Source organism: Colius striatus, chromosome 23 (genome assembly GCF_028858725.1).
Source record: "Colius striatus isolate bColStr4 chromosome 23, bColStr4.1.hap1, whole genome shotgun sequence".
NCBI lineage: Eukaryota > Metazoa > Chordata > Aves > Coliiformes > Coliidae > Colius > Colius striatus.
In genome coordinates, this window is record NC_084781.1 from 1788113 (window position 1) to 1858631 (window position 70519).

Sequence of the window (70519 nt, forward strand, 5' to 3'; positions counted from 1 at the left end):
GCTTCTTGCAGGCTGAGATAGTGGCAGATTGTCAGAATTACTTAACGTCCTGGAACACCACCCATTCCAGTATGAATAGGCTTCTTGTGTACAACTCACATGATCATGGTGTTTTTCTGGTGTCTCTATGGAGACTGGAGACATTCTTCTGGTCTATTGGTTTGGGATCTGTTTTTTTCTTTCTCTACTTTCAGGTAAATTGTCTTGTAGAGAAAAAAACACCCCAATAAACCAAACATATCATCCTTGTGGGTAACAAATAAAGCATCAGTGATGGAACACCCAAACATCCTGACTTGTTTTATAGAAGGAGTTGGAAATATTTTGATCTTTCCCTTTTTTTTTAACACACTACCATCCAGCTTGGCAGAGATTTAGCAAGCCTTGTGCAAAAAAGAATTGGCCTTAGGCAAAGCTGGATGAAGCAGTGAGCATTCCATGTGGATCCTCATCCAAATGAGGCCGGAGTGCGGATTAGAGAGTGAAGCAATGTTAGATTTTGGGGAGATTTCCATGCCAAAAATTGGAGGAGGTTTTTTTTAAGATGTTCCAATCCCAAACACTCTCATTCCCATGAGATCAGATGCTTCTCCTTACCATTGGCTCCAGTCCCTCTAGGAAAGTGAGATCTTTTTGTTACCTTGGCCATATTAAAATAGGTGTCTCTGTTTTCATTGGCACCTTGGAGAGGACAGCAATGTGTGCAGGATGATGGTTATGCAGTGTGGAGTTCCCCTGGAGAAATGTATGCATTGTCTTATTCATACCTGGGATGAACAGCAGAGGACCATGCCCATCTGTCCTGACCAAATGGAACCCTCAGGTGTTGTGCTTAGGACAGCAGCTCAGGATGACACAGAAGGTTCACTGTGCATTCCTGGTTGCCGCTCCCAAACTCCTCAGCCCTAGTTTACAAATCCCAATTCTAGCCTCTTAGCTATAGCATGAAAAAACACATCCTCACTTGCTGAAAGAAGCCATATGTTTCTTGGCTCAAACTCAGGTGTATGTGGTATCTATACAACACCCAGAAAATCAGAGCCACCCCATAAATATCTCTGTAAATGCCTTCAGTTCTGCCAGTGAGTCTGCCTGAGGATTCATAATGATTTATTTGATCCGGTTTGGTACGTTCTTTGGTGCCCTGCAAAGGCAACATCCCCAGTGAGCTCATGGAAATCACTCCAACCACCACTGCCAATGACATTTTAGTCACAGCAGAGCCTAGGAAAGGCAAAGCTGTTCAGGTGTTGTGCACTTGTGCAAAGAGGTAGCTGGAAGAACACGAAGCCGCTGTCTTGCAGCCCCTGGTGCCGTTGTGCGGAAACAAATGGAGGTCACAAGAGGAAAATGCTGGTATTTAGGGTGTGCTCCCTGCCTGCAGAGTGCATGATGTTGAGTGAGGTCTGGCATCTGTCCTGAGCATTAACAGAGGGAGACTCTGCCTCAGTTTATCTGCATGTAGGTCTAAAACGATACACGTCCTTTCTAAGGGGCTTCACCATTTGTTGGATGAGCTTTGTGGTTTGTGCACTCTGAGCCTATCAGCACTGATAAAAACTGTTATTAGCTGTACTGGTACTTTAAAGCAGAGCATCTTAACTAATTTGGGGACTAGCCAATGGTTTCATTCACATGACATACACAAATGAAAGCTATGAATACCATTATACCCTATTTCTAGATATTTTCTAAGCAGATGAGATTAGGTTTAGGGCCCATGGCAGAGCAAGAAATGAAACAAAGGTGTCTCAATCGATAGTTCACACTTCAGTATCATTTTACTGACAAGTAACTCAAGCCTTGCTTTATTCTGACCACACCAAGGGCTACCTTGTAGTGTTGCAGCTGTGACACCAGGTCTGTCCATTAAGGGACAAAGCCTGGTGGTGAAGCCAGGGCTGGTTTGGACCACACAGGTGCTGTAGCATCCCAGCAGGGCAGGAGGAATAGGAGGAGTATCAGTCGGGCTCAGGGTGAGGTCCGTTGACACTCAGAGAGACTGCAGACAGATTTAAAGGTGGCAGGTGAAGACAGAAGAAGAGTTCCCTGGCCAATGCCATTTTTCTCTGGCATCAGGTAGATACTAGAAACTCACTTGTGTGAGGTGAATGCTGGGATCTTTTACTCCAAGGGACTTCCATGCGCTGACACTTTCACACTGAGAGGGCAAGGCCTCTGGACTCCCTTGGTTTTAGCCACATACTTGCTTTCTCTATTGTGGATCAGGTATCAAGCCCAATGTCATGCTGAAAAAGGCATTCACTTAAGATCAGAGTGTTGGTGTTGAACAGGATTGGTTTTGTGTGTATGTATCTATTTCCAAAGGTGGTTGCATTTCTCTACAAAAGGGACTTTTCTAGTAATTAAACTTTATAACATCAGGGGCTTGCAAAAGGCATCATTGCCCTTTTGACAAGGAAAAGGAATTCAGAATGAGAACTGATGCACTTTAAGGCTTGGGCACTTTTTTTGGGACGGATTTTGCATTTAAAATTCTTGTTTGAGTGTGAAAACCAGAGAGCTGAGACCCCCCAGCTGGAACTCCTCTCCTTAGGCAAAGGATCCCAGTGTATCAATACAGAAACAAGCAATCACAACCAGCTAACCCTTCCATCAGCAGAGCCAGGTACTTGGTTACTACCTAAATAACACATTAGCTTAATTCTTATGGCCTTAATCACCATCTTACAGTAATGCTTGTGCTGGGACTAAACAAGTCTACTCTAAGGTGCTTAATCATTTTCCTGAGGTGCACAGCACCAGTGGGGTTTCAGCACACAAAAAGTGCCTGGTAGCACAAATTGTCTCCAAATTAAAGCAAGCTGTCTCCAGAAACCTTGGTTCAGAAAGGCTCCTGCTGTTACCTTTTCTGATTGAACACAATTGCCCTCCTGGAGGATCTACTTTCAGTTCTCTGGTGGAGGGCTGAACTGTGTGCTCTTCATCCCCAACAACCCGTGGCTGACTGACAAGCTCAGAGCAGTGCATTTTCTTCCTCAATTGTGATACTACTTTCACACATGAAAAAATTCCTCTGGTCAGGGAATTGCAGGATGGTGCCCCTTGGATTCATTCCCCCTTCCCTCTTGGAAAAGGGCATGTGCAGAAATCCTGGTAACTTGCTGTCACGCTGCCGTTTGTGCAGGTGTGGAGCTCACACACACAAACTGCCTCAAGTCTTGTGCCTTCCAGTCCTTCCCTAACGTGCCTTTCCCTTCCCACCCTCCCATACGGCCCCATTTCTCATCCATTAAAGAAACCTCAGGGAGAAGTACTTATCAGCAAGGCTGTCCTCCATGGGAAGAGTACCAGGGGCTCCAACAGCTGCTGGGGGTTTGAGTCCCCTTGGCAGATGTTTGCTATTCCAGCCACTTCATTAATTTTGGAAACAAAACCCCTGATTATTCCTGACCAAAGCAACCCCCTTTTTGATTGACAGCCAGTGTGTGTTTCATACAACATAACCCACTGTATTGCTCTGGCCACTGGGTTGGGGTTTTAAATGAAATAAGTGAAAGAAAGAAAGTTTCTAGAGCTCTCAGAGTGTGTTAATCCCATTTGCCAGCTCATCTCGCTGGGCTCTGGTGTTTCTAGAGAAGCAGCAGAAGTGCCAGCCCTACATCTCTGGATATCCAGCCCTTTAGATGTGAGAAATGGTTAAAGACAAGAGGAGGGGGCTCCTGTCCTGTGGTCAGTTGTGTGTGAGTGAGGCGAGACGGACGTTTTCTTCCCCTCTTCGTTTCTGGGCTGCCTCTAGTCAGGCTGCCTCTAGTCATGGAAGACTCCTTGATTTAACAGTGCTTGCACCGGTGCTCTCAAGTTAGGAAACGTTCCTCTGCTGTGTCTTGTCATGTTTTGCAAAGCCACTAAATGTGAAATGGAGTTGGGGTGTGGGTAGGGGGGCTGCAGCTACTGCCCAGACACCGAGGAAACACGGTGGGACAAAAGAGATTTGTCGCAACTTCGGGATTTCAGCTAGTGGCTTGCTCGGGACCTTGCCTCAGAAATATCCTTTGCATTAATTACCAGCGAGTACTAATTGCTCGAGTGAATGTGATCGGTAATTATGTTTCCTCCGAAAAAAAGTCTGAAAAAAGAAGCAAAGCGAGTGTGCTCCTAAAATGTTTTGGGTGTGAATTCCGAAGTGAGTGTTCCTAAAGCTGCATTCGGAACGAAGTCAGCTCATCTCCTTAAATAGCTGGAGTTTGTTTAGGAATTAAAGCGATGGTTTCATTTAAAAGAGAGTTATACCATCGGGGGGGAAAAGTCCTTGAACTCCTTAGTTGTTAAAATCCTGTTTGCAAGGTCACTTTAGTTCAAACTGAAAGAAACCCATTTCCAACTAATTTCCTTTCAATGAGAACACCGTTCCAACGGTTTAACGAGCAGAACGCCTTGTTTTCTCTTTTAACAGAGTTTTACCGTGCTGTGTTTTACAAAAGTTTGTAAGAACAACACAAGTTCAAAGGCTGTATCAGAAGTATTGTATTTCCTCGCCTCTGCCTCCCAGTTTTAACTGTGGGGACAACGCGACTTTCGTTTTAGCGCTCTCCCAAACGAACTTCTCTCCGAAATTAAAGCCGACGGCTAACTTGTGATCAAGAAAAAGGGAAACAGCGCTTTTAACAAACGAGGGTGAAGATAATTTGTTGCTTTTAGAGAGCTTAAAAAAACCAACCTCATAGATCAACAAAGTAAAAGTTGCTCAAATTGTTTGCGGGAGGTTGAGGCGGTTGTTGCCGTTTGCAAAAGCGGACGGAGTTTAATGACTGTAAATTGTTTGGTGCCATTTGGGTCACCAAAGCTTGAATACTACAGGGTGGCTGATAACGTTTTGCAGATAATACTTAAATCCTTGTAGGAAGCCTCAAATATTAGGGGGAGGGGGGAACATCTCCGTAATGAGCCTCGCCTTTACCCGTTTAAAGTTTGCGGCGAACTGGTTGTTTCTGGTAAATTATACAGCGAGCGCTTGAATCGGCCGCACAACTCCTGATAATGAGGTGTCTTAAACCACGCTGACTCCAAACGAGGGCTAAACCCTTCTGTCTGACAGCCGTGCTCCCTGCAGATCGGGACACCGCAGAGCCGAGACATAAATCGCCGGCTCTCAGCCCGCCAGGCGAAACAGCTTTGGAGGAGCGGGGAGAGCTCCGCGCTCCCTCCACGCTGCCGGAGGGCTACGGGGAGAGCTACGGGGAGAGCTCGTCCTCACCAAAGAATCCAGCAGAGACAAGCGGCTGTCTGACAGTCATTCACCTCTGGCCGTGAGAGCAGCCCAGGGACCTGGTAACGCCGCGGTTGCTTCAGCAAGGCCCCTAGAATGCTCTTTTTCCTCCCCTCTGCCGCTCTCCAGCACTTTGTGACTGAGGAATGGGTTTGATACCCGTCGGAGGAAGCTCAGGAACAGACACTTTCCTGACAGACTCGATGATCTTAAAGATCATTTGCAACCCAAACGATTCTAATGATTTGTGGGATGTGCACTTTGGATTTTTTAAAGTAATTACGGGCTGGGGAAGAGGGGTGGAGAGAGAAGGGGGGGAGAGGAAAAAGCCAACCCCAATCTGGAGCCCTTCCAGTTTTTGCACCAAAAAAAAACCCCAACCCAACCAAAAAGGCGAGCGAGCAAGCGAGACACACACCCCAGCTCTTAAAATAGCGAGCAGGGAGGGGAGAGGATGGCGGGATCCTCCCCGCCCGGCGCAGGGCAACAATGGTGCTCGGCGGGGAGCAGCGGCCGCCCTGATTGACAGCCGGAGCGTCCTAAAAAGGCCGTGGAGAGATGCTTATCGGCAGGTTTATATAGCGGGGGAGCCCGGCGCTGCGGAGCGCGGCGGGGAGCGGTGCCGAGCGCAGCACGCAGCGGGGAGGCGGCGGCAGCCGGAGGCAGCGCTCGGAGGCGCGGGGCCGATGCTCGCCGGCCGCGGCCCTGGCAGCCCCCCGCAGCCCCGGGGCCGGCCCCGCCATGCAGTGCCAGCCCCCGCCGCGGCCCGGCCGCCCCAAGGCAGGCAGGCGGCGCTACAAGACCTTCATGATCGACGAGATCCTCTCCAAGGAGACCTGCGATTACTTCGAGAAACTTTCCCTCTACTCCGTGTGTCCGTCTCTGCTGGTCCGGCCCAAGCCGCTGCACTCTTGCGCCGGTAAGCTGCTCCCTAAGGCCGGGGAGGCTGTGCCGAGGCACCCGGAGCAGCCCGCTGCACCGGCGCCCTTCGCCCGCCCAGCCCCGCGTAGCGAACCCCGGCGCGTCCCGCTCCTCCGCAGCCTGGGACGCGCCCCGAGCCCCGGCGCTGCCCGTACCCCGAGTATTCGTGCCCGTCTCCAGCGGGAGGCTTCGCGTTGCTCCCGCTTAGGGAAGATGTCATCTGGGAAGTGTTTGCCGAGTTCAGTGCGCAGCGGCGGGCTTCAACCTGTGCACAAATAACTAACCAGGGCAAGCGATAATGAGCTAACCGTACCATAAAAGTGGCCTTGACCCGGCGCTCATTGAAACAACTGGGGGCTTTTTCGTTGCCATCCGTGGGAGTACAAAGAAATTAATAGAAACATTGGAAAAAAGGGAGGAAAAGCTGCTACTGAGACGCAGCATTTTCTACCCGGATTCTTTCTTTGAAAGAAATTAGGCTGTTTCTAATAGAGATGGTGTGGAAATATATCTGATGATTTTTGCACACACAGACACCAGAAATAAATCCATACAAGTGGATCTCTGTCCTGGCCAGAAACCACTGATTTAAATACAAAACCCCAAGTGGCTGAGTGATTAAAATTGTCAAACAGACTGATGTGATGCAAGCCCCTAAAAATCCCCATTAAAAGTTATTAGAACACAGTCCTGATTTTAAAGAAAGAAAACCATCCTCTTGTTTTTCTAATGAAGCAGACAGTTTTCTAGAGTGATATTCATCCCACAAGGCTACACTTCCAGTGGTGGCACCTAATGTCTAATGGGAATCAGATGATGAAAGGCAAAAATACCTTCTTCCGAAACAATCAGACACATCTCTGGTAAAACCAGACCTATTTCAAGGTCATAACACTCTACTTTTCCTTTCTCTTTCCTGGCAGCATTCCTTTTGTGTTTTTGTTGTGTTTATAAGCGCTTTGGCTTAGGTTTGGGGTTTGTTTTTTAATGCTTAGCTGACTCTAAATGCAGAGGAGCATTTCTGATGTCTCAGCAGAGCTGTGCCGCTAGAAACTTGCTGTTGGGTTACCGAAAAGTTTGATGACTTGAGCAAACCAAGCATCAGTCTTCCTCCAACCTCAGCATTTATTTGTATAAATGCTTCATTATTAAAGACCCAGAAGTGATTAGGAGGCTGGATGAGAATTAAAACCCCTGCTGGCCAGCTTTTGGGGACAAGCAACATGAACAGTGTGATCCTTACTCAACGTTTATCCCTTCCCATCGATTTTGTGCGTGACGTTCCTTTGCCTTCTCTAATTGCTGACAGATTCTTTTATACCAGAAAGATCTGGTTGTTAATCAAGATATTGCTGACAAGGGAATTTTTCAGAGCTGATTCCCTCACTATTGCACAGCCAGTGAAATTCAGTGCTTGGCCAAAATAGGCACTGAAAGTCCCAAATGGTTTGTGTGTGTGTGTGTGGTGGATTGTGGTTACGTGGGAAGGGCCCGATTCTGCACACAGAATCAGTCAGTGGTTTATGGCTCTTGATGATTTAAATGTCTCCTTTAGCTCGAAGGACCCTCAGGTTTTTTTGATGGGTGATGTGCCTCTCAGCAGCTGTTTTGACTCTCACGACCCCCATGTGAAAAAGAGAGATTTTTTAATGTATATAGTTCTGTGTCCAGTACAGCAAACGCTGCCTTCATGACTAATATGTCATTAATAAGCATTAATAATCCTCAAATGATTCAGCAGTGGATTAGGAGTCATGCTAGCAAGACTCTTGTGGTTACTGTTCAGTCAAAACCTTCTTTCTCTTTGGGATCTTTAATGAATTTACCCTCAAGGTTGCATTTCTAGCCCAAGCTCTGGCCTGTCCCTGTGTCAGGGTGGATTGTGAGTATCTCCTTTGAATGGAATAAACTTGATGCAGTTGCAGTGCTTAAGCAGCAAAGTACACAGAGTTGCTTCTGAGATTAAAACCATAGAGGAAACTGCTACAACCCCCCCCCATTTCCATACTGTAAGGTTTTTAGGTACAAAGTCCTATTTGTAGGAGGTAATGGCAAATTTCTCCTGTTATAAAAGAGAGGAAAGTTTGGCATTGCCTGGGAAATGAGCAGTGCCACAAAACACAAATGTGAAAGGATTTTAAAATACCCAACATAAATCTGGATAAAACCTCCAAACAAACCACAAAACCCAAGCAGCCAAACTAACCCAAACTCAGGAGGCTTTAGCCACTTAGGGGCTGAAAACTGCAGAAATACAGCTCTGTGGCATTGAAATCACTGCCTGCATTTCCTTTGAGTTAATCAGGGCATGAGCACTTGGTGTCTTTGTGATGTGAAAAACTGAAATCACAGAAATTCACTCTGCCAGCAGAGTCACAGCTGAGACTTGGGAGGGTCTGAAACAGTCACGAGTAGCTAAGTTACTTGAGTTGAACTTTTCAGCAGTAAGGCTTTCTCTCAAGTCAGGAGTGTCAAATTTTGTTGGTGTTTTCATGGGCTAAAGGGTTAATTGTTCTTTCATCTGGGGTGAAGTCAGAGAAGCCTGATATGCCTTATAATTTATTTGGAGCTGAAAGATCTAAGGTGTTGTAGTTGTGTGGCTCGTGTGCTTAACACGTCCTCCGTGAAGGGAAGAGATCTGAAAAGCCTTGGTAACCAAAGGGAAAACAGTCTTGCTTTCAGCTATGGTCAAACACTCAATCCTTCAGCATCTGCAGCTGAGTTGGAACAAAACAGAATTGTCAAGTAGAGAGGAGTAAGGGTGGAAGGAGCTGTGAAGGTTTTTCCCCTGTGCATCACGAGGGCGAGAAGTTGACAGTTGTAAAGAGGATTCAGGAGCTCTGATGCCGGGCTCACGGATCTCACCGGGGAGATTCTCATTGCAAAGAGCTTGGAATGAGCCTCAATTGAAAGAAAAATCCCTGTCAAAAGGACCCATCATTAACTTCAGATCTGGTGTGTGTGGACATATATTCTGGCTTTTATGGAGCCAAATAAGCACGGCTGTACTCCTGAGCCTGTGACAAAACGCTAGCCCAGGTTCAGAGCTGTGACGATTAAAATGTAGCTATATAAAAACCAGCAGTGGTTAATACCTCTTTGATTTGTGACTTTTTGGGTTGTGATGATGTAATGGGAACATTATTTGTTTTGTTTCGAGCTATTTATGGCTTTTCATGCTCTGTCATACCGAGCTCATTCGTGTATCTAGTGATTACAGCGTTGTCTACAACGTGTGCTGTGCTTGCTCCGTCCTGCTGACTTCTGAAGGTTGCTTTTGGACTGAGCAGAGCCACACTTCAAATTGTCTTCATATCATTTTATAATTTTCCATTTAAAATACTCTGTAGGTGGGTCTAGACCCATTCTGGTTTGTTTCTTGCCTTTTATACAATCACGCTTTAGCAAGCCATTGGAAATCCAGTTGCTGTATTTGTGGTGTGATAAAGAATCAACTTTGTCAGTGTACAACGTTAGGAGGTCAAAGTGGACATGTTTATATATATCAAAGTAACTAAAATCACTTGGAAAAGGAAAGCCAGGGTGGTCATGGCTTGGATTAAAAACAACTGCATTGCCTCTTTCAAGAGAGAGCTCTGAGAGTCTTCGTTTCGTTTTAGCCAAGCTGGTAAAGCAAATTGTTTATCGTCTCTGCTGTGTGCTCATTTCTGCCAGGACCTGTTCCAAAACACATAAAAAACCCCTCTCAAATTAGAAAGCATCTTAGTAATTTATCATTTAAATCTCAATGAGCATCAGTGCCATTTATTTCTGTTCCACACCAAGGGTTTTTACTGGTACATGTCTCAGGTAGGACCGTGCTGCTCCGGTCGCCGTACCAGAGCAACGTCTCACATTAACATAGTGTTGCAGGCCAGAGAGGCTTTAAATCAGTGTGACTTTATTTGTCTTCTGAGAGAATTAGCTACTGTGATCTTAATATATTTACTCTTGTGTAAGGGGAGTTGTGTGGAAGGGGGTTGTACTGCTCTGTGGAAGTTTAAAAGCGCCCCAGCAAGTGACACAACCTTAATTGTCGCAGCTCTCTACGTATTTGAATGTCAACTACTCTGCTGGCTGTTCTGTGGCACAAGAAGCCTTTAAACACTGATAATTATCATTATCTGCTTCCTTGAACTTATTACTGGGATTGTTGGTTTTGTGGTTGTTTTTAGTTTGTTTGCTGGGTTTGGTTTTGAGGAACAGACCTCGTTTGGTGTTTGTGCAACTGGGGTTTTAATGTAGGCGGCTATCTTAGTATAGAGTTGTTCAGAACTTGAATTCTTCTCTTGCAGTTCTTTTTCTCTGTTTTTTCTTGGTTTATCTTGGGATGAAACTGGGAACTGCTTATCCCAAAGGTTCTTCTGAGCTGTTGTTTTCCTGGTAGATTTGATATTTTCTGGATTGAACTAAGCTGTGTCGGCACAAGGGGAAAATCCTTGTGTACTGCAGTGTGAGCTCTGCTGCTTCTGCTCCTCACTCACTCACCAGCCTTTTTAAGAAACCATGGTGAGGAGGTAGATTTCTTGTGTCTTAAAAACAGTTCAGGTTTTATGTGTGACCTCACAACGAGATTCCTTCTGATTCCCTTCAAAAAGGCCCTGAATTTGCTCAGGGACATGATGTACAATTGAGGTGTGAGCCATTCCCTCTGCTCAAACACAGATACTGTTAGAGTTTCTGGGGGAAAGGAAAAGGGAATCCATGTACTGGATGTCCCAGCATGGAGAAAAATGCCATCCCTTCAAAGTTCCTTATCTGAAAGATAACAGCTGGATTGAGCCCAGTAAATAAAGCCCATACAAAGCCCTTCTACCAGGCTAGCTTGAACCCAAACCTGCTCAACCTCCTGTTAACCCTACATCTTCAGCTGGCTTTGAACTGCCATCCCCCAGTGTGCTGCAGATGGAAGGCTTTGCTGTGTGGCATCCCAAGCCTTATTACAAGCTACTGGAAAGAGTTTTGGTGGTGGGGTGTGCAAAGTGACTGGATGTCTTAAATGTGTGTCTGCAGTGGGACTCGGTGACTCGGGAGGTTCCTTAAAGATCTGAGTGCCAAGAGGTATTTGTTGAGGGAAGCAGGCTCAAATGAATACACAGCAAAGAGTGATAGGTGCCAGCTTAAACTGCAGAGCTCTCAGTCTCTCTCTGTGGAAATCCACATTGGTGCAATGCTGTTTGGGATTTTTCCCTCACTCTTTGTGCACACATACAAAGAAAAACCCCACTTTTTAAACTCCCAGTGTTTATTGGGCTTAGCTTACAAAGATCAGTATAATTCCATAGTTTAATAGCAAAAAGTAAAGGCAAAATGACAAAGGACATCTATTAATCCTGAATAATAATTGTTGCTTGTGCAGATGTTTCTGGTGCAGTGTTAGGGAAGCTATTGAGCATTCTTAATAAAGGTGGGATAATTGAGAGATGATGTTGCCACAGATCCTAGAAGATGCAGCCACATCTATGCAGACCTCTCAAAGCACTCCTCTGGAAACCTTGAAAAGGGAGAATTTACTGTTGGGACTCTCCCTGCTCCTGTAGTTTGATTTCTTCAGCTGCAACCCCAGGAAACTCTCAGCCAAATAACTCCCCATCCATTTTATCCCTACAAGATAAAAACCTTTCTGTAGCAATCTTGCTGAGGGCCAGTTTAAAAGCAGAGGTAAATCTGCCCAAAAGTGGCATCTTTAGGAATAATAATGGGCTAGCTCATAGCAACCATGTAGCTGGAGAAGAGTCTGTCAGTGTTCTTGTTGAGATTATAGCTAATATTAGAGGTGGTATTTCAGCAGCAGAGCCACATGAGAATCTGAAGGCTGGCTTTGCTTAGGCTGAGCAGGGAAATCTGTCTCTAAAGGGGTTTCAATGCTAAGTGATAAAAAATGTGGAATCAAGTCTGAATCTTTCTGCCTGTAGCTCCTTACAGATAATAGTGAAGAACTTCATGAAAGGCAAAACAAACTCACACCCCAGTGACTGCAATAAAACCTACCGTGGAAAGTAATCAGCCTTGTGGTTGTGGTTAAGCATGAATAAGCATCGTGGAGGAATGCTCTAATAGGAGGTATTAATGAATGTGGGATTCCACTGGGAAAATTGACACCTCCACCTTTTTGGAAAGCTTCACAGCTTGCACAGTTGAAATCCATCTACAGCCTGGTTTAGGTTTATATGCTGTGAGATAAAAAGTGTGTCCTCGGTTTGGACACTGCTGCTGGAGCCTGCACAACACAGACCTAGTGCCACAGCACTTGAGTGTGATTAGGACTTGTATGACTATTCCTCAACTTGCTGCTGTAAAATACATGAAAAGCCAGCCTTGGCTAGTAGAATGAATGTCCCTCTAGCCCTGCAGCCCTCAGTACCAGCTGAGTATGAACAGGGACAAGAATCCTCACTGGGGAAGCCGAGGAAAAAGAAGCGAGACTGTTTCGAGCCAACACTGTGTGAAGCTCCCCATCAACACTGCAGAGCAGTAGCTAAGGAGACTTTGTTTTCTTCTTCTGTTTACTTGTGTGGAGCATTACATTTCTTTTCCAGCTAAAAGTATGGTGAAGGACAACTTGTTATATCATCATCTTGGCTGCGTGTTGATTGGAGTGTTGATCCACCTTCAGCAAGGCTTTAGTGCCGATGGGAGTGCTGTGAGGAGATTTGGGTGACTGAAAGAAGTCTCTGATATCAAATCTCTTCCATGCCCTCAGCACGAAGCAAAAACCCTGGGAGTAGTCAGAAGAATGGATGTTTTGGTTTGTTGGTAGGTAGAAGGAACAATAGCAACTGTCCTTTTTAGTTCAGAGTGAAGAGAAAAATGTCTTAGATTTCTTCTTGGCAAGTTTAGAGTTTAAAAAGTGGGGGGTGGGGGTGGAAATCAGGTCAGAGGAAGTACTTGATTTGGAATAAATACTGAAAACATGCCTTCCAAAGGCTGAAAGGAAACTTTCTGACACTTTTTTAACGTGAGACATTTGGCAAAGCAATGAAGTGACTTTCTGTACTGCAGAAGCCTTGTGGTGGTTGGTTGTTTTTTGATGAAGTTACAACTGAACATTTTCAACCAGTTCTGTTGGAGAATTAAAAGCCAGAATGCCTTAGGATGAGCTGCTTTTGCTAGGAAATAATAATTCCTTGGTTAAAGTCTAGGACCTGGTTTGTGCTCTTGCTGTATCTGTGTACATCAAGGCAAAGTCTGTAACAGAACAAGCTCTCGGGAGCCGAGTGGGGGATGTTTGGGGTACCCTTGTCCTCAGCGGTGATGGAACCCACAGCATTGCATCACACAGATGAGACAGCTCATGTTATGCCTCCTGCTGGGATGGGCTTGTGCTGACTTCTCCAGGAAAGTGGCCCCTTCTTTGCATTGCTCCCATTTCTCACTCTGCTCAGAAGGGTGTCCGTGCCGTGCTGGGTCTGATCGCTCCCACCACGCACTGCACGGGTGAGATGGATGTGTGAGCTTCAGAGCAGGCTGAGCAGTAATAAAGCATGAGATCATAGTAATATTATCACCCAGGGAAATACTGGAGATGGATTTCTGCCCCCTTGAGTTATCTATTACTCCTTGTGTTCCTGGCAGTCAGAGAGAATCTAGCTGAGAGGCTTCTGACCCTCGTTGAGTGACGTGAAATCCCCAAAGCTACATTTTAATAACATCTTTAAAAACACAGAGAGATTTGGTGTTAGGGCCTGGCTTACACAGTAAATACTTCATATTTTCCATCTTCCTCTCATGTAATTTTTTTGGCATCTTCTCCCTCATTCCTGTTGACCAGAACATAGCTCAGAAAAGCCCCCAGTCACCAGTTGCAGACACTGGGGACAAGGTGTGTGGGTGCTCAACGCTGGGGCCTGTGGAAGTAACTAATGGGAAGGAACAGCCTTTCCCCAAAAAATCCTCCAATGTGGATCCCTGCATTGGTATTCAAACCTCTTCCAACTGCACTTAACACATCTTGGTATTGTGAGTGAAGTCAGATACTTGCTGCTTCTGGCCTCCAGAGGGGTCAAGACTGGTGGGATGCTGGTAAAACACATGCCATGAGGATGCTAAAGGTTTGATTCTACTCCTAGCTACCTGATGAGAACCAGTTCTTGGGGTAAGGAGCACTTAGTTGTCTGGATAAATCTCTCCCTAAAGTTTGCCACATGGAAAAGAAAGTCCAGCATCTCTTCCTTGTAAAAAACCAAAAGGCACAACCCTCCCCTCCCCACAGTTTATTTCCTCTTTTTGACTGGTCTGTGTGTCCCTCTTCATAGCTGGCACTTTTGTAGAGCCTAAATAGATCTAGTTCAGTAAGAAGAAAGGAATTTGAGTAAAAATGAGGCATTTTCTGGCAACCATGGTGAGTGAGAAAGTAGCTTTGTCCTTGCACAAGGTTGTACAAGCTATGGCTCTGACACTATTTCTTTCCAGAATGTCTGAACTTTTCTAAAGCATAAAACCTGAACCTTTTTTTTTCATTCCTTTTTTAAAGAAGGAGAAAAACCAATCCTCCAGAACCTTCTACATCAGAAAAAACCAAACTCCCTGTGAAAACCCAGGGACAGAACATTTGCAGTGGGTCTTTTTCTTGTCAGACGTGCTGAGTCAGGTCTTACCTTGTAACTTAACTGCAACAGGACCACTCCTGCAAAGGGTTTGATTTGGGAGCTTTAGTATTTGCCCTATAACTCAAATAATCTTGCTGTGAGTTCAAGAGAAGACTTTTCAGTGTGGTCAGCAGTCAGGTTTCAATCCTTGGCTCACCTTGGCTTTGGGTATTGCTACTGGTGATAATCTTGCCTGTTCCAGGCTAAGGGAATAGCTCATTTTTCCTGCTGATGCAGTTGTTTTTAATGGACCTCTATAACCAGGATTTCACTTTGCAGAGGTTAGACCTTCATCTGAATTAACTTATTAATAGACATCTCCAGAACTGATGTTGAAGCAAGAACTGTACCTTGGAGTGTACAGGTACCTGTTGCCACATCCAGTGTGCGGCTGCCTACGTTCAGACATTAAAACCAAAGCACTGTTGGGTAAGCACAGAAGGGTTGAAGCCTTAATAAAACCATCTCCTTTTCTTTTACAAGACAGAGAAACGTGGCTGATATGTTTGTGGTGACATAAACAGGGTATGCTGTGAGAGACCAACCTACCATCTCTCAAGCAAAATCAGCAGCGGTGGTACTTGGGTGCTGCCTGTATCTCCTACGTGTAATTGCATCACAGAAGCTGTCTGTGGGAAGGCCTGGTGCTCTGCCTTGCATTTCTTCACATGGCTCAAAGAGAAGCCTGAAGCAAATGGGGTGGGGGGGGTTTTTTTGGCCACCAAAGATTTGTGTGAGTTTGTGAATCCATTTTACATCACCCTTCTGTCTGTTTTGTTCAGAACTGCCTATTGACAGCTTTGCCAACAGTTCATTTTGTTCCTGTGGTGACTAAACAGTGGAGGAGCTGATATTTGAAGTTTTCTGTGACATCAGAGGACAGTACCAGGCAGTCTGGATCTCTGCCATCAGCTCTTTGCTGTGCTCTTTTGCTTTCCTTAAGGTTTGTTTTAGGTTGCTGGATAGTAGTGAAATTCTCCACTGAGGCTGTGCCAGAAGTTAGAAGGGTTGGTTTCACCTTGTTACAATAAATTACAGAGCAATTGTAAATGATGAAAAGGGGTTTGATGAAGTGGGTGAGGAATAATTGATGGATTATTTTAGTTAAAATTACTTAGAGCCCAATCCAACTCCCACTGAAGTCAATTAAATTCGAGTTGGATCGGGGCCAAAATGAGTCAAAGTCAATTATGCCTTAACTGTAAACATTTAAAAGCACATTATTATAAGGTACTTTAGCACTTAAATTACGTTAAAACAAAAGCATTTCCAAAATCCAGCTGATAGTTTTGTTTGTCCAGCTCTATTGGAACCCTTTTTCTCATGGCTGAGAAACAGAGACCTCTTGAGCTGATGCTCAACCCCTGTATATCTGAAGTGAAGAGATGGCAAGCCAGTGGATTCTGCAGATGGATTTGTGTCCATCAGACACCAGTGACTGCAGGAGAGGAGCCAGCAAAGGTGACTGAAAAGGGATTGTAGAAATCCTGGTGGTTTTTCATCTAATTGTCAGGGTTTGAAGAGTTTAGTTGTGCAAGTATCAGCTCATAAACTACTGACACTATGACATGGGCTCATCTCAGACCTGCAGTGGTTCTGCATCATCTTTGCTTCAGCTCAACAAGGTACAGCATCCAAAATATTGTTTCAAAAGAAAGAAGCTGAGTGATAAACAGATGGATTCACAGGTGCATTCCACAACATATGGTGGTGTTACCAGAAGATCCAGATTCTCTTACAAATCACCATTCACAAGCCTGCCTTCAGACCGTTGCTGTGTTTTTAACAGCACATCCAGGATTGATCCCTTTTGTTCTGCCCTCAGAGTTTCTCATCAGCATCCAGGCATCTCCTGCTCAAATCTGGCAGGGGTAAGCTTTCCTGCCTTGCATCTGGCTAACAGGTTGTCTCAGGAGGTCGTAGCACAGCATCCTATGTGCCACCCCTGAAGATCTGCCAGGGGCATGGCCAGCTGCATGTGCAGCAGGGAATAACTGTTAACTGGGGTCACTCCTGTCTCTCCAAGTGAACTAAATTCGTCCCCACAGACAGATGATCTCCCAGTCAATGCCAAGCACTGAAAGGACTTCTGCAGGGTCTGAAATTGGTGTGGTTTGTTTTTGGTCCTGAGAAGCAGCTGTGTTTAAAATGAAAGACAAGGGCTGATCCTCGTTTGAACCAAGGACACGACGTAGCTCTGGCTCTCTCAAAGGTCTTTGTGGGGGATGGAGGTGCTGGACGTGTGCAGAGCAGTGAAAGGATAGAAAATGAGGCATGGCTGGAAATGAAACATCAATTTGATGCTTGTGCAGCTAGAAGAGGAGTGTTGGAGTGCCTTCAGAGATGTTCAGCTTGCTAAATGGACTTTGTTTTTAGTCTGGCAAATGCAGTTCAGCAAATGATTTCCTTTTCTTTTGTGCCAGCACAGTTTTCATGGTTATTTTGCCTCCTTTTTTCAGGGTACTCTTTTCTATACATTTCTATTCATAGCAGGATTAATTAATAGCTTGCACTAACACTTGTTAAAGAGCTTGCAGCTATGAAACAGACATTTCTGTCCTTCAGAGAAGGGTAAAAGTGATACCCATCCAGCAGCATCCATCAGGAGAAAGGGATACCACCATGATACACATTGATACAGGACTTCTGTGGCACACAGCACTGCCTGATTTCTTCCCTGTTAAATACAGTGCCATGAAAGCCATGTGGGCAACTTCAGCAGGGGGGGTGGACTAGATGATCTCTAAAGGTCCCTTCCAACCCCTACCATTGGATGATTCTATGAGCTTTCTATGTTTATAGGCTTTAGCATGCTTGAAAAAACCTGATTTCTGTGTTCCATGTCTTTCTCTCTTAACATTACACCATCCAACATGTTACAAGGTGTAAAAATGCATTGAGAGCAGTTGTCAGCTAGGTAAAAACTGAGCTTTACTGTTACCTGCTCACAGATACTGACTGCTTGGTACAGCCTAGAAATAGTATCCCTTATGGGATAGAAGAGTCTTTCTGGACAGTGAAGGATACTGGAAACACTTCCATTCATCACAGTGCCTTGACAGCAACTTAGGTTGAAGAAAAACATGTTGGGGATAACTGCCAGTGCTTGGTGCTGTATTTCTGAGTACCTCTGCAATGATTTGAACAGAGCATAAGCCACTGTGCCCTGAAGCCAGTCATGCCAACAAGGGGTTCACTGAGTGTTTCTTACCTATGGAGAAAGTCCTAATGGAATAGCTGCTGCTGTTACTGCTTTGTTAATCAACTGAAGGAAGTTCAGGGTTCATTTTACCTGACACATAGCCTTAGTGTGGCTTTAAGTGTGGTGGACTCCTCATTTGTCTGCTCAGAATGTTTGTTTTCCCCAAAGCCAGTTGTGGGTCATTCACCTCCAGTCACTGATCCCAACATTGGAAATGTTTGTCCAGCTGATGACAGTCAAGTGCTTTGAAAAGTTATTGCCTCTGGTTAAACTGAGCTTGGTTTGCACATTGTGAGAACATTCAAATACATACCTCACCTAGTTTCTGTCCACAAGACTTTTCTTCATGCAGATGCCTCACTCCTTACACTAACCAGTAAATAGTGGGACCTATGTATTGTGGTTTAACCTTCTGCATCCTGCAGGTTATGTCCAAATATTGCTTTACTCAGTACCCCTTCCTTTCCCCCTGGTCCCCATTGCTTGAAGTCAATAGAAGTATTGGGTGTGTAAGAAGAAAAGGAATTGCATCAGACTGCAAACAGATGAATGTTCTCTGCTGAGCATTCCCAGGCTGGCAGCTTGGGACATGCCACTGATGGCAACGGGGATAACAATGAGCTTGGGAGTTTGCAGAGCCCATGGGATAGCTGAGAACTTTGCCATGGGCACTCAGTGGCTTGGCCATCTCTACTCAGCTTTGGCCTTGACTCACTCCATGATGTGGAGTGAGTTGTGTGCTCGCTGCATGGCTCATGTTTGCCTGCAGTTGAACGGCCGTTGGTTACACACTTGTGGAGAGCATGGGCAGTCCTTGGTGAAGAAATGCAAGCCCAAAGTGATGTGGTCAGTGGGGATTTCATATGTTTAACTATGCTCTTCCTAAAGTTTAGTTAAGCACAATACAACCTGTATTCTTTTCCCCACCAAAGCCTGCAGGAGGGCAAAGACTTCTCCACAGATCATGTTAAGAGGTGCTAAAACAAAGCCGCGTTTCTTACTTCACAGGCGTTTCAACTCATTCCTTTGCCATTTGTATCCATCCTTTGACCCTTTACTGGACTCTTCTCCCTTCTATCCATGCCCTGCTGGGTTTTTCCAGTTTGCCCTTTCTCTGCCTGCCTTTTTTTCTCCTCTCCAGCTCTTTCTTGCTGTCTCCCCTCAGCATCTGATAACGTCGGAGTTCAAGTCGAACTTTCGAACCCGTGACGTCAAGTTGGTTTGGAATTAGGCAAAACCAGTTTGCCCATCCCTCGTTGTAAAAGGGTTAATCCTCTAAACTATTGAGAGACAAGGGCAGGGAATTGTGAAAGGAGCCCCTGTTTTATAAGCATTTGTATTGCCAGTGCTTGAATGCCCGTAATAAGCAGGTTGCTGCTGTGATTAATGGCTGTTTTACATGCTGATGATGGATGATGTGTCTTACTGTAGAAGCCATTTATTTTGGTTGGGTCTCCTCACCCAAGCAGGACTGGAAATGAGATGTTAATGTTTTTTATTCTCAGCAATTTAAAGAAAGGTGACCCATAAAAAGGAGAAAATCATTAAAACTCTGCCCTGTTGGGTTTTTTTCCCTTTGTAACGTGTGCAAAGACAACTCATGTGCAATTCTTTTCTTAACTACAGCCTTTTTTCTTCACAGATTCTTATTCTGTTCTCTCCAAGTTGGAAAGGAATAGGAACATGTTGTCAGCCTGAAACTTTATGAATTTGGAAGGAACAAACTATTCAAAGGCCTTAAACTCTCAGTCTGGCTTTGTTTTATTCAGTTATTTTTAGTCAAAGACTCAGAGAATTGGGGATCTTTAGTTATTTTGAGCCTGGTTTTGTATCAGATGAGAAGTTGCTGATTTCACTTTTAGTTTCAGTTGCATTTTCTTCCCTCACTGATGTCATTTATATGTATAAAGGTGGTGGTGGAGTGTTTGTGATGGTTTGGATACACAGGCTAGACACAGAAGAGAAGGTTTTTCATTAAACCAACTATATATCTGTATGCATTCAGCAGCATCCATCTAACTTTGAGATTTCAATATCCATTGAATGACTTAATAAAGGGAGGAGGAAAAAGACTTTTAAAAAGCACTCTTGAATGAAATCTCTTTCAGGGAGGTGAAAGTGGCTGCAGTGTTGAACCAAGTCTTTCCACAGTTCTACATAAACTGCCTTTCCTCCCAAGGAAGATGCTCCAGTGCCCTGAGCATCTTGGCAGCCCTGCACTGGCCTCTCTGCAGCACTTCCCTGTCCCTCTCCTGGAGCTGCTCTCCAGCAGGTCACCCCCAGCCTGTGCTGGCCCAGGGGGTTGTTCCTCCCCAGCTGCAGGACTCTGCTCTTATAAAAAACATTCCCTGCAGACTTCTTTGAATCACCATCATGCCCAAATTGGCAGCCACAGGTGATCTTTGGCAGATTATCTTTCTTGGTTTAGAGGAACTTTGTGTTCTAGAAGTGCTGTGCATGTGCCTGTTACTGGAGGAGTTTTTCCCTTGGAGACACTGCCAGTTGCACAATAACAGGGTACATACATTGCTTGCATGTTAACAGATGTATTAATCGCACATGAAGGGATTTCCTAAGCACATGACACAAAAGAGAGGTCTCAATGCAGTGCTTATGCAGCCTGTTAATGTGAGACAATAACAGCTCTGCCTCTCCTTGGGGCTTCCATTCTCATACTTTCCAGACCATACAATGACCTTGGGGGGTAGGTATCAACACCCTCATTTTGCACATGGGTAAAAAAGAAGTCTAGTGAGATTCAGGGACTTGGCTGAGGTTGTATATTAAGGCAGTGGCAGGGTTGGAAAACTATGCCCAATGTCCACTCTCCCCCAAATGTAGCTCCTTTGGTCCTTTATGAGGCAGATGAGTAGATAAAGTCGGTGGGAATGAGACTGTTCCCATCAGCCTAGGGTTTTTCCTGCTGTTAGCAGGAACTGTACACCCACACATGTGTGGGGGGAAGACAGAGCTGCATTGTTTTGTTGCTTATTGACTTTTATGATTGGTATTTCAATGAGGTGATGGAGTCCCAGCTGTACCTGTGGAACAGCTGCATTCCTCAGCCCCAGCAGCTGCAGGAGAACCAGAGGGAAACTGAGCTGCTGCTGAAAACCAGAGATGGGTGATAAGCAAAGCTTTGATTCAGAGCCATCCAAGCCTTAGGGTGAGGGAGAAGTCTCCACCTGGATCCCTAAATCAGAGCATTTCTAGGGGCACATTTGTTGTTCTAGATTGGAGCTTCTGGAAACAGATGTCGTAACACTTCTGTCCACAATGACATCAATCCACAGCTAAAGCTGAGTTTGAGTACTGTAGAAACACAACTCAGTCCCTTGGGATTAATTAGGACCTACCTCCACCCTAAGCCTAATCTGTATTTGTCTAGAGGTGTGAAAACAATGTCTCCTTGTCTGCCTTCCTATCAGACCCAAAAGAGCACACATGAGTGTGACATGAGTGTGACATGAGTGTGACATGAGTGTGGGCTCATGTTTGGAGACTGGGACAGCTGAAGCTCACCAACTGGAATTTCTGGCTTATCCTTCCACCAGTGCTGTGGTACAGGCAACCTGGTGGCTGGGTTTCTGGCACATAAGGGGCTGCATGCCTCCAAAGTGACTCTCAAGTTGACATTTCTCTCATGGAGCTGCCTATTCTGGGTGTGTCCATTCTGAGGCTGCCCATCCTTGAGCCATTTTGCAGCTTGCTTTTTGAGATTAGATGAATTTCAACAGGAGCAAAACTTGTTCTGTGCCTCAGCTGAGAAAACCCAAAGCAGCAGCCACCCTGAATGAATGGGCCAGGTCTCTGCTACCATCAATGAGACCGGTTTTGATGTTGGGTGCTATGCATGTTTGTATAGGCTGAAGATCCAGGGGTGGTCTGAGCTGCTGTTTGGAGTCCTCTAGGTCCTTCTCCACCAAGCAGTTGGCTATTCTGCATGTTGCTTAGCACTATTTCCCAGCTACAGACCAGCCCCACGGCTGCCTTGTCTGCTCTGCTTGTGCTTTCACCCCCTGGCTGTACTCTGCAGTGAAACTACACGTGTAATGCTGCCATCTGACATGCTCTTTCCATGATGTCTGTAGGAGTGAATGCAGCTTTCCTTGTCCTCACTCACTCCTGGGCCCACAGGGCAGCCTAATTGAGTGCAGATGTTGAAGTGAGTGGAACAGCACTTTTGCTGGAGACTGGGGCTGTAAGTGATGCCAGCACCCCACTCCCCATGGCCACGCTGGATACTCCTGGCTGCAGGTAGAGCTAGTGGTGAAGCCACGTGCTGAGGGTTCTTGCAGCATCTTCATGACTAACTTTACATAATGTGGACAGCCCTGAAGTCAAGGGAGCTGCTTTGGGAATGAGGTTGCTGGCAATGATTTATAGCAGTGTTGTAGCATGGTTTGCAAGGAAAGCTTTCTATAAACTGGAAATTCATCCCTGTCTTCTTTTTCTCCCCCCCATCCAAAAAGTGAAAGCTTAGCTGTCCTTGATTCATTCCATGTGGGTTATGATTTTTCTTGGGTGACATGGCTGTGCTGTTACTTGATGTGGAGGGAGTAAAAATAGCCCTGCCCTGTGCCAGTGGAAGCTGTGACATAGTCATTGTCAGCTTCACCAACCAATAAGGAGGAAATCCTTCTTCCAAGCTGCTCTAGATCCTCATAACAGGGTTTCACCTTCCAGGAATAAGGTGTGTTATGCTCAGCTTTATTCCCTGTGTAGATCTCTCCCCCATACCCCAGCTACAAGAGCCAGGATGAAATCACTAACCATCCAATTGTTTTGGTTGCAAAAGACCTTTAAGATCATTGAGAGCAACCACCAACCTCTCAGTGCCAAGCCCACCACTAAACCATGTCTCTAATCTAATTGGCAAACACAAAGGGTAGACAGGCTGTGAACAAAAGCTGCTCATGGATCCTTTGCATCCTTCTAAATGGCATTGTTTGTGCAGCTGTTCAGCCAAATCGGCCCCAGGGTTTATTTTTGTCCATAGAGGAAACAGAGATGAGTTTTCTCTCTGTTAGGGCAGATGCAACATCAAAGAATCATATATGCAGCTCAGAGAGACCAACCTCTCTCCTAAAGGTGTCCTGATGGGAGCAAGATTATTAATAAAGCAGCCCTTGAGATGCTAAGGCACAGTTCCAAGGGGTGAAGGCTTTGGCAAGATGTGACAAGTCTCTTTGGAGTTAACGCTGGTGCTTGCTGAAGCCCCCCTTTCATTTCATTGTGAAGAAGAGGGGGATAACTGTGTGTTTTAAACACTAATCTACTATTCTCCTGAGAGTAAAAAAAACACCCCATTTTCTAAAAGATCCATCAGGCAAAACTTACCCAGCCTGGTGTTTAGAATCAACTGACCTCTCTTTCTTCCCACGTGTCACTCAGCAGAGTCTCAGAGGCAGGAAGAGATGGGGATATTTATGGCAGGGCTTCTGCTGGAGCTCACACAAGGCTGGGCTTCAGCAACCTGAAGAGGGCTTTTGTGTGCACAGTTAGTCAGCTGTCCAAGGCTAGTGTTTGCTTAGAGATGTTGTGATAGTGCTGACCAGAGCAGGAAGTAAAGGGCTGATTGATGTGTGTGTGCGTGGCATTGTGCATTGGCACTTGGACTGTGAAATGCTGAGAGAAGGCAGATTGCTTTATCAAACATGTAAGGATGTGAGAGTGGTCTTAATGTGTCAGTCCAGAGCCAATACAGACTCAGGTCTTGGACAGTGGCCAGGAAGAGGTACTTAGGGAGCAGCATCAAGAACAGAACGTGACTTGTCCTTTAATTAAACTGTGCCCTCTCAGCTCTGATGGGCTGTTTCTCAACCTAGGTCCAACTCTTGACCAGTGACACCATCCAAACAGGGGATTGGATTTGGCCTCCTGTGTTTCTCCCGAGTGTCCCAAGATGCCTCAGCATGTCTGTCATCAGGAAACACAAAAACTTGTTGCAACTGAAGCTTAGACACCCTGAGAGTTGTGTTTTCTTGGTGCAGTGTTTCTCCTTTCCCCCCTCCTCAACAGACAAGAGCAGACACTGGCTGGAAATCCATTCCTTACAGCTATTTGAGTCTGTCATCTCTTGGCTCCTTCGAGTCTTATCCTTGGTCATGCAGGAAACACTTGGCTGAAGTCCTTACCATGACTTAGTTGAAGAGCAAGAGCTTCAAATTGAAGTTGACTTGGTGGGGCCAAAGTGTCCCTTGACACAGGCAGGATAAATGAGCTGGTGGCTTGGATCCCAGTGACTTTCTTGTGCTGTTGTTTATGGAGATGTGCTTGTGTTTATTTCTCTGGGACTAATGTGGCCTGGCCTTCAAACTCCCCCAGAGTCCAGACAACAAGGGTCTGGAATGGAGGTTCATGTCCAAAGCCATTTCCAAGTCACAGGTACCCTAACAGGAGAGACCTGCTTGGGTTCAGAGCATCTCCTTTCCCACTCAGTAGCCTTTAAAGGGATCACCTTTTATGGCTGAGGAACCCCATTGAGAATCACTCCTCAAAGAGCAGGACCTCTCTGAGCCATGCTCAGTTGGCATGAGGAGTGTGGATGGGGATCAAGGGGATCACACCTTTCCAAGAGGCACGTTGCCCTTTGAATCTGGGCAGCAGAACAACTCAGATCAGTGCTGTGTGTGTGTCCTGCCTCGTTCCCCACTGCTGGAGCCAGGCTGCTACAATGGATTTCTTGAGCTCTGGCCACATAATTTCTTCCAAAGCTTCTGAAAAAAATACTAAATGAAATCTTTCTGTATAAATGTTCTTCTCCAGTGAGGATCTGACAAGGTCCTGGCACACTCCCCTGTCTGACAGCCTGGAAGAAAGGCTGCTGTGTGCAAGGAGAGCAGCCTAGAGCACCCAGGTGGTGTTTGCTTCTACCTTGCTGGCAACTGAGAAGAAACCCAGCAGTTAAGCATTGTTATCCTGTGATAACTGGAAACCACAGCAGAGGACTAGCCCCAGGACAGCAGCACCACCAGGTCTTTAGACTCCAGGTTTCCCATCTCCTCCCCCACCAGCATGGCCTTTGAACAAAGCCAGCTTGTTGCTGTGCTTAGTGCCAGCCCTGCCAGCAGAGGCCAGGTGCCATCCTTCAGGGCTCTGGCATCCCTGCAGACACTGATGCTGTAGGTGAGTTCTTGGATTGTGTTTCTAATCCAGCCCTAAGTGCCTGTGGCACCAGGGAGCCAGACAACTTCTTGCTCAAGAAGGCTCTCGGGCTCATCATTTGTTCAAGGGCAATTACTTGCAGTGTGTACAGTGCCTTAAACGTGCTAAAAAAGCACAATATAAATATCAAATGCCATTATTAAGGAAGGATTAATTATCTTTCTGCTTAGTTTCTGTGAAGGCCTCTGGCACACATGCCTCAGATGCATTCAAACTTATTAATTGCTGTAATTATGTAGAAGTTATCCTGCAACATTATGTTGATAAATTGCTAATGGGGACAGGCTTGAAAGAGAAAACCTGGCTCTCCCAGCTCCAAGCACTGAGCAACTCTCACTTGACACTGTGCTGAACTGAACTGCAGCTCAGGGAGCAGCAGCTGGAGCTCGTGGCCACACTCTGCTCAGCCCTGGACAGGTTGTTGCATGGTGAAGGATGCTTTGGTTGCATGGTGAAGGATGCTTTGGTTGCATGGTGAAGGATGCTTTGAAGAGGGGGAGGAGAGAAAGATATTGCATTCATTATTACAAAAGTTAATGTTTGAGCCTGAATTTTCTCACACCTAAGCAGCTGTTGTCAAAACTTACCATTTGCTAAGGTGCCACACTTGCCCCCCACTTGCACTTGGCTCATCACTGAAGGTACAGACTCCCAAACAATTGGAGTCTATACCTTCAGCCCAAGTGCCCTCAAAAGCATCATTTCAGCTGTGCTAAAATGAACTGCACCCATTTGAATTTCTCCTTTCCCTCCTGTGGATGCATGTGAGTGAAATCCCAGCTCCAGTGAAGCTGCTGGGCATTTCTTTCTTCCACAATGGAGACAAGCCATTTGCTCTGTGGTTTATTTTGCTGTGTAGCTGAGTCACATTTGATTTGTGGAAGACTCACCATCCTTGTCAGGCTAAGAGGGTTCACTGGATTGAAATAGAATATGGTGTGAACTGTACCTGCAACCTTTGGTGATGGACTGTTAGACTTTGCTCCAGGGAAACTTGCTAAAAGCTATTTTGGAGCCCCATTAGAGTGTCTCTTCATGCTCCAGCTCTGCACTTAGACTTCAAGGTTGATTTTTCAGGGGTGAGTGCTCTGCTTTTCTGTAGCCTCTGTGACACTCCTGATTCCCATGGAAATGTTGGCTCTGTGCAGTTGGGCTGAGGCTTGGGTCTATATTTGGAAGCTTTCAAAATGTCCCAGAAGTTCCCTTCACCTCTGCTCACATGCAGAGGCTTTGACTCTTGCTTAACTACAACTTGTTCCCACATGTAGCTAGTGGAAAAAGAACTATCAAAACCAAATAAATAAGAGCCACCTTTCCCAAAGCAGCCCTGACTCTCTCTTAAGTGACCAAGCTCTTAGGTGCTGACATGCTGGAGAAGAGGAATGACAACAAAGAGCATCCTCAAGCATCCCTAATTCCAGAGTTCCTATTTAATATGCAGTTGCCACAGATCTGATTCTAGTGCTGATCCATGGCACTTCCAAAGGCTCTGAGGATTACATGCAGGGTTTCCAGCTCTTCAGAGATGGGTAGGCTTTGAAGGGTTGTCTTATGATAGGACTGCTGAGAATGAGGAGCAAACAAACTGGTTGATGCAAAAGATTCCTGACAGGTTGTCTGTCAGCACCTCTCTGGCCAAGCTTTGCTTGTCAGGGATGCTAAAACCAAAGTGAAGTCCATGCAGTTGAAAGTTGGATTGTGCAGGGGACAGCTGGAGGAAGATTTAGTGGCAATGCCTGGACTTCCAGCCTGTTTGAGAGGAGAGAGGAGGGGTAGCTAGCTCTCAAGGACCATCTGTGTCAACGTGTTGCAAGGGCTGCACCGTGCAAACACACCGACTCAAGTCATGGAAACTGCCAAGCTGTCAACACAGCGCTCACAACCTAATTAGCCCACCTCTCTTCAGGCCATAATTAGCTCAGGTGCAATCATACCCTGGCATGGCTAATGCTGCTTCCCAGTCTAGAGACAGCTGAGGGATCTGTGCACAGCACCGTGCTGTGCAGCATCACCACCACCCAGGCTTTGGAGTGTTTGTCACAGTGGGCAGGCAGCAGGGAGAGGGCTGGGGCTTGGAGATCCTGGTTATTGCCCTGCAACCTTCTCCTAGCTGCTTGTTCCTAAAGGGAAAGGAGTTTGCTTGCTGTGTGCACAGTCCATTGCTGTTCTTCTCTTTCCTTTTGCCTTTACCAAGGTGCTTGGTGGAGCACAGCATTGGCCTGAGGCAGAACCCAATGCAAGCAGCCTCCTGAGAGTTAAAGTGGGGCTTGATGGTAAAAGTGAAGAGTAGCAGGGTGCAGGTTGTTTTACTTGCACAGTGGCTTACATTTTTGGTGTGTTACTGGACAATACAGTTGCAAATAAGGAAGGTGCCTTGGGATGGCAGTGCCTGTAAACACCCAGTGTCAGCATGGGGGGAGAGAGGAGAAGGGATCTTGCTGGGGAGATGCTCACTTGGTGGTAAACTTGGCAGCTCGAGGGTACCTTGTTTTGTTTCTGGATTGGATCAGGTCTACACTGGGCTCTGGTGGTAACATTTAGCCAAGGGCCCTGGGAATGGTGTGGCTGGGAAGTCTCAGCTTCAGGGAATCTGTGGTGGAAAAAAGTGGATGCAGCACTCATCCCCTCTAAATCTGTGCTCACTTGCAACGTTTCCTTGCTGCTTTTGCCACCTTTGCTTCATTTGGAGCTTGCTTCTTCCTTTCAGCAAGCTGCCTGCTCCTTTGGAAGAATGAAGCTCTTTCCTAAATGACCTCAACTCCTTCTTGGTTCCTTTTGTTTTGACACTCAGGAGGCAGCAGATTTATAGCCCTTCCCGAGTTGTCAGTTCATTTTCTGCCATTATTTACCTTTCAGTGCAGCCCATTCTGAGTGAGATCTCATTCTGCCTCCGAGCAGGGCTGACCTGCCAAGAGGAGCTGATCCATAAATCTTTCCTTCCTTTTTCTTTCTTTCCAAGACAGAATTAGCTGCATTTGCCCAAGAGGAAAACTGCTCTGCCATTGCTGACAGTCAAACAGCACAATTCATTAGTGCCTTCCCTTCTCTCTCTAGTCTGTGTGTGCCTGGGTTGGAAGTAAACCAGGGGGGAAAAAGGGGGAAAGCTGTGTTTGAAGTGTTTCTTTCGGATTAAAGCCTTTGCAAGGTGATCTGTAACGTGGCATGATGGTAGTGGTGGTGAGAACAATGCAAATGTCCCAGCAGATGAGCAGGGGTGAGTTCAGGTTGGTCTGATGAAATGCAGTGCTCCCAATTCCTGCTCCCAGAGCTGGAGCCACTGAGGTGAGGTCTGAGGGTTTGCTGCTTTACCCAATGTGTTCACACCTGGGGGGAGAGGGAGTAAATGGCTGGGACACTGCAAATGTACACCTGGAAGGCTGACTTCTTTTGGCTGGTAAAAGTTCATGTTCCTGACTGAAACCTTCTGCAGAAAATGGAACGAATTCTCTGTCAACAGCAGGATGAGATGAGCCAGCAACAGACCCTCGTGGGCAAGGAGCCACTGGCAGCCTGGGCTGGGTCAGAAGGGCTGTGGGCAGTAGGTCAGAGAGGTTCTGCTGCCCCTCTGCTCTGCCCTGCTGAGCCCACAGCTGGGATGTTGTGTCCAGTTGCAGAAGGACAGGGAGCTGCTGGAGATTGTTCAGCACAGGGACACAGAGATGCTGGAGTGGAGCATCTGCCTTGTGCTGAAAGGCTGAGGGAGCTGGGGCTCTGCAGCTTGGAGAAGAGGAGCCTGAGGGCTGAGCTCAGTCATGTTCCAAATGCATCAAGGGTGGGTGTGAGGAGGCTGGAGCCAGGCTGTGCTCAGGGATGGCCAATGACAGGACAAGGGGCAACATGCTGGAACAGAAGAGATTCCAAAGCAACACAAGGGGAAACTTGTTCCCTGCTGAGGTGAGGGAGCACTGGCAGGGGCTGCCCAGATGGGCTGTGGAGGCTCCTTCTCTGGAGACATCCCAACCCAGCTGGATGAGTCCCTGTGTGCCCTGCTCTAGGTGCTGCTGCTCTGGCAGGGGGCTGCACTGGATGAGCTTTGCAGCTCCCTCCCAACCCTTCCCATTCTGTGTAACTGATGAAAAGCAAAACAAGTGAGGAAAATAACCCCACCTTTGAACTCATGATACATTTGTAGGACAATGATTCTCCCTGTACTTGGGAGGCCAGGTTTCTTCTCAAGCTGTGATGGTGTGGTGAGTGCCCTGTGCAAGGAGCACATCTGCTCTTCACTGTGCAGCAGCTGCCAACCTGCCCTCATTTAAGTAGCAAAGCCAAACCCCCAAAGATCAGATCCTTAGCAAACACTCTGCAGATCCAATGTCCTTTTTATTTTAGCTCTTGCTTTGTTTTAGCAACTGAGTGGCCAGATGTTAGCTTGGTGGAGGTGGCCAGAAGAGCTTTCCTGCTGCTTTGCAGTGGAGACTGGTGAAATGCTTAAGAACAAGTGCAGGGAACCTTCTGTTGCTGAAGCAACCTCAGTTGTGTGTGCTATGGATACAAACACTTCCCAAATAGTTGAGAAGGCAAAGTGAATCTGAGGCTACCCAAGACCTTGGGATGACTAAGACTGTTCTGATAGGTGAAACTGGGGCTTCTCTGCAGCAGACCCACACAGTAAGTGACCTCCTGAGTCCTAAAGCACTGATGGCTTCACCATTGGACTCTGCTGCCTCTTCAGTGGAAACAATAAGTCACTTGAGGTGTGTTGCTAGGGTGGAAAAGTAATCCCTCATTTTCTGCCTTGTGTGGTCTGTGTTTTGGTTTCCTGAGTGGAAGAGACCCATTGCTCAGGCTTGGAAAAGATGCTCAGACTGTGTTGAGCTGAAACTCTCCTGAGGCAGGTGAGGAAAGGAAGAGCTCTTCGTTTCCCTTTGGGGAGACAGAGCATGTCACAACAGTGCTGAGCTGCTTGCCAGCATTTAATTTGCTGAAGATTAAGAAATGATTCTGTTCTTACAGTACCATGTCAGTCTAGAAATACCTTTGAACTCCAGGGGATGGGAAATTCAGGCCTAAGCCTCAGATTTCATAGTGTTTGGAAGCCAAGGCTTTGTCAGGGTGAGAACTGTGTGGATGGTTTAAGGGCTGTCACGTTAATAGTGACCCTGGAGACAACAGACTGGCTCAACTTCAGCTGCCTTTGAACTTCATGATAACTAGATCCAGAACAGGGCTCTGAACTTGTGCATCTCCCATGGTGATCTAGAAGACAGCAAGTGCAGTGGAGCAGGCAGGTCTTTCTGCTTTACTTTTAGAGAGTTGACTGCTAAAGCATTGCCCCCTTCCTGGCCTTAAGCTCCCCCCAGAAAATGCCTGCATCCTGAATCCCACATCATTCTGCAAGTGTTGTCCTTCCTCTCTGCTCTAACCAGTCCTCATCAGGCTGAGGGCAGAAAGCCCCAGCATCTCGTGTATGGCTGAGCTGAACACCAGCAGATGCTGTTCGTTATTGACCATGGTTTCTAAGCACTGTCACAACTGTTGGTGGCAAAGCATAAGCAAAGGCTTCTCTTATGAGCACAAATGATAAACAAACACAAGCCACTGGGTGTCAACAGCCCCACAAATCTCTTCACCACCTGGAGCTCGTAGCAGCTCAGCAGTTGCAACCTGCTCCTAGCACAGCAGTAGAGCAGCGGTTTCAGAAGTGCTGTAAGGAAATCAGAGTCCTGACGTGGGCACCAAAAATAAGCATGTGCTGAGCTTTTCTGAGCACTTGGCCAGGTCCCAGCTGCTGGCTGCTGAACCTTTTGGGGAATGGATCTCCTCGTTCAGGTGCTCTGCACTTGAAAATGTGGGCCTGAACAACTCCAGTGGCAGCTGCTTGTCTAATAACCAACTGCTGGGTCACCCTGCAAAAACAGCCAGGCTCTCACTGCTCAGCTTTTATTCCTGATCCTGCCTGATTCATAGGAAAATAGCCTGAAGAGACTTTCCTCTGTATGATGGAGATAGATGTTAAGCTCTGAGAGCATTGTATCTAGCTTCCCCCCACTCCAAGCAGTCCCACCATACCATAGAGGAAAGCAAATATCCCTGATTGCTCTGATATCAAATACCTTTTGCTGACCTCCCTTGGAGAGACTTCCTTGTAAAAATGCTTTTGGCCAGTCACTTGAAGCCTTGCAGGGGTTTCTGAGCACTGGTGATTTATTACTCCTTCAAAGTGCTGTGGTTTATGGAGAGCCCTGCTGGAAATGTCCAGGGGTCCAAAGGTAAAAGGATCCATTAATCTGGTGCCAAAACCACCCACGTGCAAGGCTGGGAATGGAGTTTCAGGCTGTGAGATGGGGCTCAGAGAATGGACCTACAGGGAGCAGGAGGTCTGTGATGGGGAGCTTTCAACCAGGACCCTCTAGCAGCAGGGTAAGAGTTTATAAGACTGGACCCACTCCTTTATGTTGTGTAAGACAGGGCATCAGTTTGCAGTCTCCTTGTCCAAGCAGGTTGGAACTGGGATGGGTGAAGTCTCTTGTCTCGGAGCCTCTGTGAATGAGAGCAGTAAAGCAGAAAGGTGAAGTCCCAGGACCACCAGCACACCTCATGGCTCACCCAGGAGCATCTCTTACAGTGGAGGTGGCTCCAGGCTTCCTGCACAGGACTCTTCAGGAAGAGAAGAGGGGCAGATTGGATTGCTTTTGGCGAGTTGGGCTGAAACAGAGGAAGCTGCTCGTTCCACTCATGGGTCAGCATTGCTTTTGCTGTCCCCTGATGGCAGAAACTGACTGTGGTGGGTGCTGGTGAGGACTGTGGGAGCAGGGTCTGGTTTACCTTCTGTGTGGCTGGCTGGTATCAGTGGGTGCATAACTATGTTGCAGAGATGTGGAGGAGAAAGCAAGGCTTAAGTCTCAGTCTAAACCCCAGTCTGTAGTCACAGCCTCACTTAAATCCCAGTCTGTTGGGACCTCCAGTGTTTTGGCAAGAGTTTTCCAAGCTTGCTTTGGCTGGGTTTTGCAGAACAAAATCACCAGCACAACAACCACTAAGCTGCATGATTCTCTGATGTCCCCTGTGCATTGCAGCTTACCTGAGACCTGCCTTGTGTGATCACTTGGAGGAGGAGGCTAAGGAATACAGGTCATCAGCAGGCCAGGCTGACAACTCCTTTCTTCCACTGTGACAAGTTACTCACTGAAATAGACTCATTGAGGTCTCCAGATCATTATTTTCATTAGTGGTGATTCATATGAAGAGTTTCACAATCAAGCTTGCTGGTGTAACACATTCCTCTCCACAGTACCATTGAGCTGAGCATCTCAGAATACTTCATGCACACTAAACTCTGATCCATGTTTTACCACCAGTGAAGGAGGGTTGTTTCCACTTTGCAAAGGAGGTAAACTGAGGTAGGGGACAAGAAAGTGACTGCTGCAGGTTGGATGCAAAGCATAGAGTGCCATCTTGCAGTGAGTGTGCTTTTCCCATACATGGCCCTGTTTCCTTAAAGGAACATTTGCTTTCCTGGGGCTAAGGCTGAGCAGAAATCTGTCTGTAGCTGTAAACTCACAATGTGAATCACAACTTCCACTAGTGTTTGGCAACGGTTAGATTTGTCATCCCAGCCTGGCCCTGCCCTGAAAGGATTGGAGTAGAACTGCTGCTTTGGGTTTTTTAAGGCTGCTACCAACTGGTTGGCATATGATGTGGAGTTAGAAGTTAATGAAGAGCTCTGCTTCCAATCTATTCACCCTCATCTGGCAGGGCAGTCAATGTGGTCAGTGGACGAGGCAAGTGGGATTCTTCTGACTCAGTTACCTACTAGAGGATGTCTGTCACCTGTAAAGGGAGATTAGGTAGCTATCCCAAGTGAGCTCTGTGTCCTGGTGTCCACAGAGAAGCAGAGTTGCATGAATGGGGGCAGATTTCTTCACTTGCTGTGTTTCATCTCTTCTGGTAATTAAACAGCTTCAACATGGGTTGGAATGGCTCCTAAATAAAAGGGGCATTGGAAGTGCAAGGTCTCTTTTGCTTGTGCTAGGGAAATGCACATCCCTGCCCAAGGACACGTGAAATTTAGGAGAAGGAAAGGGAAGAGAGGGAAAATGACTTGCCTGTGGTCGAGACAGACCCAGGAGAGACATTCCCCTGCCCAGTGCTCCCTTTGCTGCCACCCAACTGACCTCTATCCCCCTGTGTTTCCTTCCCCACCAGGATCTCCTTCTCTGAGGGCCTATCCTCTCATCTCTGTCATCACCAGGCAGCCCTCTGTGGTCCCTCAGCTCGTGCCAGCTGCCTCCAGCCCCCGTGTGCTGCCGGCCCAGCCGTGCTCGGGGCCCGCGGGCTCGGAGGCGCCGGCCAGCGAGACCCAGGGCAGCAGCGAGTCGGAGGCAGAGCAGCCCGGGCCTCGCTTGAAGAAGCCACGCAGGAGTAGGACCATCTTCACAGAGCTCCAGCTCATGGGCTTGGAGAAGAAATTCCAGAAGCAGAAGTATCTCTCTACCCCTGACAGGTAGGTCAGTGTGACTGAGCTCTGGCCCTGCTCGGCTGTCCCCGGAGCGAATGCTTCTGGCTGCACAGATGCCTCTGCCATTGGCCAAGGACGTGGGGTTTCATAGCATCAGTGAACCATTTGGGTTGGGAAAAGAGCTTGAAGCTCCTGGAGTCCCAGCCCTGCCCTCACCCTGCCCAGCCCAGCCCTGCCCCATGGCCTCAGCACCTCAGCCCCACGGCTCTGGGATCCCTCCAGGGCTGGGCACTGCCCCAGCTCCCTGGGCAGCCTGGCACAGGGCTGACACCCCTCTCAGGGAAACAGTTCTGCCTCAGCTCCAGCCTCAGCCTCCCCTGGGGCAACTTGAGGCCTTTTTCTCTCGCCCTGTGGCTTGTGACCTGGGAGCAAAGATGGCCGCCCCTCCTCCCCTCAGCCTCCTGTCAGGGAGCTGCAGAGAGTGCTGCTGGCTGCCCTCAGCCTCCTCTTCTCCAGGCTCAACACCCCAGCTCCCTGGGCAGCCTGGCACAGGGGTTGGAAAAGAGCTTGAAGCTGATGGAGTCCCAGCTCTGCCCTCACCCTGCCCAGCCCATCCCTACCCCACGGCCTCAGCACCTCATCTGGGTGGCTTTGGGATCCCTCCAGGGCTGGGCACTGCCCCAGCTCCCTGGGCAGCCTGGCACAGGGCTGACACCCCTCTCAGGGAAACAGTTCTGCCTCAGCTCCAGCCTCAACCTCCCCTGGGGCAACTTGAGCCCCTTTCCTCTTGTCCTGTCGTTCGTTACTGGAGAGAAGACACTCATCCTCACCTCACTACAACCTCTTCTCAGGTAGAGTGATCTTCTCATAGAGTGATCTTGTCTCCTCTCAGCCTCCTCCAGGAGTTCCCTGGGATCAAAGGTGACACAAATAGATTATAGCAATGGAAATGCCACAAGGTGATGATACATGTGCTTGCCAGCAGCCATCCAGCCTCAGAGACAGGCAAGGTACAGACCAGGAGGTGCTCTGCCATTCCCATTCCTGTGAACACACTCAAGAAAACATGAAGCCTGTCCCTCCTGGCTGTGGTAGTGGATGTGGTGTGTCCATGGCAGCTGGCAGGTTGGCTGCAGCTTCAGCTGGCTACTGAACTAGCCTTCATCTAGCAGCCTTGACTAGCAACTCAATGAGAAGGTGGTGGCCTGTCCAGCAGCTTGGAAATGAGAGCCAGGGTTGTGTGGAGTTGAAGGCTACGTTGCCCTTGTGAAGGCACAGGCAAGTACTTTGTGAAGGAAGAGCCAAGTTCTTAGAGGTCTACTTGACACCAAATGAGAGGAGGCTTTAACCTTTGGAAAAGGGTTTGAATCCTACTCTTTGAATTAAAGCAAAAAGACCTTTCTAGTTCTTATGACATTTATTTACCTGGAGAGGGTTTGAAAGCTCCACCAGGTCTTGAGCTCCTCAGATGGCTATGTCCCAGTACTTAAGCTGGATCTGAAGACTGACATTCTCTGCTCACGCTGCCTGTCACCAAAGCCAAGGATGGCAGCTAAACCAAACTTCAGGCTGTCTCATGCAGTTCCAGAGGTCGTAATGTGCCTGCACTGACTCCTCACAGCTTCACACAACCAGATGGTTGACACTGCTGATGAAGCACTCAAGGCTGTTAATTAATTTTATCCTATGACTGTTCCTTGGCTTTGTACATGTTTGAGGCTGATGAGCAATTCCTGTCCATGTACCACTTCTCCTGTTTGTTTCCTCAGGTTTCTAGGCAATGCTGGTTACATATGGTGTGTGGCAAGAGATTTTTAACTGGTTGCAGGTAACCAAAGTGTGATAAGACTGAGGAAGAAGAGTTAGTCAAGCAATGTTTCTCTGACAGCTCATGGCTGGAAACATGATGGCTAAATAGTGGATTGTGGTCTGCCTGCAGCTTTTGGCCTGGGCACAAGATTGTGCTGCTGGGAAGGCAACTGAAGCACCTGGGTTGTTACTAATCAGAGAGTGCAATGCAACAGGGTAATGCTGCTGCTAGATTCTGCTTCCCACATACCACTCACAGTGTCTTTAAGTCACTGGAGTGTCTCACAGACATTGTGCAGTGGCATAGGCAGCAGGCTAACCAAGCCTGGAGATGTAGAATGAAGCCAAAGTGGGGAAAAGCATCAATCCCTGAGCGTGAGTTTGAGCACAGAGAGCTGCTGTGGGGTAAATGGGTGTTTGTAGGTATAAAAGCGAGTCTGATTGCCTTAGGAATATGTTCCCCCATCCAGAGGCAGAGAAATGCATGCCAGAAAGTTCCCAGAACACCTCAGAACATGGCTGGGTTTGAGCTGGCCCACCTGCAGGACCCTCCTGAGTCTGTGGGGCACTTGTAACTCCATCCCAAAGCCGCCACATGCACGGTGCTAGCACCTGTGGGGAGGGATAAAGAGTTCCTCTGAGCTGCCTTTGCTACCTATCCTGAGTTTTAATACAGAGATAATGAATGGTTTCAGATGAACTTGCATCAGTTGGAGGTTTGTGGAGGATGACTCAGAGTTATGGGCTGTGTGCCACACATACCCTTAAGCTAAGCACGCAAAGAATACATCCATTTAGAAGCCTGCATTGCCTGGAAGCACAATGCATGAGGAACCAATGGATTTAGAGGTACTGCTACTACTCTGTGAGAAACAAGAAAGGCTTCTCATCCCCTTATGTAGGCAGTGAAGAAGAAAGGCAGGCTGATGCTGAGTGCCTTTGCTCTCAGGTGTTTGCTTCAGACACCATTGACTTGTTTTTCAGGGATGTGGTGTGGCAGCAGCTCCCAGCTTCATGTGCCAAAGTGCTGTGAGCAGCTGGAGTGCAGTGGCCTGTGCTTCAGAGAGGGCAGGCAAACTCCTGCAACTCCTAGGCTTGCTTCTCCCCTAAGACCATCTATCTTTACATCATAAATTCACAGTGTTCCCCGCTTTTGTCTGACTTCTTCTCAAAAGAACAGATCAGAGAGCCAAATAGCCATCATTTCTGGCAGTGCCACTCTTGGATTGGCTGCATCTGGCATCTGAGCTTTTCTTGTTCTCATTTAAAACTCATTGCAACATTTGTTTTGCCCTCCAGGCTCGACTTAGCCCAGTCACTGGGGCTGACTCAGCTCCAGGTGAAGACATGGTACCAGAACCGTAGGATGAAGTGGAAGAAAATGGTAAGTGCTTCATTACCCTTGCTCCATGGTCCTTAAAGACTGAAGAACGTGAAGCTGGGGGTAGTGTCAGTGACCTGTGTGTGTTTAGACCAGATTTAGGGTTATTCTTGGTCAGAGACATACTCCTTTTATAAACCCCTCCATACTGCAGCCTGTGTGGGGGGCTAGACAGGAGCATGGGCAGTAGGAAGGACACAAAGCCAAGGGGTGAGAGGAATGAGAACAGAACAGAGAGAAGCAGCAGAATCACCTCCCTGTGTGTTTTTGGCATTGCTGGGATCTTGGTGCTTGTGGGATTGGCTGTGTGCAGAGACAGAAAACATTGTGTTGCTCCATGGAAACCAGGGCAGTTTGGAGAGCTAATATCATTAATTCTTCCTTTTCCTCTCTTCCTTTCAACTCTTTTGCTTGTTCTTAGCTTCCTGGCCCTTTTGAAGATCAAATGCTTTCAGAAAAGACAACTGTCCACTAAATCCTGGTGGGAAGCATGATGCTGTGACATTCTGCAGTGGAGATGTTTATGTGTCCTGGTGTGGGAGAGGAGATGCAGCTCTAGGCTGTATCTTTGAGTGTGTGTGACAGCTGCAGAAATTAGTGCCACTTAAAAGAAATTAGGGATTAGCTTGGCTACAGATCTGTAGCTGGAAGTGTCTTGTTGCTGCAGTGATGGTGTGAAGGGAGAGGGAGTTAAACACAGCAAGCTGTCCTGCTGACTCCCACCTTTTACCCAGCTGAGTGGTCTCATGCAGGTGTTAATAAAGCCTGTTTCAGAAGGCAAGGAGGGAGGGCAGGCAGAGGAAACCCTGGTTGAGGCTTATGACTCTTCTTCCTTGGGCTTTGAATAAAGCAAATACTCAGGAAAGGAACTGAATTCTGTGTAAAATCTTCTTCTGTTGGTGTTGAGTGTTTTGTTTGCATGAGAAGATGAGTGAGCTCGTTCCATGAATGCAGGCTGAAAGGGTGACCCAGTCATGGGTTGACTTTGAGCTCAAAGCCAAGTGTCATCCCTTCTCTAAAGGATATCTCACAGCAGTGGAGCTCAGCTTGATCCTGATGGTTCATCTCTTTGCCCCAGGTGCTGAAGGGAGGACAAGAAGCTCCAACAAAGCCCAAAGGCCGTCCAAAGAAAAACTCCATCCCAACCTCGGAGGAAATTGAAGCAGAGGAGAAAATGAACAGCCAGGCTCAGAATCAGGAGCTGGAGGGATCTCAAGCCCCTGAGGAGCCTCAAATGACAGAAGAGAAGCCAGAAGTGTCTTTGGAGACAGAGAAGTCTCCAGAACATATACCAGAGCCCTCCTCAGAGGAGACAACACGATTAAGTTAAAAGGGAAAAGGAAAGGAAAACAAGATAAAAGAGCAAAACCAACCCCAAATATACATATGTGTATATATATATATATTTAAATATGTATGTAATTGTGTGTGTGTACATATATATATAAATATATATATATATGTAGACCTTGTGTATAAGATTGGTCACTTTGTGCCTTTGGGAATCAGCCACGATGGGCCCCAGTGGAACAAAGACAATCACGTGTGAGCGGTGCCAGCACGACCCTTCCCACAGGCAGTGCCAGGAGCCTGGGAGAACACCACATGCACACAGCCAGGGCACCTCCTGGCAAGAGAAGAAGTGCAGGGGCTCCTTTCACGCTGCAGGAAGCAGCTGTGTAGTGATGTGACTGTGTGTGGAGGGTTCAGTGGGTTTGCTTGACTCTATCCTTGCCTTTTCCAGTAGTGCAGATGGAGGGAGTAGTTGGTCTGCTGTGAGACCAGGGACAGCTAAGAAGTGGGCAGCTCTGCACCATTTCATTGTGTAACCAGCACTTATTTCTTGTAGGGATGAGCCTGACTTAATTTTAGGAAGGAGTTCAGCCCCATAGATTTGCTCTGGCCCAGTGTGAAGGTGGAAACTTCCCAAGTGAGATCCATACCCAGGTCAGCCTTCAGATTTCAGCTGCTCTGGGGGTCGTGTCTGTGAATTTACAGTGATCCAGGGAAAAAACCCAAACTTGGAAGGAGATGAGGGTTTGGATTTGAGTCTGCTCCAAAAGCTTTGGGATGCTTGGAGGTGGGATTTTGCTTTGGGCCCACTTCTTATGAGGGGGCTTTTATTTTTGGTAAGGTTTTTTTAAAGGACATGGAAACGTTTTCAGGCTTTCAGGAGAAGGTTGGATGGAAGAACTTGCTGCAGAAAGTTGGTGTTTAAGGTGTGTGCTGAGAAGAGATGTGCATCATGTTTCATAAAGTCTTGTTGAGGGTGCATTTTTGCCCAAAGGCTGCAAGAGATGTATTAAGATAACCTTTATTTTTTAATTAAAAAATAAAACCTATAAATAAACCAACTGTTGTTGTTTCTCTTTCAGAATGCTAGACACAGGCTTTTCTGACCTAGGCTTTTCCTGTTCTAGCAAACCTTGGAGAACAGGAGCCATCAGGCTTTTCTGTCACACTACAGTGCAGCAAGCACTGTGCAAACTCCCTTGTAGCACCTTGCTGAGGTAGGTGAGAGGTGCTCTGAGTGCCACCTTGTCCCTGGTTGCAAGCACTGTGCAAACTCCCTTGTAGCACCTTGCTGAGGTAGGTGAGGGCTGCTGTGAGTGCCACCTTGTCCTTGGGTGCAAGCACTGTGCAAACTCCCTTGTAGCACCTTGCTGAGGTAGGTGAGGGCTGCTGTGAGTGCCACCTTGTCCTTGGGTGCAAGCACTGTGCAAACTCCCTTGTAGCACCTTGCTGAGGTAGGTGAGGGCTGCTGTGAGTGCCACCTTGTCCTTGGGTGCAAGCACTGTGCAAACTCCCTTGTAGCACCTTGCTGAGGTAGGTGAGGGGTGCTGTGAATGGTGAGGGGTGCTCTGAGTGCCACCGTGTCCCTGTGCAAACTCCCTTGGAGCATCCTGCTGAGGTAGGTGAGGGGTGCTGTGAATGGTGAGGGATGCTGTGAGTGCCTCCTTGTCCCTGGTTGCAAGCACTGTGCAAACTCCCTTGTAGCATCCTGCTGAGGTAGGTGAGGGGTGCTGTGAGTGCCTCCTTGTCTCTGGTTGCAAGCACTGTGCAAACTCCCTTGGAGCATCCTGCTGAGGGGTGCTGTGAGTGCCTCCTTGTCCCTGGTTGCAAGCACTGTGCAAACTCCCTGGTAGCACCTTGCTGAGGTAGATGAGGGGTGCTGTGAGTGCCACCTTGTCCCTGGGTGCAAGCACTGTGCAGACTCCCTTGGAGCATCCTGCTGAGGTAGGTGAGGGCTGCTGTGAGTGCCACCTTGTCCCTGGTTGCAAGCACTGTGCAAACTCCCTTGTAGCATCCTGCTGAGGGGTGCTGTGAGTGCCTCCTTGTCCCTGGTTGCAGATGACAGTGTCAGGATGAGAGCACTGGTGGTGTCACCTCTCCTCCCTGGGCTGAATAAATGGGGCTTTGTAACCCTCTGAAGGTGATTTCTTAATATCCTGGGTTTTGGGGTGGTGGGAACAACTCCCACACGTAGATCTCAAGTGATTTATACAGGGATTGTTGAGTGAGGAGAAAGGCTTTCTGCTTTTTCCCCAATTCCTTGCTTCAGTGCTGTTTTGGGAGAGTTTCATTCCACCTCTGCATTAGCTGCAAGAGCACAGCATCTGCATCAGGTAAGACTCAGGTGGCAAAACCCCAGCTGGCTTCATCAAAGCCAGAGTGAGACATGGCTTTACTCCCTCTCTCTGTACCTAATACTCAGTAATCAACTCTGAAAGGCATCCACAGGTTTAAGTGCCTTGGCAGATTTATACCTAAAGCAAATTCCCCAGATGCTCAGTTTGCAGGCAGCTTTGGCAATCCCAGGCATTTGATGCCATTTAGCTCTTGTTTTGTGACACACAGAGATGGGAAGGGGATAAAAGATTTCCCTCTTGCCTCTTGTGTTGAAGACACAGGCTGTCAGCCTGCATTTAAAATGCATCAAAGTTTGTTTGGCCCCTTTTCTTTCCCCTGGGCTCTGACATAGTTGTGACAGGCACAGGGAGAGGCAGGAGTGATGGGGCAAGATTGTGCCTCTTGGCTGGACTCTCAGTATGTCGTTGCACATTCTTTATCTGTGGATTTCTCTTCCTTTCCAGACCTGTGCTTTAATTCAACCTGTTGGATTAGAAATGGCTTTTCATTTAAGGAAGGCCTATGGCCTGTTTATACAGGAATTCAATTAGATGCTGTGTGAAATCTCTAATCATCCTCTGTTGTTCTTGGACAGTGGCAACAGCACTTATCTCTTCTACAAAGTTTCCACAGCTCTTGAGTGTGGTACCACTTGGTGAGGCTGAGGAGAGCAATTTACTGGAAACAATTTGTCTAATGAGTTTCATCATCAGATTGTGACTTGATTCTGCAAGAGACTCTACCAAGTTTATTTGGAAGCCTGACTAGTTGATTAAATCAACCCTCCTGTGCAGATCCTTCCAGAAGCATTAAGAAGCTGGACCATCAGGGAAGGATTCAGAGGTGGTTTTAACTTCTTCTGAGTTGAAAGTGGAGATATCAGTGGCAATTCTGGTGTGTATTCTGGGGTGCATCTGAAGTGCAGCATTGGGAAAGTTCACTGGATAGTGAATGTGGGGTTTGGGGTTTGCATTTGGCACCCAGTGGGTTTGGCTAGTCTGAGGTAGATTCAACTGTCAGGGAGAAAAGAAAGGGAAGAAATAGGAAAAAACAAAGGACTTTCTTGGCCTGCAATAAGAACTGGGGTGTGGTGCTCCTGTGCTGCCCAGTCAAACACATCAATATGAAAACAAACCATTTCCAAACATCTAAAAGCTATGTTTCTGCATCACAAGAGAAGCAAAGTTGGTCATCTGCCAGCAAAGAGGAAAGTCAGGTTCACCAAATGCCATTTCCCACTTCTCAGAGGAAAGTAATTGTCCCTGACTCAGCCTCACTTTACAGTGGGAACAATTCCAGTGATCTCTTTTTTCCTTGTTGTTGCTCCCATTCTAATCACTCCTGAGTCAATCTGGTTAAAAAAATGCAATACTCTAGCTGTCTGGGCTAGTTTTTAATGAGTCCCTGACACACAGAAGATGTGTTTGTTCCTCTTTTGGATGAGTAGCAATCTTAGCATCTTCTTTTTCAATGTGATTGTTATTTAAGTGCAAAATTAGCTCTTGCAACGCTGTCTGCTACTTGCTCAGGCTCAATTACTCTCACTCAGTTTCCTGATGATCACACAATCATGGAATCACACAATGGGAGGGGTTGGGAGGGACCTTTAGAGCTCATCCAGTGCAACCCCCCTGCAGAAGCAGCTCCCACCTACATCAGGTCACACAGGAACGTGTCCAGGTGGGTCTTGAAGAGCTCCAAGGAAGGACACAAGAGCTCCAAGGAAGGAGACCCTTGAAGGTTCCTGGAGAGCACATTCACATGTGTGTTTGGATGGAAAGATAGCAGTGGGAGAGAAATGATAAAGTACTCAGCTAAATCTTCTCACACTTGCTTGTTGTGCTGGAGAAAAGCATCTACACATTGTGGTGGGACTGGGCAAGCTGATGCCAGCCATTGGGAGGCAACTGCTCTTCTTTCCTCTTGTTATAAACTTTTCCTCCCTTGGGCTTGTTTTTGCTCTTGTTGCTGAAATGCAAAGAGCTGAGAAACTCTTCCCCTCTGCTTTGCACTCAGCTGAGATGAACTTCAAGGTTGGGCTGGAGAAAGCTTGGCTGTTTTGAGTCCAGCCTTTAAAGGGGGCTGTGGGGACACCCAGCTGCTGTGGCTTGAGTTGTATTTGCCTCATGCTCCTGAGACACAGAACATTGAAGCCTCATTGTAGACCCCCTTGGTCAGAGGTGCAGCCAAAGTGGACTGCTGTCTGCAGTCAGTATTAAGGAAATCTGCCCAAAAAGGCTTTGCCTTTAGCAACAGAGAGACAGCAAAAGGCTTTCCAGGTGCTGGCCCTGGAGATAGTTTGATTTCTTTAAAAGACAGCTTGGGATAGTTTTATTCCCTGCAAAGGCTGGTGGCTGCTCTGTCTCCCAGACCTCCTGTCATGAGCAGAGACATTTGCCCCTGGGCTTGAACTTCACTGATGTTCAGGGGTGTTTGGGCTTCCAGTTCTAACAGCCAAGAAACAAGCCCTGATGTTGAAATCCCAATCCCCTACAGGGATGGGAAGTGTTCATATCTGCAGCTCTGTCTGAGACCCACCTTCTATTGTACCCATTTTGCACAGCACTGAGCTCATCCTGCAAGGTGCTACATTCCCCCCAGGATGAATGGGCTTCAATAAATTGGTTTAACTCCAGGCCAATCAAAACAATGGTGGTGTGCTGGGTTTTTAGTTCCCCCTTCCTGCCATCATCTGTCTTCAGAAGTAAAATGGGAAAGGGTAGTGAGAAAGGAGTGGGAGATGAAGGGAGAGGAGAGGAGAGGAGAGGAGAGGAGAGGAGAGGAGAGGAGAGGAGAGGAGAGGAGAGGAGAGGAGAGGAGAGGAGAGGAGAGAGAAGAGAAGAGAAGAGAAGAGAAGAGAAGAGAAGAGAAGAGAAGAGAAGAGAAGAGAAGAGAAGAGAAGAGAAGAGAAGAGAGTGAAAGACAAAGCAAAGGTGAAATGTTTAACTGCATCAAACTACATGAAAAGAAGTACTAAGGGAGACAATGATTATATTGAAAAGTCTACTTGGGTCTCTCTGGTAGATGTTGGCAGATAAAGTGCTGGTTCTGTACAGAGAGGGAGTTCTCAGGGTTTAGCTGTACCTGCAAGACAGGAGAGTGAGGTTGTGCTAGTTCTCCTCTGGTATAAGTAAAAGAGTAGCTGAGGAAAAGACAGCTGGGTTAGACTTAGGCCACAATGCAGGATTTGGGCTCAAATCTGTGGTGAAGCCCAGATCCTGGAGAACTGTAGACACGGGGCATGAGCATCCTCTAAGAGCTGCACTCCTCTTTCTTCCCAAGGTCTGGTCCTGCCAGGCAGGATTGATCAGGTCTGACTGTAACCTGCAGAGTAGCTGCTTTGGACACATAAATCTTTGCCAGCCCTGTAGCTTTCCTTTGTTTTATTACCAAGAGCAACACACACCAAATAGTTCCAATTCACATCTCTGAGATCAGTGGTGTTTGGTTCCAATGACAACCAAAGCCACACCACCCCCCTTGCTCAGCTTTATTGCTTGCCTTGTGCCCTGCCAATCCACAACATGATACAAGCTGTAAAGGCTTTGAAGTGCTGGAGTTAAAGTTCACAAGGGGGGGATTTTCAATGCAGGGATTTGAACCTTGGAATACACCTTTTCCCAAGCAAAGCCAGGTGATTTCTGTGATTTCTAGGCTTTCCTCTCAGCTCTAGTCCCTTCCCCTATTAATCTCTTTGACAGCACTGTCTCAACCAAGGGAACAGTTGCCAAAAGGGAGTGTCAGGAGGCTGCTGATGGAGGGACTGAACCCCTCTGGGCTGTTCTGACAAGTCACTTAACTGCTGCAAACACTGAGGCTCTTGTTTGGTCAAACAATTGAGGGTAAGAAGACAGAGTTACTAAGAGATGTTCCTGAAGTCATCCTGCTCCTGGACAGCCCTTTCCTCTGTGCAGCTGGGAGGAGGTGGGTTGGGTTTTCTCTTTTCCCCCCTCCCCAGAGACAAACAAGTTTCTCCAAAAGAAATGACCTGAGCCAAAAGTGTGCTGGGGAATGCAGGTGCTGAGCATGGCACAGCACTACCAGAAGCAGGGAGGAAGCAGTGGTTACCCCTTGGGCAAATGCTTCTAATACTTGCACAAAACCAAAGGAACCAAACACTTGGAGATAAAACAAGTGCAATGTTTGAGGCCTTTTGTGCTTCCCAGATGGGGGCCAGCAATATCTTTCCCAAACAGTAGCTCAAGTCTTTGTCCAGTGGCAAATGTTGCAAGTTCCTGGACACTGAAAGACTTCACCAAGTTCTCACCACACACAAAGCTCTGCTTTTGCTTTCAGCTTAAAGCAAACCCTTGCTTGGGAGCTGTGATACCCAGTTCTGATGCTGTGCAGGTTCTGGCAGACCTGGGAGCAAGTTTAGGTCAGGCAGAGCTGTGTAGAGGTAGTGATGTAGATGTCCTGCACCCATGGGAGGTGTTGGAGAGGCTGTTGCAGCAAGTGGATGGTCACAGCAGTGGGATTGATGCGAGGAGCAAAGCCCTGGGAGAAGGTTTTGAGCAGCAGCCTCTCCTGTCACAGCCAGGCAGCTCTGGCTGCCTGTTCCCACAGTGTCACCTCATCATCATCATGTTACAGTGGCACCTTTTGTAAAAGAGAGGTGTAAAGCCAGGTGAAAGCAGGAGGGCTTCTTCCTTGACACTGCTGGGAACAAACCCTGCAGGTGTTTGTGGCTCTTGGGTGCTTTATAGCAAAGAGGTTTAGGAGTGGAGGTTGTTTTTAAAGCCACATCACCCAGCCCCTCTCTGTGGAGCTTTCCTGCAGCCTCTGGAGGATCCAGACTCTGGTAGAAGCCTGGCAGCTAAATGAGAAACAAACAGACTGAAAGTGGGGGCTTAAAAGTGACAAATAGACAAACAAGTCACCAGGCTGGGGGGTTTCTCACTGACAGCTGTTCTGCTGGGAGCTGACAGCAGCAGCACTGTGAGAGGAACTTTTCCTCCACCATCCAGCCCTGTCCTGAGCACATCTTGGTGCTCTGGGCATGCAGAGTCCTGCAGGGGAGGTGGGAATTCCCCTCTTCTTCCAGGAAGCTCAGGTTGCCAGTAATTTCAGCTCCTCTTCCAAACCCTCCTGCCTCTGCCCCTTCCCAGGCAGCTTTGCCTCCCACTGAAGCAACTCAGAGCTTTGCTAATTGCACCTTCTGGGATTCCTGGAGTTGAGAGCTTTGGTCCAGCCATGCTGTGCCAGCTTTTCTTGAGCAGCAGACACCTAAATCTGCTCCCAAAGCCACAAGCTGCCACATCAGAACTGCTTCCCTCATCCAGAACGAGCGCTGCCCTTCTGCTGTGCCCATCCCTGGGTGGATGTGGGATGACCCAGGTGTGAGAGGGCTGATCCATTGCCAACAAGGGATGTGCAACATCAGCAAGCCTCAAAGAGTACAGATGCCTGGCATGCAGGCCACCTAGGAAGGAGGAGATGGCTTTCTGTGCTGGGATTTGCACCGAGGAACTTCTTCATGATGAAATTTCAGGGCAGCTCATCCATAACGTCAGCTGCTTTGCTCCACACACAGGCAGCTCTGTTATTTGGGTGGGGAACATGACTCAGAGGGGTTATTTCCTCTCTGTCCATGCTTCTCATTACTGGAAATAAAAGGGTATAGTTGCCCCCCCCCCCCCCCTCTGTGTTTCATTTGGTGTTATTTAGGATAATGATGCTGAGGAGGTGGCTGATAATGGGATTAGAAGCCCAGACTGGGAGTTACCTGCCTTTTACTCTCTGTGTGCCTGAGTGAATATTTACCCCTGAGGTAATAATTAGATCCATTTATGTGGTGAAAAGTCACCCATCATGAGCAGGAAGATGAAGATGTCAAAGAGCAGAGGGTGGCTTGACGTTTGTTGTAAGCTCATGCCAGGAGAGATGGGATAATGCATCTGTGGAGCCTCAGCCAAACTTTCCCCAGCTTTCTTATTCCCCTTCACCTCGTGTCCTGCAGCCACCTGGGGAGGAGTGAGAGCACATGCACTTGTCCCTCTCCTTCATAAAAGCTGTTTGAAAGCCCCTCCTGAGGAATGCTGTGCTCCCTGGCTCCCAGCCCTGGTCTGAATAAGGCTGAACACCTTTTGGATGCAGTAAGGAGCCCTGTTCCTGCAGGGATCTGTGCAGAACCAAGGTGGCAGGAGGTGGGATTTTAACCTGATTTACACAGGCCCAGGAACAAAAGCCAGGTCTTCAAAGTCTCAATTTGAGACACTCAAGAGAGATCCTGATGTTCAAGCAGCAGCTGATCCTGCTGTTCTGAGGGTGGTCACACACACACATCCACACACACACACTCCTGCAGTCACTATTCTCCTAAGTCAGCAGTGAGGTACTGCCAACCCAGAGATTGCCTTGCAAAGGCAGGATGCTCTTTGAGTTTTCTTTCAGAAAGGGAAAGCTTTGCACATTTTGCCTCTTCTCAAAGCTCCTTTGCCAGCTCTGCTGTCAGCACAGAGGCTGAGCTCTGGTTGTGGATGATACAGCTGGAGCAGTTCAATGGGGCAGTGGTGCCAAAGCAGTGCCTGAGAGCCATGCCATCCTCCTCAGATCAGGTTCATTCCCTACCTGTCCTCCCTTACAGCTTACTTTGATTAACTGTTTTGGGATGAAGACCAAGTGGTTGCAATGCATTTGTTCATCACTTTCCCCCTCATCAATCCATCTCCCTTTCAAAAGGAGTGGAGGGGCTTTGAAGGCTTCCACTCCTCTTGGAAAGCTCTTTCAGAGGACAGTTGTTTCCATTTCCTATCTCCACTCACATATGTTATGGGGGGTTTTGTTTTACCAGTGTTGTCCACCAGCACAAACAGTTCCTCCCTGCTGCTTCCCTCGCTGGGTATTTATAGCTGGGGATCAGATCTCTGTGCAGCCTTCCTCCCACGAGGCTCTTGGAGGCTTTTCTCATGAGATAAACTCCTTCCCCATGATCACTCCAGTATCTTTTTGCTGCTCCTGTTGCAGGCTGAATTCCTCTTTCCTGAGCACAGGTCATGAAAACTCTACAAGTTGCCCCAGAGGAGTGTCCCAGCAGTGCAACCTCCACAAATACCTTTTGCTGCCTCAGTTTGGAGTTACAGCTGTGGGGTAAAAACCTGAGCCACCTGATTTTGGTAGCCAGAAACTTGTCTTGAACCATCCACTGATTACCACACTCAGGTTTGCCTGTTCCATTCCTCTGCTCCAGCCTTCCACCTCCTGCTTTGCCTGCAGGTTGTGCTAAGGGCCATCTGACTCAGCTTGCTTTCATCAGCAAACTCTCATGGCTCAACTCTTGCTTTTTCTGCCCAGGCTTTCACTTAAAGACATCACCTCAAATCAGTCTCAGGCTGAACCCTGAACAACTCTCAATCAACATCCTTGAGCCTACTTGTCTCCCTCTGAACACCTTTTCCTTTGAGCTCTACTCACCTCTGTGCCCTCCCATACAAACCCCCACGTTTAGCAGGGAAGTTGTTCATTCCCTGGATGGATTCACACCAATCCACACAAGTTACTGATGTGCTGCACTTCCCTTGTCTAGGAACATCCATTCTCTTGTGGAGGAGAGAGGTTAAAGCACAGCAAACTTCTCTCCACCTTGTCCCATTTCCCTGCATCTCCTCTTCAGCCTGTTTATCTGCCTTTCCTATTTTCTTTCCAGGTCTTAAGTAGATGGGACATTCCTTCAGTGCCTCTTTTGGCTAGATTGATTTGGTAAAACCTTGGGCTTGGGTGAGAAGCACCTTGTTTGCAACACAAGTGCCCTGCAACTCTCTCAGATTCGTTTCTCACCGAATTGCCATCATTCTGCCCTAATTTCTTTCCACAAGAGAGGAGGTGCCTGTGCATTCATTCTGGAGGTCCAAGTACAAGCAGATACCTGCACAGACACACTGAGAGATGCTTCTATGATCTCCCCTGTCCACAGCAAGTTGATCTGACCAAACACAGAGCTCCCAGACACCGGCCAAGCCCCTTTTCCTTCTGAGCATCCAAAGGTCAGCCAAACAGGGATGGGAAACGAGGCCAATGCTACCACTTCAAACAGTTTTAATGACAATATCCTTCCATACCTGCCAGGAATCCCAATGTTTCTTTAAGCTCTCTGGCATTGTTCATCTTGTTTCTTTTCCTTTTCCTCATCCCCTCTGTTTATTTTTGGTGCAGATTTATTAGGTGCACAGTGAAGTGCCATTTAGCTTTGCAGAACTGTCATCGCCCTCACTTTATGAATGGGATCATTCACTGACAAACTATTTAAACACTAAAAAGAGGGGGAAAATTTACTGCTCCAGGTCACTGAAGAAGCCAAGATCAACTGAAACTCAGCTGCTTGTCTCCCTGAATGTAGGAACGTGACGAAGGCGCTTGGAGTTGAACGTCTCCTCAGCCTTAATTTATCCTCTCACGTCAAACTGAATGTCACTGGTTTGTAGTGGTATCTTACCTAAAATAATGTCTTTCTTTCTGACAGCTTGTGAGAGCCTGGAGAGCTAAAAATGTGGTTAAAAAGGCAGTCACACAGCTGCTAATTAAGGCTATGAATAAGCTGTGACCAGTCATGCAGCCACTGGCAACCAGTTCCTTTTGGATGGGGGTGGAAATAAAGCAAAGAGAGTTTGGTGGATCAAATGCAATCCTGGAGATGGGAGCCTGGGAGCAGTTCTGAGCTCCTTCCCTTGATAACCTTGGAAAACTATCTTCCCATCTTCCTTGGAGGGCTTCAGGACCCACCTGGACACGTTGCTGTGTGACCTGATGTAGGTGGGAGCTGCTTCTGCAGGGGGGTTGCACTGGATGAGCTCTAAAGGTCCCTTCCAACCCTCCCACAATGTGATTCTGTGATTCTATGGTCTTCTTACATTTCTACCCCACACCTGGCAGAAGGGCAGCATGGTTTGTCCTTTCTTCTACCACAGGCCACGTTGTCAGAGCTTCCCTTGGTCACTTCTTCCACCCCTGCAGTGTGGTTGCAACTCCTCCGGGTCAGTTCCTAAACCAGTGAGGTTATCAGAGATGATTCTCTCTGCTCTTCTTCAGCTGAAACATAAGCTTGGTGTTAAATGCTTGATGGCAAATCACAGCATGGTGGGGGTTGGAAGGGACCTTTAGAGCTCATCCAGCCCAACCCCTCTGCAGAAGCAGCTCCCACCTGGATCAGGTCACACAGAAACGTGTCCAGGTGGCTCTTGAAGAGCTCCAAGGAGTATTTTCCTCTTGAAGTGCAATTGTCTCCCTGTTTTTTTTCCAGTGTGGTAATGCACCCAGCCTTCAAAAGGCAGACCAAGGTTGCCTGCTCATATTTGGTATGTTTAATCATGTCTTTCACATCCCAACCTTTCCTAGTTGTCTTGAATTCCTCAGGGGTATGAGAATATATATTTTTATATGCATGTGTGTGATGGGATTTGAAGGACTGGACAAGCTCCAGGAAGGCAGCCGCTGGGGGACTGTGTGGTGTTGAGTGAGGGATCTAGGTGGCCTCAGGTTTCCCATCTCTCATCTCCCTGATGCTCTGACCCTGGGAATTCCCCTGTTTTTTACCCTAAGTGAAAGTTTTCACCTGATCCTGGGATCTCACCGGGCTTACAGCTCATTATACACGGGAGGGGGATCAAGTTGTGTTGTAAGAGTTGACCAAAGCTGACAGTTTCCTCTCTTTTGCTGCAGCAGCCCCACATTGCTGTGCCAGGCTTCTTGACTAATCCACTCAGCTTTAGAGTTAATCCTGGTGCACTCAATACATTTGCCTGTAGGTATTTGAGAGGTTTAAATGGACACCACTAACCCCTTATGGGGTCTCATTTCTTAACATACCTTAGCAACATAATCTGATGGAGGAAGATGAGACACAAAGGCTTCTCTTTTTTTTCCCCTCTGTAGCAATCAGCTTTCATTTTACTCTCCTTACAGGGTGAAATCAAGAAACTAAGAGCCCCATGGCCATGGTTTTAAATGCTTTAGCAGTGTTAGTTGATGCAGAGCTCCAACTGAAGGGACGGGTCTGTGTTACAGATACTGGAAACTAAAGGCACAAAGGGAAACTCCAACACAACGAGGTGAGCAGAGTTCTCAGAGTAACAGAGACAAGAGTGACAGAAGTGCAAAACCCAGACATCCTGAGAGCAATAAGAGCAAGGACATGAGTTCAGCTGCTCCTAAGAAGTGTGTTTCAGTTCCTTGGAAGGCTTGTGGACCAAGGGTTTGAGTCTTGCCAGAGTTCCTCATGAGTTCTCCTGCCTTCCTGTGCTTTTGGTGTGTGGGGAAACACTGGAACTGACTATAACTGATTCTCCCATAGTATTTCATCACCTGCAATTCGAGTCATGAGGTGCAGAAGGACAGGATAAGCAGGGATGGGAGCAAGCTGTAGCATTCAGGTCTGGAGCTGGGTTATGAAACCCCCAGTAGTGGTGGAGGTTGCTGTTGGGGGTGAGTTTATGAAGGCACCCAAAGCTGGCAGCTCATGAACTCAGCCTGTAAATCCCTTCAGCACTCCTGAGGGGCTGTTCATCAGCTTTAGAGGGGTCCAGGTTGAAGCCACCAGCTCTTAACGTCTCAAATTGGATCTTCACCCCCATCTGAAGTGAAGACACCATTAGTTTACTGGTACTGGCTTGCTGTAATGCACCTCCCATGTCCAGATTGCCATATTCATCCGTGTTCTTGATGAGATAATGAGCTAATACCAGCGAGTTTCACCTGGGTTTAGTAGCAATGCTGTCACCATTTCCATTCACACTGCCTCCTTCTCCAACAAACACACTGCTCCCATTTCAGGCTGTAGCTGGGTCTCTTTCTAACCTTCTGTTGCTTTTATGGTATGCAAAACTGAGCCTTTTCAGGCCTGCCAAGAGGTGAGGAAAGAAACTTCCTACTGCCTCAGGTTTATTTCATTAAGGGAGAGATTTTTATGCTCCCTTTGAGGCTCTGTCAGGCAACACTGTGCAGCAGTGGCTTGTGACATTCCTCCCTTCATCTCACCTGACTTTGACCATCTCAAAGTTTGCTACAGCCAGTGTAGAGAAAGGGACAATCTCTCCTGTCTCCTGCAGAGGTGAATTGCTCTCTGGAGATGCCTCTGGCTATAGACAGAGGTTATTTCCTCTGCTTAGCTTGCTGGTGGCCAGATAAGATGTGAAGCCACCAGGCTTTTGATTTGCATGGAGATGAATGATCCTTTGGTACCTGCAGCAAAAGCAGATGTCTTAGAGTTTGCTTGTTTATTCTTAGCTGAACACCACCCACAACACAGAGCAGAAGTGGAGAAAGCACCAAACATTAGGCTCAAATTTATCCAGCCCGTGTCAGCACCGTGTGCCAGGGGCTCAGAGGGAAATACAAGAGCCTGTAGCTGGCAGATGCAAACCTTCTTCCACAGTGGTCCTTTTCCTAACCTTTAACAGCTTAACCCCTGAACATGACATGGTATATGCCTCCCAACTGCTTCTTTCTTCTGGCTGTAATGACCTGAGGTATCATTACCCACATCACACACACTTTGGCTCTTGGATTTCAAAAGCACCGTGTGTCAGCGAGTCCTGTGGCCTCATTAAGCTCTTGAGCACACTCTTCCTTCTTTGCCTCTGTGCTGATCCTCTTCTTTGCCCATCCTGGATGGCTGCATGGACATGCCCTCCTGGGCCAGCCCTTTGGGTTCTCAGACCCTTCCCTCACTTGGCATTGTGCCCTTGAGGTGTCTGTAGGAGGGAGCAGGATCAGGCCCATCGCCAGTGATTATAAATGACAGAGTTATCTTTTTATCCAGCCTTTCTTTTGGGAGGGGGTGGGGGGAGAACTGTGGGTGCTTTGGCTTAATAACAGATGTCACATTACAAACAGGTGACCTTGCTAAAGAGCTTGGGAACAGTCCTGTTCAGCCTTTGTGTTTTAACTTGGGGAAAGAGCAGAGAAACCTCTGTGGTTGCTTAATGGAGTAATAATAACTCACTGTGACACTTATTTCCACTTGGAAATATTCCCCCCCCCTCCCCACACACACACACACAACCCTCCCCTCACACTGGGTTTGAATGGAGGCAGCATTAACGTGGCTGAGGCTCTAGGAAACCTTCTATTCATAGGGCTCAGCTCCTGGCTGTGCCAAGTCTCTTTCCCTTTGCAGGCTCGTGATGCTGTCAGTGAGTTCATTGGCTCTCGGGGGCTGGAGGCAGGAACTGCAGCTCCTGCTGTAGGATATCTTTTGAGGAAGGTGGAGGTGGAGGGGTTTTTTTGGCATTGAAAAACAGAACTGAAATGCCACACATCTCATTGCTGCTGGCTTTTGCCTGATGGACAGAGGGGATGGTGGAGGTGGCAGGAGGGAGGTTTGAACAGCTTGTGGGGCAGCCTGCCTAGGTCATGCTGGACTTTCCATGACTGGAAATACTGACACCCAGGGTCAGTTTCTCCTCCTCTAGTTAAAAATCATCCTTTGCCTGTGTTAGAAGGGAGATGGAAAGCGGGGATCACACTGCTCCCCACCTCATTGTCTTGTGTGAGCTCCCAGCCCTGCGTGGTTGGGATCATCACAGCTCTTGAGCTCTCAGAGAGCCACAGAATCGTTTTGGTTTGCTTGGAAAAGCCCTTGATGCTCCTTGAGTCCCAGCCAAGCCCAGCCCAGCACTACCCCATGGCCTCAGCACCTCAGCTCCACGGCTTTGGGATCCCTCCAGGGCTGGGCATTGCCCCAGCTCCCTGGGCAGCCTGGCACAGGGCTGACACCCCTCTCAGGGAAACAGTGAATAAAGCCCTGGGAATAAATCAAGTGAATAAAGCCCTGGGAACAGATAAAGTGAACAAACCCCTGTGAGCTGCTGGATGCTCTGCTGTGTCCGTGGGTCTCTGCCCGTGCTGTGGTTGCTCTTCATGCACAAGTCCTCCCTTGGCAATGCCAGGAACTGCTGCCATGCCATTAGGCTTGATCCTGCCTTGGCATGGTGAGCTTTCCCAGCCTGCCTCACCTGGCTCTCCTGCTTTATAAACAGAGGGAGCAGAATGCAACAATTACAAGTGAGGAGCATTTGGGGCCCGTGGTGGGGTGTCAGCATCCATGAATCCACAGTGGATGAGGAAAAGGTGCCAGGGAGCTGCAGGCTCTGCCTTTCTCCTCTCAGCTTCAGTGACAGGAGGAGAAAGAGGGGAGGGACAGGTAGGCTGGGACGATGGAGAAACACAAAGGAGGCATAGGATGAAAAGTCAATGTACAGACACTTCAGGCACTTTGGTGAAGAGCTGATGGGGGGCTGTTGCTTGTTTGAAAGAAGACGTATGGTGCAGAGGCAGGAGGAGAGGACAGCCCCTCATTCTTTTCACCTGTTGCAGTGGCTTGGAATTTTTTGCTTAGCTGAAATTCCTGGCTTCAAGTGCAGCATAGAGCAACCCACACAGAAACCTAGAGACAGGGGCAAGTCGTATTTTCAGCTGACATAAATCAGTGGGGAGCCATTTATACCCTCTGAGCATCTGGCTGGGGATTAGGTATTCCATCTTCTCCCTGCCAGGGGCTCATCCCATGAACAAGGAATAGCTTTGACCCACAAGGAGGTAGAATGAAAGGTCAGGGTTACACACACCCGAGAGGTCAGTGAGGGTGGGAACTTGCAGTGGTGCCTGTTCATGATGCCACATGGATGGGATGTTATTTAACTCTCCATGTTGGACAGGGAGGAGGATTTAGAGTGTGAAGTGCTGAGCCTTTCCCAGGCTGGGGCTGCAGTGGGGGATCATCCTGTGGAGAACATAACCTACCACAAAAGGCCAGTGCTGGGGAACAATGGGAGCCTTAATTGCAGGTAAACACTGGGGAAGCCACATGAATCATGAGCCTGTGCATGTGTTTTGGAGAGGAGAAAGAAGAGTCTTACCCAGTGAAGCCTGGCATTGGCAGGAAAAGCTGTTGCCACCTATTATCTTTTGAGGCAGACAAAGGGTGAAGAAAAAGGGGAGAGACAGTAGAAACCACATATAAACATTAATTAATGCTCTCCAGGCTTTTCCTCCTTGGTCATGTTAAACCTCTAATCCCTGAGATGTAAAACCATGGCTTTTTCTTTGTCTCCAGACAGTGAGTGTGGAGAGGCAATGCTGAGGGAAAGCCTTTGCATCCCAATCCTTGCCCCACTACTGGGCCAAGGCAGTGAGCTGAGCCCCCCACACTCAGCCTTCAGCCCAGGGGAGCACAGATGCTGCCAAAACAGGAGCAGGGCAGGGATTGTCCCCTGTGCTGGGCCCTGGGGAGGCTGCAGCTCCAGGGCTGTGTCAGTGCTGGGCCCCTCACTCACTGCCACAGGGACACTGAGGGGCTGCAGCGTGGCCAGAGCCGGGCACTGAGCTGGGGAAGGGGCTGGAGCACAAGGGTGCTGGGGAGGGGCTGAGGGAATGGGGATGTTGAGCCTGGAGAAGAGGAGGCTGAGGGCAGCCAGCAGCACTCTCTGCAGCTCCCTGACAGGAGGCTGAGGGGAGGAGGGGCGGCCATCTTTGCTCCCAGGTCACAAGCCACAGGGCGAGAGAAAAAGGCCTCAAGTTGCCCCAGGGGAGGTTGAGGCTGGAGCTGAGGCAGAACTGTTTCCCTGAGAGGGATGTCAGCCCCTGTGCCAGGCTGCCCAGGGAGCTGGGGCAGTGCCCAGCCCTGGAGGGACCCCAAAGCCGTGGGGCTGAGGTGCTGAGGGGTCAGTGCTGGTCTGGGCATGGACTCAGCAGCTCCAAGCTCTTTCCCAACCCAAATGATCTGATTATTCTACAATTATTCACCTGCTCTCACCTCCCCCTTTTCTTCTCTATTTGCAGCAGATTAAGAGAGTGTGTAAGGTCAGTCCCACCACCTCCACTGAGACTGACCCTGTCACAGACACCCCAAGGCCTCGGCCATGGCGGAGGCCTGGAACGGATTCCTTCTCCAGCACTTACTTGCTGCTCCTTTGGCAAGGGGAAATGCTCCCTCACTTGAACTCTTGAGGTTAAGCCACATCATTCCTGAGTGTCATCCAGCGCTTGAAGGTGCTGTCAGGGAGATGACACAAGAATTCTGTCAAGAAACTAACGTTTCCCCTCACGCTCTGCCCTGCCTCAGGGCTCGCCGGCACCCACAGGGAGAGGGGAGGGATGAAACCCCACTGCAGCTGCCTCAGAGCCAAACTGAGGGGCACCTGGAGCTCTGTGTCCTTCGTGAGGGGAGGAGGCTTGGCAAAACGAGCTCTGGACACTTCTTCTCTGTGTAAGGATGAGTTTAACCCAAATCATTTTCATTCCCGAGACCCCAATCCTTAATCCAAGCGGGTCCATCCAACTCCATGTAGTGGGTGAGCCACCTGACAGCCTGCTGGTTGTTTCCCAACCTGCCTCACCCTTTTTAAGCAAGAGAAATACCAAGATAGTGGCAGTTTCAAGGAGTAGGAACCATCAGATCCATGGAGGCTGCTGAAGGTGAGAAGTGCTCGTCCCACCGACAAGTAGGAGCCAGCCCAAAACGCTGCCCAGCCCGAGAGGGTCCCCTCTCTCACTACCTGGCCTCTCTCTTTCATATCTGGAGCAAACCATTCCTTCTTCTCTGGCAAATAATGATAGTTGAGGGGTGAGATTTATGGCATGGCTCTTAGTGTCTCGGTGGTAGACACACGAGGCTGTTTAACCGTTGCCCAAGGTGGGAATCCATAAAGATGATGGAAGAGTCTCTCCCCAGGCAGCACAAAAAGGTCATTTGTTGTTCTCCTGAAGATCCCAGGGATGCTGCCACTGTTCCTCTCCTCCCCTTTCCCTCAGCATCCTTAGCATACATTGCTTTGTCTCTCCAACTTCAGGGCTGCAGGAAAGGTGCTTCTCATTTATTTTCTGCCCCTCCCTGTTTGTTTTCCTCCCTTAATGTCTCTTGCTGGGGTTCAAGCTGAACCCCAACTCCAACTTGAACACTTTTGCTCCCAGCTTGCTCCCAGCCCCTTCCCAGGCATTTCCCATCCAGCTCAATTCACTCTGGTTTACTTTTGCTCCCTTGCTTGGCTTATTTCACCCATTCTCCTCAAAAACACCTCTTTTCTGTTGGGAAAACAAAGTGAGGCAAAAGCTGTTGCTGGGTGTTTCAGTACCAGAGGGCAAGAAGAAGAAGGCCAGCAATGAGAATGGGGATAAGAACAAGAATAGCAATAATGATGATGATAATGCAGCAGTTGCTGTGGCTGCATGAGAAACCCAGTCTTCTGTCCAAACAAAGCTTTAGCCAGTTTTTTCCCCCTGGTTGGGGTCTTAAGCAGAGCCTTGAGGCAGTGCCATGTCTTTGTGAGGACCTTGGAGGACTGGAAAACGATGCCATGTCGAGTGTGTACTCTGAAAAAGAGCAGCTGGTGTTTGGCACTGGATCCCACCATCCCCAAACCTCAAATCCCCTGGGTGAGCTGAGCTGTGAGCAGTGGCTGGACTCTGCTTGCCTACTTCCTTGGAAACCACAGCCAGGACGTGCAGCAGAAGGTGGGAGAGCTGTGAGAAGGCACACACAGCAACCTCTGGTAAAATAGCTGATAAAATGGTTAGTAAAATAAGCAGAGTGACTGTAGGCTCTGGCCTCAGTGCTCCAGGTCTCATTTTAGAGCTGTCTTTAAAGGAAAAATGAGGGGGGAAAAAAAGGATGGACGAGTAAAACCTCATTTTGCACCAGATCCATGGACAATTTGACCTCCTGCAGAATATAATCCACAGGGCTTTATGTGCAGTTGCTGTGGCAGAAGCAGCAACCATGGAAGCAGCTGTTGTGGCTGGGAGTGATGCACCATCATGGTCCTCTGGAGAACTGTCAGTCCCAGTGAGCAAAGCAGGAGGGGAGAAGGTGAAGCAAGGCAAAAATGCCTCATACAAAGCTGTGCTCCAAAAGACATCACCAACTTAGCTTTAGCTTGGGTGGCTGAAGCAGTAGTGCAAGAGGAGAGGACACAGCTCTTTGCTGTGCAGCATGTCACCCTGGGAACACAGAACAAGGCACAGAACAGCGTGGGCTGCCCAGGCCACAGCCTTCTTGATCGTGGCTCTCCTGCCAGGAGTGAGATGGGAAGAAGCTTTCAAAGGGTGTCTCCTTTGCCTCACCACTTACCTCTCTGCTATGATGGACATTCATTTCCCCCATCAAGCCTTTGGGACAATCACATTTTTAATGTCTTCTTTACCCAGGGCTGCATACCAAAGCTCTGCTCATCAGAGGCTCAGGCTAGAGCCAGGAAGAGCTTTGCTCTCCCTGAGGCATGGAAACCCTGAGTGGAGCTCTGGCCCTGCCTGTTCTTGGATGCTTTCTGATAACAATGTTTTAATAAAAGATCTGTCACTCAAGTATTTCTGAATCACTGCAGGAAAAAAAAAAAGAGAGAGGAAAAGAATGAAAAGGAGTAATTGGAACCCTGAGCCCAAAGGGGTAATGTGAAAAAACAGCCCTACAACCCAACCACACCGTGGCTCAGAGACCCTAAGCTTGAAGCTGGAGCCTCAAAATCCCTCTGGGAATGATTTTCTTGTCTGAAATCCAGAGGGGTCCATGATTCATAGCCTGATCCTGCCCTGCAACAGCAGCTGCAGAGGGCAGGAGGTGTATTCAGGTGTTAACTCCTCTTGCCCCCCACCACGGGGTTTGAGCTGGGAACAGAGCAGTGGGAGGAGAGCCAGGAATGAATGAAACGTCTCGAGATGGAGCCAGGCCTCTGGGTTCCTGCTCTGTCTGTGCTCCCACCAACACCAGCTCCTGTCACCTGGGAGTCATGGGGTCTCCTGAGAGCCTCTGCTCCCAGGGAGAGGTGGAGATAGAAACCAACCAGGACAATCCCACCTTTTTGGAATAGGTAGGAAAGGCTGGGGAAAGTGTCTTCTTAGGAGGCAACCTTCATTGTATTCCAAAGCTCCTGTCTGTAAAGCTGATCTCATTATCTGTGGAGGTGACTCATGGGCTTGGTGGATTTGTGTGGGTGGCAGTATAAAAATGTCCTCTGAGTGAGGAGAGGAGGGTTTTGGTGAGTGGGCACTCGGTGCTTTCTCCTCTCCTCCCACCACGAGAGACCGTGTCGCTTCCAAAGCTGATGGAGTGAATCACTGCTTCTCCTTTTCTCGTGGCAGCTCTTGGCTGATCCTTCAACCCCCTTTTTAATGTCACCCTTCAAAAAAAGCAGCTCTCTCCTGCAGTTGGGAGCAGAGGCTCCTTTGTCACCTCAGCCAGGAGCGTGGTGGAGAGGGTTATAAAACCGTAGCGTGGTAACGAATCAAAACTCACTGGCTGCGCCTCGAGCTCCATCTCCCTGTCACTCCCTAACGTGCCTTTTATCCTCATGGAGCACAAAACTTGGGTGGAGCTTCCCTTTTCACCCCTCTGATTGTTCATCTGCAATCTCCAAAGGACTGCAGGACCAAAGGCATTGGCTGAAGTGACGTTTCCCCCCCTGCAGCAGTCACTGGATCCTGAGAGGATCCCCCCGGGCGGTTTTCCATCAGGTGGGAAGAGGGATGGGTCTTGCTGCTGCTGTGCTGACCCCTGCTAAGGCAAGCACATGCTTGAGCCACTGGCTTTATTACTTAGTTGTGTGGTTTAACACAATAAATCACTCTCATCTCTCCCAGGCTCCCCCCACCCCCCCAACCATGCAGCCATTCGGACACTTTCCCGTCCTGTTTTAAAGCTCCATCACCCTGAGCTGCCTGAGGACTCGTTTTACCTGCTGATAGACATCTGCATCTGCAGCAACTCACCTCAAGGCAGGTGAAGGTTGCACCTTCTGCCTCCCTGAGAGGTGTAAGAAGGGAAAGGCACATCCATTGAGAAGGAAACAGTCTCTACTCAGCTTCTTGGGAAGTGATTTCCACTGGGAAAGGGGGATGTTCAATCATTTATTCCTTAAGGAACGGATATATTGGGGAAATGTGGTATGTAATAATATACCATAGAGATAAAATGATAAGGATAACAGTTGGTAATAGTAAAATAACAATATAATGGCCCTTTGGGTTAAAATCCCACTGTTGGGGGGATGGTTTTTATGGTTAACAGTGTCTCAGCCTTATCGTTCCACCTCGTTTTGGTGTGAAGAACAACCCAAATGAATCCCCTGCAGCTTATCCTCACAGATGTTAGAGCTATTGCAGCTCTGTGGCCCAGGTAGATGGGAGCCCACCACTTCAGGCACTTGTCTGGCAAAACAGCCAACCACATGCCTGGAAAGAATCCCTAAAACCCACAAAGCTCCTTCCTTCCCCTACCACAGACCCCATCTGCCGTGGGATATTTTTCAGATGAGCTGTTGTGCAATGAATATATTGGGAGGAACATTTGCTTTGCACAGTTAAGTGTCTTTTTTCCCCCCCTCCCCCCTTCCTCTTTACATGCAACACAACTTGGAAGCCAATTTCTCCACATCCAGCATTAGGCAACTCCTCACTGAGGTGCTTCCATGCATAATGATGTTTCCTTCTGCATCTGACACTCCAGGGTTTCCAGGTCTTTGACAGTTCACAGCACCTTCAGTGAGGTGATTAACTCTTGCTGAATCTCCTTTGTAGAGACAAGCAGGAATGGGTGGAACAGCCCAGGCTCAAAAGAAAGACCTCAAACCATCGTGTTGGGTGACACAGAACGGTGGGGATGTGCCCACCCCGTGGTCCAAGGGCTCTCCAAGGATGATCAGCAGAGAGCAATGATTTCCCCACCTCTCCTGAGCACCTCTGTGCTTGTTGGGGTGCCACATGCAAACACACACACACACAAACAGAAGGCTGGAGGTTGCTTGAGCTGCTCAGAGCTCTGTTGTGGTGCCTGTTGCTATAAACACCCCAGTGATTCGCACAAGTATGTGACAAAAGTCCCTGAGAGATTTTATCTGGTTGCTTTTGGCTGAAAGCCCTTTATTCACATCTGAACTGCCAGGTGAAAAAAGACAATCAGTGTGTAGCCATGTGTACACTTCCAGCTTCCCAAAGGCCATCAGGTTGGAAAGGGAGTGGGTTTGCTTCAACATCTCTTCAGTTGAAGACAAGGCAACCCTGGAAAAGCTTCACCTTCAAAAGAAAGCACCCTGCACACATTGGCTGGCTGATCTGTAACAATCTCCTTGTACCTCTGGGTTATTGTGAGCTGAAAATGTTAGTTCAGAACAAACCCTGAGCTGTCAAAACCGAAAGGATCCTGCAGAACAGCCTCAAGGTTACACAAACAGAGCTGCTGGGAAACAATTCACCCCAAAGTCATCTCGAGAGGAGGAGGTGTTTGTTGTTTAAAGGCATTTTCCACCTCAATAGTGGCCCTCTGTTTTGGTGGGATTGAAGCAGCCTGGCTATGGAGAAGGAGGGTAAATGGCAGAAGACAAAGTGGACAGAGGAAGGGAGAAAGGGAGCTGGGGCAGCAATTGCTTAAAGCAGATTCAATTAGTGTTTTGATGGGAAGCAACTGGGGGTGAGTGGAAGCTGGGAAGGGCAGGTGGCATCAATTGGGGCTGCGAAGAAAGGGAAGAAGTGTGAGGCTGAGAGCAGCTGGAGGTGAAGAGAGGAACTGCTGAGGTCATTGGGTGTAGGGGCAAACTGGGAGAGACTTGGGTCTGAAGGAAGGAAAAGGAGAAGGGTGAGATGTTCTGGGCTTTGTGCTGGAGGAGAGAGCAGAATAGTGTGTCCCTTGGAGGAGTGACAAGGAGGAGGAGGTAACTCTGCAGTGGTCAGGGGAACACAGTGTTCCTGTCCTGGCTGGATTTAGGACACACCACCTCTGGAAAGAAAAGGATCCAGGGTATTCCTACAGCTGGAGGTGGCAAGGAGAGAGTTACGAAGCTGCCTGTGACCCACTTTGAGGAGCTCCTGAGGCTTCCAGAGAAGGAGAGAGGTGGGTGCAAGTTAGAAAGGAGTAGTTGGATTTTAGGGTGAGAAAAGAGAGCTCTACCCTTAAAATTGTCACAGTGAAGAGGGTTGGACTGGAGCTGGTAAGAGCAGGCAGCAGTGATGGGGAGAGAAAGTAACTGGGAGGACACGGAGCCTGTGGTGGGGCCAAAGTGGGAAAGAGGAAGGAGAGGGACAAGGGGGATGTTATGATGCAGAACAGGGACATGATGGGACAAAGGTGGTAAGAGGACATCTGTCAAGATGCCCCATCCCTGAGGGCCCTCTGCAGTAAAGGCTGTTGCTCCTCTGCAGCAGGAAATCTTTCTGCCCCAGGGTAAAGTGTCCCAACAAGCTGCCCCTCAACCCAAAGGTGCATGTCCTCTGAAAGCAAACAGGAGGAGCAGTGTCCCTTCTGAGCTCAGGCTCCAGCTGTTTTCTTGCCCTTCTCTCTCTTACCCTCCTTAGGTTGCTTCTGGATCTGTTTGTTTTTTAGCCCAGCTGCAAATCTCTCTGACCCACCGAGTTCAGGAGATGAGCATCAGCGCAGCTTCCTCCGTGCTGCCCCTCATTCAGCAGAGCACTGAGGCACACTTAGTCTGACTTTCAGCAACTGAACAGCAGGCCAACAGGGCTACTGTTTAATTAAAGCCAAACATAACTTAGTGTCTGGTTTATTGAAGGGGGCCTGCTCAGCTAATTAGTTAAATCTTCCACGAAAAGTCACCAGGATCCTTAATAAAGCAACACTCCACAGACAGCTGCTGTGTGACTCTGCCCAGGTCACATTATCTTGTTTGCAGTTTAGATGCCTGAAATATCTGACTCTTTTTTAGTGTGTCTGGAGTTTAATTGTTGCTGAGAAGCTCTCTTCCCTCCTTCCCCTGGGTAAGAAAGACATTAATTGATTGAAATCCACACGGTACCTACCAGGTAGACGTGGTAAATCACGGTTGTCAGGTAATTAAAAGCAACCCATAAATCACAGGGGACCACATGAGCCCAGAGTTCAGTGTCCATGCCTTTAATTAATGCTGTAAAACAATATTGCAGGCTTAGATTGAATGTATGAGGTGGATAACATATCAAATGATGGCTCATAAAACATCAGCAGTGAGTAGGGCACTAATAACCAGGAGCCACTGCCACCCTCAACATCTTGCACCCCAACAGGTGCTCTTGCCTTGAAACACGGTATGCAATGTTATTGCAGGGGGATTAAGGGTGCTCATTAGACTCTGGTTGCTCTTGTAATGCTGGATTAATTAAGCAGCAAGCAGAATTATCTGCCCCCCTGATCCATCACCTGCTAAAATGTACCAGCGGGCTGTGAAGGATTAGGATGGGTGGGTGGGGAGAGGAGCTGATTCTGCCCTTCCATGCCTGTGCTGGTTTCTGTTTGCAGCCCTGGCAGTGGCAACCTGAGGGGAAAAAAGGGGTTGCAAGACATAAGAAAAGGGTCAGATTTGAAAGCACTGCTGAGGAGCACAATACAGTGTCCAAGAAGGGGGAATTCTGGTGCTTTCACAAGACTCATGTTGCCTGTTCATTCTCCTGCTAGTCACAGAATCACAGCAGGGTGGGGGCTGGAAGGGGCCTTTAGAGCTCATCCAGTCCAGCCCCCCTGCAGAAGCAGCTCCCACTTAGATCAAGTTGTGGGTGAGTAGCTGCAAATATGGCTCTGAGCAATATTTCTATTGCACAATGCAGGATGACCAGCCCAGGTGATAGAGGGGGATGCTGGAGATGTCAGCTGCAGCAAAGCCCTCGTGGGAGCAGAGCAGTGCTTGGGAGACAGCAAGGAGGAAAGTCCAGGCTCAAACCCTGCAAACTCCTCTGTGGGGCTCTGGCTGAGTTACAGTAAATCCCTCGTTGTGCAGAGGCACTTGGGGCTGGATTAATGAGTGGAAAACCTTGGCTTACCCATGTGGGTGTTTGCTGGGATAAACAGCCCACGGCCATTTCTGATCACTCTGTACAACTGGAGCATGGCCAGAGCTGGCCCCTGGAGCTGGGGAAGGGGCTGGAGCACAAGGGTGCTGGGGAGGGGCTGAGGGAATGGGGGTGTTGAGCCTGGAGAAGAGGAGGCTGAGGGCAGCCAGCAGCACTCTGCAGCTCCCTGGCAGGAGGTTGGAGTGGGGTGAGGGTCAGTCTCCCAAGTAAGGACTGATAGGACAAAAGGAGATGGGCTCAAGTTGCCCCAGGGGAAGTTGAGGAAGGATTGTCAGCCTGAGAGGGGTGTCAGCCCTGTGCCAGGCTGCCCAGGGAGCTGGGGGAGTGCCCAGCCCTGGAGGGATCCCAAAGCCACACAGCTGAGGTGCTGAGGCCATGGGGTGGTGCTGGGCTGGGCAGGGTGAGGGCAGGGCTGGGACTCAGGAGCTTCAAACCCTTTTCCAACCCAAAAGATTCTGTGACTCTGTGGTTTATGCTCCTGACATCTCAGTGGGCACAGGAAAGCTGGAAGTCTGGGCTAATGGAAATGTGTTACATTTGAGAGCTTTTGAGCAATTTAGCTGGGGGAAAAAAACAATAAAGAAGAGAAAAGGTTCTTTCCAAGAACATCATGCCCAGTCTGAGCAGCCCTTTGGGGTTTTTCTCCCAGAAGATTCCTTTTTCAAGCAGAACTCCATGTGCTTTGCTGATAAAGCCACCAGCTGTAACTTCTTCAAAGCCACTGAGATGGGGAAAAGCTTCACACTTTGAAGAAGGCTCAGTCTGAAGAAAATGCTCAACTTTCACAGCCTTTTTCCCCCTACTAAAGGGGAAAATAAACCCCACTTCATCTCCAAGCCAGTTCCCTTCTGTCCACCTCCAAACTTCCCTGTGCTTTGAATCCCCCTCCCCTGTCCTCTTCCCATGGAGCATTTCACTTCCATCAAGGCAGCATTTCCCCAGATAAAATGAGCACTTCTAGGGCTTGCTAAGCCAGGCTCCTCTTGAAATTTATGCCTAATTGGTCTCCTCATATCATCTTTCCTCTTCCCTCAACCGTTTAGTTGTTAAAAGCATCCGGATACTCTTTTGTAATCACTTGACATGCAAATTATCTGTAATTTATCAGGATTAAGGCTTACCTAAAACATATTGCCTTAGTCACAGAGCCATTACACTGTGGATTTGTCTTAAAAGTGCTTTTTTGGCTTGCACATCTCCCCTGTGGGAGGAAGCTGAAGTTGAGACCAAATTCATCGTGTCCCGAACGTGTGTGTGGAAGGAGACGACGGCGTTGCAGCACATCTTTGTGATTTCACAGGGCTTCGAGTCCAATCATTACAAAGACCCAGGAACTCGTGCAAGTGAAATCCTGCCCTCATTATGTTTGTATCTCAGTGGGTTGTGAGTGGATTCAGGAGTCAGGAGGGATGCTGTTCTGTACCAAGTGATAGGGAAGGCTCCTTCCCTGGAGCTCTTCAAGAGCCACCTGGACACGTTCTGTGTGACCTGACCTAGGTGGGAGCTGCTTCTGCAAGGGGGGTTGGGCTGGATGAGCTCTAAAGGTCCCTTCCAACCCTTCCCATTCTACAACTCTATGATCAGCAAAGGCTGAATTGGAGCCCTTCCTGATAGAGATGTGTCTACCCAGTGTCCCAGGAGCAGAGATGGAAACTCCTTGCCTTCCCAAAGGCCACGCAGGGATACACCTCCTCTTTTAATCCCATTCCCAGAGCACACACTGCTCTCCTCTCCTAATTCCTGGCTCTCAAACCCTCCTGTTACTGGCTTTCACGCTGCTCTTCCTCTTCTCCCTTTTAAGTAGTGGAGATGGGTCATTTGTTTTCACCCTCATTCTTCAGAGCTGCTCCACCAGTCCTCGTGTGCCCTGGAGGTGAGAGGGAACAAATAGGCTTTGTGTGGTTTCTAGATGACTGTCAGAGCCCCATGGGATAAATATTGTTTGGCTGAAAGGGAAAAGGACTCTAGAAGAAAAAAAACCCCACACAAAAGAAGCAAAATACAAAAGGCAAATAGAAATGTCCCCCTCTGCTCTGTTACACCTTTGTTTTGTTTCTTGGTGTGCTGGTTACTGCTGCTTACCCACTGCTTGGTCTTGCCAAGGGGACTGGAGCCATCTCCCCTCAAATGTTCTGTTTGCTTGTGCTTATGGGTGAGGGAAAAGGTGAACAATCCTCTGGCTTGCATGATGCTCAAGAGCATCTTGTGTTTGAAGGGAGCTTTTCTCTCAGGTTCACTGCCCACCTTGAGCAGGATGCTGTAATTAGGATGTGTTGCTTGAAAAGCAGAGATACAGAGAATAAAGGCCTTGGTGAGATAAGTTTCAGCTCCTTTCCTAAATTCCCTCTGCTCCCTGTGCTGTTCTAGACACATTTGCTAAACACTTTTGTCCTCTCCTGAGCACCAAGGTCTGGGAAACGGTTGGAAGCAATAGCTGCTGCTCTGCTTGCAGCAGCTGGGGCCTCTCTGTCCTCTTTGCACACACCAAGGCTGTCCCCTCTGTACGTGCCTGCTGCTCTGAAGGCAGCTTTGCTTATCTGGGTTCATGTCTTTTCCATGCTTGGCACAGGAGAGCCAGTGAGTGAGGCTGTATGGGTTCCACAATAAACAAAACATCATAGAAGTGCTGTTAGTGCTCGTGTAACCTTGGGAAGCGGGGCACAAAGCAAACCCCTTTCTGCCATGACCTGGAGTGCTGCCAGCTCTGCTGCTGAGCTGGAGGCAATTCTGTAGCACAAACGTCATGCTGGGACCTCTCCTCTCATCTGTATCTCCCCTCTGCTTTCCTGCTCTTTTCCTTTCCCTTTCTTTTCTGGTTTGCTCCTTGTCAGCAGAGCAGACCCAGCCCCGGTGGCTTTCCCCTCTCCTTCACAAGCAGAGGGATGCTAAACCTCCTGCAACCTGGCAGCTCTGCTGCAGGCAGGACAGAGTGTGGCATGGCATCCCCCTCCTTGACAGTTACCAACCCTTGAAATGCTCTGCAATGGCTTGGCAATAACCTCCTGTGCAAACCCTCAAGGATGGTTTCAGTTGTTGCCACAGAGCCTTTTGGCCCTTGAGCCAAAAAGCAGCAGCTCAGGGGCTGTTGGAGGCAGCAGCCTGAGGTGCCTCCCCAGCTCAGGCACAACTTGTCCCCTGTGTGTGTGTGTGTGTGTGTCACACCTCACCTGCACCCTTCCAGCCCAAATCTGCTATAGGGCCAGACAAAATAACTCAAAGAGCTTAATTGTTCTTCCATGGCACTAAGTAATTTACACCCCAGGGCTTAATTGTTCCTTTGCACTGATTCTGCAGTTGCACCCCAGGGCTTCCTGCGCATTTTGTGCTGGACAAATAGGGCAGGAGTGAGTGATGTGCCCATGGCTGCCTTCCCCCCTCTCCCTCCTCCACTTCCCAAGCCCTCCTCTCTCTCTCCAGACACGCATGTTGAGACAGTTCACAATGATCTAGGTGAGAAGCTGGCAGAGCAGGAGCTTAAATCTCAATTACCTTCCTCCTCGTCCGTTTGCGCAGGATCTTTATCTCCCTCGTGTCGCTCTCTCGTGTTTAATTATGTGCAGTGATAATCCTTCACACACTAAGTGCATTATTAAGCAACTCCTAAGATAAGTAGTTTTCTGGATCCCCAATTATGATTAGATATTGGCAATCAAGCTGTCTTCCACTCTCCCTCCTGGGGCTGGCCTGCCAAAACCAGACTTGTTTGGGTAGGTGAGACACGAGACCTCGCAAAGAGAAACTTAGACAAGAGGCTATTCATGGGTAAAAGATACATTTGGCCATGCAGGTCTCCATGAAGCTGGTTCAGATGTTGACTTGAGGGTTCAGAGAATCACTTTGGTTGGAAAAGACCTTTAAGATCAAGTCCAACCACTAGCCTGACCTTGCTGAGCCCATCACGAAGGAGGGATCCTCCACCGGTGTGTCGCATGTCCTGCTCCATCCTCACCCTCTGAGTGGATGCAGTGGTTCTGGTTTTTAACCTTTGCCCTGACAGAGTGAGAGCCACCTCTTCTTGCAGCTGTCCCCCAGCAGTTTGTGGCATTGGCTTTGTTACAGCTTCCAGCTGAGAACCAGTGGAAATGAGCTTCTTCCCTTCCTTTGTGTTCATGGGCCATTTCTGTTGAGCTCCTCTGCTCCCTCCCCAGTGCATCTGCCCCACTTCCCTCTCTCCAGTGTTGGGAGGATGAACTTTGGGGTTGCTTTGCAACTAGGCACAAGCTTCAGCAACCCCACCATGCTTCAGTTTAGCCAGGTGAGCTCCTCCTTGCCTTCCTGTTTTACCCCTCCCAAATACTGGCACGAGCAGGGCTGAAGGTCAGGTTGTGGGGATTCCTCCTAATTCTGCCCAGGAAAATGCTGTTTGTTGGTGTAATTGGGAGGATGACTTGGAGTCAATGACTCCAAGCTCATGTTATAGCTGGATCACATTTCACCTCTTTCAAGGCATTTAAGAGCTTACCAGAAAAACAAATGCCATTGCTCAATGTGCAAAGTGTCTGTAATGCAACGTGCTGTCTCAGTTCCTTCTCTCCAAGACAGGGGGAAACAGATTTATTCCTCTTTTCAGACTCTACAGTGCTGGTGCATGGATGTGTGTTTGTCTGTGTGTGTGGTGACAGCCTACAGCTTGCCAAGAGTCTTCCCATCCACTCTCCAAGTATTCCTGGTAGAGGGAAGATTCAGCTGTAGCTGCTGTCAGGAAATCTTGAATGTGAGCTTTGCAATGTGTGTGCTCCTGTGAGTTGCACAAGGACAGATTGCAGTGTAGAGGGGTGGATGCTCCATGCAGCTGAACATCAGTCTGTAGAGCATATTTTCCCTCCCCCCACACACATACACACACACACACCTCCCTGTATATTCAGTCATGAGCAGCTGAAGCCTGATCATTTGCACTTAACCATGCAAATGTGTGGGAGCAGCTTAGATAACACCCAACCTATAGTTGTCTGTCCTGTATTTAAGAGTACAGACCTCATGTTTGATTGCGGGGCTGACAAAACTAGAGACACCTCTGTAACAGGCTTGGAATCATAGAATCAGAGAATGGTGGGGATGGGAAGAGACCTGCAGAGCTCATCCAGCCCAACCCCCTGCTACAGCAGGTTTCCCTGGCTCAGGGGGCACAGGAACGTGTCCAGGGGGGGTTGGAAACCTCCTGAGAAGGAGCCTCCACACCCTCCCTGGGCAGCCTGGGCCAGGGCTCCCTCACCTCAGCACCAAAGGACTTGCTCCTGCTGTTCCAGTGGAACTTTCAGTGTTCCAGTTTATGTCTATTACCCCTTGTCCTGTCCCTGGATGCTTCATAAACAAGTGTCACCCCAACCTCCTGACACCCACCCTTTAGGCACTAGTAAGTGTTGGTGAGCTCCCTCCTCAGTCTCCTCTTCTCCAGACTGAGCAGCCCCAGGTCCCGCAGCCTTTCCTCCCAAGGAAGATGCTCCAGTGCCCTGAGCATCTTGGCAGCCCTGCACTGGCCTCTCTGCAGCACTTCCCTGTCCCTCTGCAGCTGGGGAGCCCACAACTGGCCCCAGGACTCCAGATTGTTGCAGCTCACAAGCATTAAACAAAGATTGAGGGACAGAAGGTCCTAACCCCTAAAACTTGACCCTGAATTTGCTGCTTGAAGACTTTTTACAAGATTTAGAGGTCTGGAATGGAAGAGCTCTTGTCTCACAGCCTATTTATCCTACAGCCAAGGCCAGATCCTGAGCTCACAGGTCTCCATCTGGGGCTAGACATGCAAGCTCCAGCAACCCAGCACCTCCCTTCCCCACTTTGGTCTCTCCCAGAGCTCCTCCTTACCTCCCTTCATGAAAGAGCAGGTTGCTGGCATGCAAGTCATTAGGTTAAGCATCCCCTCTTCCCCTTGGGGAGGAACAGTTGTGAAACAGCAGATAGCAAACTAATGCTCCCCCCTCCATGGTGCCAACAATAACACATTTTGTGGAGTAATACTTTGCTTTTCCTTAGCACATTGTGTGTGCCTCTCTCTGCAAACAGGGTAATTAACAACACTCTCATTACTCCTCTGTTAGAGCCATTTATTTCTACATGCACAACTTTCCATCCCCAAGCACTCTGGAATCTGTTCATCACCTGAAGACAAACAGAATTGCCCTGGGGAGAGGTGAGATCTCTGCCACTGGGGATGAAGACAAAGAGGCTCTTGTGAGGGAGGCAGAGGGTTGCCATTCTGCTTGGGACTGGATTCCTGCTTCTGCCAAGCAGCTCGCTCCAACCTGCCTGTGGTGGAAGCCAACATGGAGTTTTTGGAGATAGGGGTAAAGGATGAAGATGTTGTGTCCCATCTGCTGCTCCCCCAATGGCCTTTGGCACAAATTCAAACAGCTTAGTTGAAACCAAAGCCCAGGAGGACAACTGCTCAGGCACTGCCTCTGGTGTGATGGAAAAGCATCCCTTTTCTCTGCCCATCTCTCACTTTCCTGGGCTCATTTACTCCTGCACTGCTGCAGAGACAGGATCAGGCTGCTTCTCATCCTGTGGGAAGCAGATTTGGGGTGCTTTCCCCTTTGCAGCTTTGATCTCCCAGCACTGGGAGTGGGGAATGCTAAAGGTGAGAAATTCTGGCTGATGCTGAGCACCAAGCCAGGCAGAGAGATCAACAGGATTCCTGGGTTGACTTTCTGCCATCTCCTTGCCATAGGAGCCTTTAACAGCCACGTCAGGAGGAGGCAGCAGGGTTTGGTGAGCTGTACAGAGTAGCTGCAGCTCCAGCTACTAAATGAGTCCCCATCCCTGGACATAGTTAATAGACACATTGCTGAGGGACATGGCTTAGAGGTGGGGACACATGAGGTGCTGAGGGATATGGCTTAGTGGTGGGCTTGGTAGGGTGAGGGGAGGGCTTGGACTTGACTTTAAAAGGTCTTTTCCAACCAAAACGATCCTCTGATTCCATGGGAATGCCCCCTGACTATCAGGCTGGCATCACTCCTGACTTTGGGACCAAGTTTGGCACCCTTTGCTTAGCCACAGGAATCAGCTTTTGCTGGCAGGCAGCCAGTCTGGCTTTGCCCTGAGACCTCTCTTGCCCACTGCCCAAAAAGGTCGAGTCACTATCCAGCTGCATCTCCCTGCTCCAACCCTAAAGAAGTCCCCAGAGAGAAGAGACAAGCTGGGAGATGTTGGGCTAAAACCAGCTTTACACCTGGAAAGGAGTTCCCAGCCAGGGTGGGGTGGTACCAAGGGGCTGCCCTGAGGACTTGGCTGAGGGTCCAGCTGTGCCCATCACCCTCTCTCACCTCCAGCCATGCTTCTCCTCCAGCACTCCCAGGTCTCCTCTGGCTGAATGAGGCTGAGAGGCACCACACAGGAGCAATTAGCTCCTGTGAAACTTTCCACCCTCAAGAACAATGGCTGGCTTAGCTCTCATCTGATTGAATTAATGATATTCTAACGAGGGACCTTT

General features: G+C 48.3%; 1 protein-coding gene across 1 annotated transcript; it reads left to right on the forward strand.

Annotated features, from left to right (window-relative positions):
* Positions 1 to 5971: 5971 nt before the first annotated feature.
* Positions 5972 to 38070, forward strand: BARX2 (BARX homeobox 2). The gene is made up of 4 exons (XM_062013904.1): positions 5972 to 6149; positions 33257 to 33554; positions 36618 to 36702; positions 37778 to 38070. Exons 1-4 carry the CDS (start codon positions 5972 to 5974, stop codon positions 38027 to 38029), a joined length of 813 nt encoding a protein of 270 aa, XP_061869888.1. The 3' UTR covers positions 38030 to 38070.
* Positions 38071 to 70519: the final 32449 nt, after the last annotated feature.

What these genes read in the sequence shown, in the direction of transcription:
- BARX2 (XM_062013904.1), top strand. Translation starts at nt 5,972, where the DNA reads ATGCAGTGCCAGCCCCCGCCGCGGCCCGGCCGCCCCAAGGCAGGCAGG. An exon ending in TATCTCTCTACCCCTGACAG is followed by an intron (nt 33,555 to 36,617) that starts GTAGGTCAGTGT and finishes TTTGCCCTCCAG; the next exon opens with GCTCGACTTAGCCCAGTCAC. An exon ending in GGATGAAGTGGAAGAAAATG is followed by an intron (nt 36,703 to 37,777) that starts GTAAGTGCTTCA and finishes TCTTTGCCCCAG; the next exon opens with GTGCTGAAGGGAGGACAAGA.